This window comes from Mytilus californianus, unplaced genomic scaffold, assembly GCF_021869535.1.
Source record: "Mytilus californianus isolate M0D057914Y unplaced genomic scaffold, xbMytCali1.0.p SCAF_17, whole genome shotgun sequence".
NCBI lineage: Eukaryota > Metazoa > Mollusca > Bivalvia > Mytilida > Mytilidae > Mytilus > Mytilus californianus.
This window is the reverse complement of record NW_026262659.1, coordinates 2,068,638-2,140,726: the sequence shown is the minus strand read 5'-3', so window position 1 is coordinate 2,140,726 and position 72,089 is coordinate 2,068,638. Positions and strand designations below refer to the sequence as shown.

Below are 72,089 nucleotides of genomic sequence, written 5' to 3'. Positions count from 1 at the left end.
GCCAACGGATTAGTTGATATGTTTAGCGTTGAATGTTTGCTGTTATCTCCATTTAGTATAAAATATATTTCTGTTACAGAGTTGTTTGATTTGGAAAAAGATGGGCAAGTCAAAGTGTCTTCTCTTTTTTCCTAAATTGCTGAATTCTGATGTTGACATTCCAATGCAGTTTCTGTGTGTCCATTTGTCGCAGTCATCGCAGGCTACATATTCCAATTTGCATGCTCTCTGTAAATTGTGCATGAAAATCCTTGCTGTCTAGGACCTGGGTTAGTTTCTATACCGCTGAGTAGGAGTAATATTGGTTGTTTGGTACTCCTGTCTCTGGCAATTGCATAGTTGGGTTGACACATTCGTATATGTGTTTATCGATTTGTCACTATTATATAGATATAGGAAGATGTGGTATGAGTGCCAATGAGACAACTCTCCATCCAAGTTACAATTTATAAAAGTAAACCATTATAGGTCAAGGTACGGCCTTCAACAGCAGTATACTACTGTTGCCTTTATTTACTGATCTTTATCCAGTAGTAGGTTTGTACAGCTGGAGTTACTTGGTTGCTAAGTTGCTCAGTCAAATATATAATTCACCCCTTCTATAGCTCTGTTGCTGTAAATGCAGTCCTTGTGTGTTGAATGGTATTTTGACTATAGGGTAGGTATTATGTGATATAAAATGAAAGCTTGTCTTGTCCAAAGTACAAGGGTTAGCATGAAGATTGTTCTCATAAAGATACTATGTTTTAATTGAATAACAGTGAAATTTGGTGACAAAAATAAAAAAAATTTAACGTCACAGTAGCCAAATTGCACCGAGTACCCAAATTGCACCTATTTAACAAAGTAGTAGCAGAAATTTTACATGTTTTCTTGGAGACTAAACAAATTGTATTTTGATTATTTGACATTATGCAAGTCTTTTTGCATAAGTAAATATATATAAATATGCACAAAACGTTCACTGTATATATCAACAGATGAAGTATCACTGGAAAAAGTCAAATGTACGGAAACGTCGCCAAGCGACGTCCACAAAAAGTCATCTTTTAAAAATGAGCAAATAAAATATGTTACAAGACTCCATTTCTTCAAAAATGAATAGTAAGCATCGAAAAATATCAAATTGTTCTAAATATTTGAAGAAATAAAACAAATCATCTTTAATTTGATTTTTAAGAATGTGAATTTAAGAATAGATGCAATTTAGTTACCCTCACGTTAGAATAAAAGGTTTCTTTTTCTTCCCTAAAATCTGCAGTTAAAATGAGTTAATGTCCAAAATATATATAAAAACAAAAAGCAATACACATGATAAAAAATCTTTCAATTAGAATCGTTGATTATGGTTTAAACTTATATTGAGAGCAGTAAAATTAGATTTTAAAAACGATTTCGCCCTTTATTAGTCACCCAAGTACGCTGAATACACGTATTCCTTTCCCATTGTTTTTTTTTTGTAATTTAAGTTTACTTTTGAATTCAATTTCTCCATTGCCTTTATGGAAGTTTTTAATAATTTTAGGACAAAAACATTAATTTATATTGACCAGTTTACTGTCAAAGGGGAGTGGGGGTTTCCTGGGGGTTGCAACCCCCTTTTTGTTTTTACAAACAATGCATTTGAATGGGGACATATAGTTGGATACTCCCCCCTTTAATCCTGGATTGGAACCCCCTTTAAAAAATGGCTGAATCTGCCCCTAAGTGGTCTGAAAGTGGTAACAAGAGGCTCTCAAGAGCCTGTGTCGCTCACCTGTATCTTCTGTGGTTTTGGAAATCATGTAAAATAAGGTTTAAATCATAATAAATAGTATTAGATACCTTAAAGATTGAGGCTAAGTTTTGTTTAATTTGGCCCAGTAGTTAAATTAAAAGCAGGTCATCCAACTAGTAACTAGACTTACAATAGTTACTGAAGACTCCTTATCATTTTTTTAAGTAGTTTTCAAGTTGTGACCATTTGAAATTGGTTTTTTTACAATTGTCCCTTAGACTTCTATAGTAAATCCCTATGTTCTATTTTTAGCCATGGCGGCCATATTGGTCGGATGACAGGGTCATCAGATACATTTTTCAATCAAGATACCCTATTGAAAATTGTGGCTAAGTTTAATTCTATTTAGCCACAGTGGAGAAGATTTTTGTAAAAGATTAAAAAAATTTACGAAAAAAATTGTTAAAAATTTGACTATAAAGGGCAATAACTCCTTAAGGGGTTAATTGAAAATTTTGGTCATATTGACTTATTTGTAGATTTTTGCTGAACATTTTTGCTGTTTACAGTTTATCTCTATCTATAATAATATTTAAGATAATAACCAAACACTCCTTAAAATTACGAATATTCTGGGGCAGCAACCCAATGGGTTGTCTGATTCGTCTAAAAATTTCAGGGCAGATAGATCATTACCTGATGAACATTTTTACCCAGTCAGATTAGCTCTAAATGCTTTAGTTTCAGAGATATAAGCCAAGGACTGCATTTTACGCCTATGTTCTATTTTTAGCTATGACGGCCATGTTCGTTGGCAGGCGGGGTCATTGGACACATTTTTAAAACTATATACCCTAACGATGATTGTGACCAAGTTTGGTTAAATTTGGCCCAATAGTTTCAGAGGAGAAGATTATTGTAAAAGATTACAAAAATTTAAGAAAAATTGTTAAAAATTGACTATAAAGGGCAATAACTCCTTAAGGGGTCAATTGACAATTTTGGTCATTTGACTAATTTGTAGATCTTACTATGCTGAACATTATTGCTGTTTACAGTTTATCTCTATCCATAATAATATTCAAGATAATAACCAAAAACTGCAAAATTTTCTAAAAATTACCAATTCAGGGACAGCAACCCAACAACGGGTTGTCTGATTCGTCTAAAAATTTCAGGGCAGATAGATTTTAACCTGATGAACATTTTTATCCAAATCAGATTCGCTCTAAATGCTTTAGTTTCAGAGATTTTAGCCAAAAACTGCATTTTACCCCTATGTTCTATTTTTAGCCATCACGGCCATCTTGGTTGGCAAGCGGGGTCATCGTACACATTTTTTAAACAAGATACCCTAATGATGATTGTGGTAAAGTTTGGTTAAATTTGGCCTTGTAGTTTCGGAGAAGATTTTTGTAAAAGTTAACGACGACGGACGACGACGACGGACGACGGACGCCAAGTGATGAGAAAAGCTCACTCGGCCCAAGGTGAGCTAAAAAGGAATATGTCTCACATTCTTATAAGTTGATACATGCCGTAACTTCTTTTCTTCGTAGATTCCTCCGCAACGGAGCACCCGTGTCACACGGTAGTAAAATATAGAACCTTATCTTTAAAATTAACATTAATATAAAAGAGAAGGTGGTAAGGGGATATATTTACAGCAGGCCATTATTTATCTTTTTAGTATACTTTAGCTATGGTAAGATGTTTTAAAACGATGTTGATAAACAAATTAAAATAAGTTAAATTGGTGCTCAAGAATTTACAGTGGAAATATTTACATCATGCAGTTGATTTAATTGCATTAATTACATGTATATATATATATGGTAACTCCTAAAATTTAAAAGTAACTTGATTAGAGTGACTTAAACCCTAAAATTTATTACGATTGGTGTAAAAAGTAGTAGCTTCCAAAGGTTTGTACATGATACATGTAATAGTGCCCTCAATCGGTGGTCCTAATCTTAATATATAGGTTATCAACCCTTATCTGATATGTAGTTCCAATAATTAAATTCATTAAAATTGAAAATAAAATTTTAAATTTAAAATATACAGTCATTAGAATTTGTGCCCATTGGGTGAAGATCACTTTATAAAGTCTTAGTCTTCTTTTGCATCAATATTCTCTGAGAATGGAGTCCATAGCATAGATCTCTACTGAGATTTTCTATTTGAATAATTGTCTCTGAACTAAAGTTCAATTCTTGGGCCAATGTCGTACAATCTATAATTATTTGAATAATTAATACCTGGTTCCCTTTGAAAGTTTCATTCCATTTGTTATATCCAACAGACTGTATGATGAGTTTTTTCAACTCCGGGAAACTTTTTTGCCGTTTATCATATAGAGCTGGGCACTTGAGTAAGAAGTGTTCTAGAGTTTCTATTTCCAAATGACACAGAGTACAATTTGCTTTTTCTTTTTCCCTTTTGAATTTCTGTATGTCACATTCTAAAAGGTATGTACCGGTGAGTTGAATCTGGCTATGATTTATGCCTTTTTTACCTCATATGTAACGGATGGTAAGGAGTTCCATACTGGATGAGTCTGGTGTATTTTGAGCTCTGTTGTATTGCAGAATTTAAGAGTGGATTTTTCTTTCATTTCGGTTTGTAGCTTACTTGTCCATTTATCGGCTATGGCTGTGTTAATCTGCTTTTTTCATTGAAATTTTGTTGGAAGATTTTTTATCAGCTCGTGAATCGGCATTAGACTGTAATATTGTAAGATTTCTTGTACCCTTGGGAAGAAACTTTCTGGATTTTCTGGGTTGACAATCAGCTGTCTTTCCATTAAAGTTCTTAGTTTGGTGTTTTCACTTACTAGAATAGAATAAAGCAGGCTAAGTTGTCTGTCTCTTATGAAGTTCTGCTTCAAATGGTATTGCGCCAATAAGCATATATACAGCAGTTGTTGAAGTTCTTATTGGAAGGGATTTGAAACATCTGATAGTGCTGATGTGGAATTGCCTTTATTCTCCTATTTGCGTTAAATTCAGAGGAAGTATTTCCAGGTCGTATAGTAGTCTTGGGAGAAAGTACGCTTGATAGATCTTATAAGCTGTTTTGGGGTTAAGACCTCCTTTTCCATTTAGTCCCACTGGAATTAAAGAATACAAAGTCTTTCTTGCAATACTTATATGTTCTTGTATATTTATTCTTGATTCGTTTTTGGTTGCTCGTATGATTCCTAAATGTGTGGCTTGGTTGTCAGTTTGTATTGCTTCATTTTCTAGTTTGATAATTTCTGGTTGACATTTTGACTTGATCCTTTCTGTCTTTATAGGAGTGCTTTTTTTTCACAGGAATATTTATATGCTATATCAATCATTGCTTGAATCTCTGTTTCGTCTGTTGCCATCAGTACAATATCATCTGCACATAATGGACTGCCACAATATTCTAGTCCTATTGATAGTCCTAGGGCTCTTTTTTCTAGTTCTATTGGCAAGTCGTTGATAAAGGACTTGTAAAAATGAGTGGATTTAAGACACCTCCTTGTCTTACTCCCTGTTTTATTGGAAATCTTTTTCTTATGTGATTATTCCATTTTACTTCCGTTGACATATTTGAATACAGATTTTGAATTACTTTCCAAACCTGCTGGAACTTCATAGTATAATTTTTCTAGTAAGATCATATGATGTACCACATCAAAGGCCTTTTGACTGCCAAGGGTTGCTAAATATAAGTTTTTCTTTTGTTGTTTTGCATGTAGTATGCCTTCTAGGAAACAGTTGAATATAATTTGGTGAGTCCATTTCAGCGACAGATTTAGGAAGTGTTGATTCTTTTTCTAGAATGTTGATTCTAGAATCAACACTTCCTAAATCTGTCGCTGAAATGGACTCACCAAATTATATTCAACTGTTTCCTTTGTGTGCCTAATTTCATTTAGTTTGAATTGGCTAATTTACTGATTTCTGTTCACTAAGGGAATTATTTTAAAAACTTACCTTTAACTTTTGTAATTTCTATATGCCTTCACTGGGAATCGAACCCGTCCTTAAAATCTGTTATGTGTGACTGACATCACCACATCGACAAAACCTCACGGCTACCAATGGGTTACGATTTAAATGTCTATTTTATATATATAAATGAACATATGATATACATCGGTACAACGGACACATACGGCTTGTACCTTTATATATACATAATAGGCAATCGTACAGTATAAGTCGGTAGCCGCGAGGTTAGAATGGTTAAGATCAATGGGTTAAAGGTAGGGACTTGTCGGTTTAGGTTCGAATCCCTGTATTCTCTTTGTTGTCCCTATTCTTTAGTTTTCCTGGGTTTTTTTTCTTGTGTTGTATGTTATTGTGGATATTTTTGTAATAATAACGAGTTTGACCGTTTATTTTTGGATTATTTTTGGCTATTTCACATATTTGAAACGAAAAATGATTACATTCTATTTGTCTATTTTTGTTTTATAAATATAGAATGATTTCATCTGTTTTGCTACATAATTTTACAAATGTTTATTCGTAAATTCCTTTGCGAGAAGATCGTGATGTGTCTAGAATTAGGCTTCTTACTAGAAATTTCGGTAACATATATATTATATATACTTTATATATGCTCTTTGTTCGGGTTGTTGTCTCTTCGACACATTCCCCATTTCCATTCTCAATTTTATTAGAAATACGTTCGAATATTTCTTATTTTGTAAAAACAGATAATATTCAGAAGCCTGATAATATTAAGATCTTTAAAGGCAGACGTGTTGTATTATATTTGTATTTTTTTAACCAATTAATTGTGATCTTAGATTTATCAATGCATCGTTGGACACGATAACATGGTTATTTAAACTCGCTTACAATACCTTCTAATTAAGAAAAGGCTTTAATTTCGAAAAGACATTAATACAATAGTTTAAGTTATAGATACAATGGATAAGCGTTGATTCATGAAAAACAAACCATTCGCCCTCCGGGCTCATGGTTTCTTTTTCAAGAATCAACGCTTATCCATTGTATCTATATAACAGATACTAAATGAAATTAGGCACACAAAGGAAACAGTTGAATATAATTTGGTGAGTCCATTTCAGCGACAGATTTAGGAAGTGTTGATTCTAGAAAAAGAATCCATGGTAAATGAATAGGCTGACGTCACGACAATGGTTTAAGTTATATTTTAACCATTATCGTGACGTCAGCCTATTCATTTACCGTGGATTCTTTTTCTAGAATCAACACTTCCTAAATCTGTCGCTGAAATGGACTCACCAAATTATATTCAACTGTTTCCTTTGTGTGCCTAATTTCATTTAGTTTGAATTGGCTAATTTACTGATTTCTGTTCACTAATGGAATTATTTTAAAAACTTACCTTTAACTTTTGTAATTTCTATATGCCTTCACTGGGAATCGAACCCGTCCTTAAAATCTGTTATGTGTGACTGACATCACCACATCGACAAAACCTCACGGCTACCAATGGGTTACGATTTAAATGTCTATTTTATATATATAAATGAACATATGATATACATCGGTACAACGGACACATACGGCTTGTACCTTTATATATACATAATAGGCAATCGTACAGTATAAGTCGGTAGCCGCGAGGTTAGAATGGTTATGATCAATGGGTTAAAGGTAGGGACTTGTCGGTTTAGGTTCGAATCCCTGTATTCTCTTTGTTGTCCCTATTCTTTAGTTTTCCTGGGGTTTTTTTCTTGTGTTGTATGTTATTGTGGATATTTTTGTAATAATAACGAGTTTGACCGTTTATTTTTGGATTATTTTTGGCTATTTCACATATTTGAAACGAAAAATGATTACATTCTATTTGTCTATTTTTGTTTTATAAATATAGAATGATTTCATCTGTTTTGCTACATAATTTTACAAATGTTTATTCGCAAATTCCTTTGCGAGAAGATCGTGATGTGTCTAGAATTAGGCTTCTTGCTAGAAATTTCGGTAACATATATATTATATATACTTTATATATGCTCTTTGTTCGGGTTGTTGTCTCTTCGACACATTCCCCATTTCCATTCTCAATTTTATTAGAAATACGTTCGAATATTTCTTATTTTGTAAAAATAGATAATATTCAGAAGCCTGATAATATTAAGATCTTTAAAGGCAGACGTGTTGTATTATATTTGTATTTTTTTAACCAATTAATTGTGATCTTAGATTTATCAATGCATCGTTGGACACGATAACATGGTTATTTAAACTCACTTACAATACCTTCTAATTAAGAAAAGGCTTTAATTTTGAAAAGACATTAATACAATAGTTTAAGTTATTATAGATACAATGGATAAGCGTTGATTCATGAAAAACAAACCATTCGCCCTCCGGGCTCATGGTTTCTTTTTCAAGAATCAACGCTTATCCATTGTATCTATATAACAGAAACAATAAGAGAGCAGCCCTGATTGGTGAGAGACCCTTTGTAAACCCAAATTGGAGTTCTGTCTGATTAGCATTCAGATCAGGCATTTTTTCTAAAAATGCATATTCAAAAACTTTCCACAAGACAGAGGTGACTGTTATTCCTCTGTAGTTTCTTGTTAAGGCCGTAACATGGTCATGGACATTTGAATTAAAAATACATGTGATCATCATCACTCTTGCCCTGAAACTGATTCATTTTGGTCGGTATTTAATGTTTGGGACTTACAAAAATAAGGAACATACTGTATACCATTTAGTCACAGCATTATAATGTTCTATAATCTCAGTACCAAGTAGGACTCAGTAAAGACCCTTAAAAGGTTAGCGGTCAATTTCCAGAGAGATTTGAAAACGGATGTTGACAACTTGTGTATTTCCGGAGACAAAGGCGGATACATACATGAAAGCACACTTATTTAAATTAATATTAGGTATATATATCAGCGTGTACCTTTTATGTTTTGTAGCATACAGTTAATACTTCCAAGTGTGATTGCCAAGTCAAAATTCAAACCTGAGAGTCAAACTGTGGCCGCCATAACGTGTTGACAACGTCATGGTCCATTCTTTTTTACTGCAAATAAAAGACTTTTCATGCCTTCATGTTTGTTTAACTGGACATCCTGTTGTGACGTTAAAAAAAATTGCCGTGCCCAATGACTTCACATAAGAGGAACATTTTTTTATTGCGTTTATGTGGTGGTTGGGGGGGGGGGGGGAATAAGGTGTATGTGGGGGGGGGGGGATAAGGTGGACTTTATTTCAACTCACTCCCCCATTTCAAAATACTCATGATTAAAATAAAATTCCATTAAATTGTTATAATATTATTTTTAAATCTAAATTTAATGTTTACAAACATGCTGAACAAAACATAAAAGATAATTTTTGCAAACTGTGCTAACAGTACATAAGAAATAATGTGGGCGAAGTTGGTGAATAGAACATAAAAAAATAAATGTTGGCGAACTTGGCTAAGTTGGTGAACATTACATAAAAAATAATGTTGCCGAACTTGGTGAACAATAATGATTTCATAAAGGTTGGCAAACATTAATAATTCGTAAATGTTGGCGAAGTTTGCAAAGTTGTCGAACAGCAATGATTTTGCAAAGGTTGGCGAAGTTGGCCAACTGTAATTATTTTCATAAATGTTGGCGAACAGTGGCGAACTTGGCGAACAGTAATGATTTCGTAAATTTTGGCGACGTTGGCGAACAGTAATGATTTCGTAATTGTTGGCGACGTTGGCGAACAGTAATGATTTCATAAATGTTGGCGACGTTGGCATACAATATTGATTTCGTCAATGTTGGCGACGTTGGCGAACAGTAATGATTTCGTAAATGTTGGCGACGTTGGCGAACAGTAATGATTTCGTCAATGTTGGCGCCGTTGGCGACGTTGGCGAACATTTACACAATCCTGTACCAGAATGGTCACGACGTCATGATTACTCTGTCCTTCCTGTGCTTTTTTCCACGCTTTGTATAAGATTCAACTATACATACACAAAACAATTCGGTGACCCCATCCCCCTCTTTGATATCAATAAAACCAAAAGATCAGAAACAATTGCGAATCATTTATAGAGAGAATTCGTGTCCCGTGTCTGTAGATGTAATATTATGATATCGAGTCAACATTATTGAACTTGTTTGCTATATTTATATGTATTATATACGTTTGTACTTCTCTTTTTCCAAATATTTAATTTGCTTTATCCCAGAAAGTATAAAAGTTGCGTAACCCATTTTTTTTTATATTCATATGCAGTTCTCCATGCTCAAGTTGCAAGCAAAATTTGATAAAACCATTGATATCGCCCATTTACGTACCCAATTTCTTCTGAATTTATATCACGAAAGGTGAATTTTGAAAAAGTCTTTCAATCTTTACTGAAATTCATAGTGTCAATGAATATACTTTTAGGTTGTGAAACTAGTATGGTTCATTTCTAAACAGACGATCAACTAATAAACGTCTAATAAATAGCTGATAAACAGCTGCCATGAGCGCATGATACGCCCGTCGTCTTGTGTGTGAATTTTTATGCAATAAGCATAAATCGTTTTTGAGATACGGCGCGACATGTGAAAACCCCACCTTTAAAAAAAAAAAAAAATCAATATCTCAAAAATAAAATTTTGAATCAAAACCAAAAAGTATACAGATCTTTAGATTAATATAACTAAGAAGTGTGTAAAATTTTAAGCAATAATCATAAATCGTTTTTGAGATACGGCGCGACATGTGAAAAACCCCTCCCCCTTTTTTTTTTACAAAATACTCAATAACTCAAAAATAAAATTTTGAATCATCACCAAAAAGTATACAGATCTTCAGGTTAATATAACTAAGAAGTGTGTAAAGTTTTAAGCAATAATCATAAACTGTTTTTCAGATACGGCGCGACATGTGAAAAACCCCTCCCCCTTTTTTAACAAAATACTCAATATCTCTAAAATAAAATTTTGAATCATCACCAAAAAGTATACAGATCTTAAGATTAATATAACTAAGAAGTGTGTTTAGTTTTAAGCAATAATCATAAATTGTTTTTGAGATACGGCGCGACATGTGAAAAAAAAAACACACACCTGTTTTAGTTACTAAGTCCCGTAACTCAAAAAGTTTTAATCTTATTTTCACCAAAAAGTATACAGATCGTTTGACCATCATAAGAAACAACTATGTTAAGTTTCATGAAATTTGGATAAGTCATTCTCAAGTTACGGTGCGACATGTTGACGCCGGACAGACAGACGGACAGACAGACGGACGGACAGACAGACAGACGGACGGACGCCGGACATTTGTATACCATAATACGTCCCGTCAAAAATTTGACGGGCGTATAAAAACCAAGTTTTTGGACAGAATTCGATAATTTGGAAGTATTTATCCGAACAAATGCATTAGAAGGTTACTTTTGACCATCCCTTAATTATATTGAAGTATACATTGTAGCTGTATATTGTCTTTTGGGTACCAGACTCAAGCTAGCGACCAATTTATAGCGAACTTTCAAGCTAGCGACCAATTTATAGCGAACCCCCAAGCTATCGACCAATTTATAGCGAATTTTCAAGCTAGCGACCAATTTATAGCGAACATTCCAGCTAGCGACAAATTTATAGCGAACTTTCAAGCTATCGACCAATTTATAGCGAACTTTCAAGCTAGCGACCAATTTATAGCGAACTTTCAAGCTAGTGACCAATTTATAGCGAACTTTCAAGCTATATATCGACCAATTTATAGCGAACATTCCAGCTAGAGAGTAACTCTACCGATCAATAAGGATCGTTATAATAATAAATCAAAGCATCATGGATGTTGTGATCCAGCCATTTTTGTAGCTAGTCTGACATTTTTTCTGACCATACTTTCAATATTTCTTTTGTTCTTTTCATTTCCATAATCTCACTTTAAAATTTCTCTTCTATTGCCCAAAGATGGAGAATTTTGCAGTATTGATGTAAATCATTTTGGTATTTCAATTGAAGACACTGTCATCATTATTTTAGAAACATTTGAAATTCAATGATTTTGACAAGAATGTTTAGGGAAATCTTCAAATGTGTAGCATATTTTTTATATGTCATTAATGATGATTGGCTTAATAATTTCAAGAAAGAGCCAATCATCATTAATGACATATAAAAAAGATAAAAGTTAATTATTTATTTTTGTTGTTGTCAATAAATGCACTTTCTTGACAACAACAAAAATAAATAATTAACTTTTATCTAAATTCAATTTGGTATTCATTCTTCATTATGGAAAAAATACATTTCCTGTATTCAAATATACATTTACTAATACCTTATGCTGAGATTATTCCAATTACTGTTAAATAACAATATAATGGGGAATATACAAATAAATTTATTGCAGAAAATGCTCAAATTAGAGTTGTGCAATTGTGTTTATTGTTTCAACCAAATTACTGATAATTGTAACTTAAATAGACTTTAATTATCAACTTAACTTATGACACTGATTTTACAGGTAAAATAAAATCTGGTTGCTTTTTATATACATATTTTATTTTTAGTCTTTTCAAGGATTTGTATAGCAAGACAAAATACAAATCCTTGGTCTTTTTTTGAAAAACGCATCTTATTAACCAGTCAGCTTTCACACAAAATTAACAGAATAATTTTATGCAGTGTTGATCAAAACAAATTATAGGTACAATATTGAGGCCAAGATTTTGTGTATTCAGTTAGATGTGTAATAAATTGAATACACAAATTCTTGACCTCAATACCAGTATGACTATCAACTGTAATGATATATCAACTGTGTCCAATTAAGACTTCATTTGAGTGGAGTTGAATACAATTAATACTTACACTTTGAGTGTAATTGTTTGAAAATTGTAACAGTTGTCTATCATACTGGTATTGTATTTTATTTGCCTAATGCAAGAATGGGTACAACAGCATTTCAAAAAAGTGGGATTCAACTCTGATATTAATTCACATCTTGAACCAAATTTTATTCGATGGTTTATAGGAAAATAAGATACTGATAAAACACTTTCATTATTCTTATCAACTACTTAAATTTGATAAATCCCATTTTCCACGTAAATTAATAAATGGCAATTTAATATAAATTTTTGATTTACAAAGGAACTATATGCAAGTGTATATCTAAAATAAAGAAGTTGTTCGCCCAACCTTTTCTTAATTTAAGGACAAATAACATGCTTAAAGTTGGTAGTTGATTATTAAAATGGTGTATAAAGTTTCTGCAAGTCATAGAAACACATAATTATTTTCATAAGTATTCAACTTAGAATTTTGCACCATCTCCAAATCCAGAGTGATCGCATAGATCCAGCATGGCTGAATCAATTAAAAAACTGAAGTACTATTTACTAAAATGAACCCCAAGATCTGACGGATGGCAAATAAATCATATATACAGAATTATAAATCCCTGTCAGACTACTATAATCCCTGTCAGACTACTATAAGTAACTTGCAGTTATTTTCTTACGTCCGGTGTCAAATATTTCAGCCACAATTAGGGCGATAATATTTATTGAACAGTCAAACAGTCATGTGTAAAACTTTCAAGCAGAGATCCTCCCCCGAGTAATAGGTCTTCCTACAAGACTGGAGAGGTCTATGTGGTATGATTGCCAATGAGACAGCTTATATCCAACACAGTTCAACGATGACTATAGGTCACCGTACGGCCGTGAAACAATGAGCAAAATCCATACCATATAGTCAGCTATAAAATGTCCCGACATGACAAAATGTGAAAGAATTAAAACGAAGAAAAAGGCGGTTTGATTTATAACAAAACAATAAACAAAAAACAAATTTAACAGATAGCAACTAACGACATCCTCTGAATTAAAGGCTCCTGACTTTAGACAGATACATATAGAATGTGGCGTGATTAAACATGTTTCTGAGAGCTTTGTGACCATTTTTACCTGCGTAGCCAACGGCAAAAACATGTCTAGTAACCGTTCGACTCCGTCTATAAGACCATGGTTAGAAATCTTTCGTCAAAGATTCTTCGCTTATGAAAAGGAATAATTTCATATTTGGTCTGGAGCTTGGTTATGTTGAGTTGTTGTGTGGAAGTAATTTTAAGATATGCCGTGCAGCCACTTCCTATTTGCTGATGGTTTGAAAAATCTTCTTCGTCAGTTATGCGTCAGCTCACATGCTACCTCAATCAATTGCATGCAGCGACACACTCACACAGGCCCAGACCCGGTATTGATCTTGTTCTATTCTAATGTTACCTATGATTGTGAATACAAAATGCGATGGTTGTCCCTTTCTCTATAAAGAGTAAACCTTCATTGTTTTACACACCGTCTTTCAGAGTTGCTTGATTAATTCAAAATAGTGATTTTCGGAATTGTCAGACTTTTGACGTCAATATTAAGGACAATCTGATATGATAAAAAAGAAGAAAACATTAAGTTTGGACACAATTATGCTCCCTTTTGCAGGCGTCAGATACCTTTTTAAACGATAGTACTTGTTATAATTGTGTGTAATGTAACCATGAATTCAAACTGGCTGTCATACTTTCCCTTTGACGTTGACATGGGGAAATTTGAAATAGTCACACATGTCATAGAACCTTGTTTAATGACGTCAATCTATGAATTCCAAGAAAGGATCCAGATACTAAGCAGAACTTCTAGTTTCAGAATTATCCAAAATGTCAAGTTTATTGTTATACATGTAGGCGAGATGCAAGCACTCTGTTAAATTTTGGTATTACCAATAAACTTAAGCTGAAAGAAAGGGGGTGCATTTCAAAATTGAAACAGGTATGGTCTAGGCTGGTCATTCATCTTTTGTTGGGGACATGGATTGTTTTCTGGAGACAAACACTTTTTTTTTAATTTCACCAAAAACAAACTAATTTTTTTCCTATAACATACAGGGACAAGATCAGAATTTTGTTTTTGAAACTCTAATGTTGTATGTATTTTTTCCTTTTATTTAATCCAGACTACTTTCTCTTTGGTCAGGTTGTTGTCTCTTTGGCACATTCCCCATGTCCATTCTTTATTCTAAACTATTTTTATTTTATAAAAAAAAACAAAGAGTGCACACACTGAAATGTCTCTCCTGCTTTACTGACTATGATTACTCTTATATTGAAAGTCTTAAAGGTTTAACTACAAGTATCAAATAAACTTTACATTATCAATGATCCATGACAATGAGGTCAAGGTCAGATAAACCTTGCCAGACAGACATGTACACATAAAAACCATTCCATACACCAAATATAGTTGACTTATTGTTTATGGAAACTGACAAAACTACCAAACTAGGGAAGCTTAACATTAACCAATGAATCCTTCAAGAGGTCATGGTCAGATGATACCTGCAAGACATATATGTGCACCTTACAATCATGCAATACACCAAATATAGTTGCTGTGTTGCTTTAAGTATTGGAGAAATTGACCAAAACATAAAAACTTAGCATTGACCAATGAACCATGAATATCAGTTTAAGATAAGATGACAGCTACCAGTCTGACATGTACGTCTAACAGTAACTCCATACATCAAATAGCTTAAGTGTTGACCTACTGCTTATAGTATCTGAGAAACGGACCTAATAACATAACTTAAATTTCAATCATGGATTCATGAAATAAGGTCCAGGTAAGGTTAGTAAACCATGCCGACAGACTTATAGACCTTGCAGAGTTCCCATAAACCAAATATAATTATCCTATTACTCATAGTTAGTGAGAATAGGAGTAATTAATTTACATGACAAAAAACTATAGTTTTTTTAAGCAGTTGCTGAACCATGAAAATGAGGTCAAGGACAATGGACATTTGACAGCGGTAGCTTCCTATTATAAGGCATTTATATACAAAGTATGATGGCTTTTGAAATATAAAGCTATATACAAATAGTTTACACTGTGACTTATAGCATTAGCTGTGTCTCAAATGCTGCCATTTTCGTTGCAGGCGAGTCAAAAACAATTTCCTACCATCTTTAGCTATTTTGATCCTTATAGCTACATAGGCCATCTGCATGTATTCCATTTTTATATCATATGAAATAAACACATGTTTTCTATTTTGTACCATATTTCTTGCAAATGCTTTTTTTTTTTAACTTGGTGCAAACATTGGTTTTGATGATTTATTTTCAAGCAAAAAAAATTTTAATAACAGGAATTTAAGTACATATTCTCATATAAATTTCTAAATTATTTTACATTTAACCATTCAACCAGGTAAAGATTTTTTTCCAAATTTTAAAATAATTTACATTACAATTTTTATTTTAATTTTATAAGCATAGAACCACTAATTCAGCCCGATCAGAACGAACATACAAGACAAGAGAGTAGAGCATATTTTAAACAAAACAGTTCCTACCCATAGCTATAACTTTGTCAATAAGTAAAATTTGTGGGCAATTTTGGTATCAAAATAATGCTCAAGGACTTGGGATCATCGTAGAACCCTTGTTGAAAATGTTTTTTGATTAATAAAAAAAATGTATGAAATCAAAAGAGGATGGCATATTTGCTCTGTTGCTGAGACCAGAAAGGATGGGAAATATGAATGAATTGTTTTATTCCTTAAAGGACAGGCCTTGCGGTCATAAAACTTTCGAGCATGATTTTCGTACTCAGACTCAGAAATCAACCAATCAAAATCCTGGGTTTGGTGTTTTGAGCACAAATTTTGTACTCCGAGTACTGAGTAAAGTTTTATGACCGAGAGCCCAGGTGTCAATACAATATGTCTAATTCTAAACTGTCCAGACACTAAAACAGTTGTGAATACATTGAACAGATAAAAAGAGATCTGCCTTTAAAAAATATCAAGATTAACATATGAAAACACAGGTTGATTTATTACCACAGATAAGTCTTGCATATACTTGGTTTAATTGGTACAAATGGTGGCATCCTTCCAGGTGGCCAATATGGTACAAAATCCCATACAAATTACTGTTGTCTCTATGGTACAAAATGAACATAAGTCTTCCATATGTTTTGAAATGTGAGACTAGGTGAGCAAACATCTTATGCACTACAGACAATCACGCTACAATGTAGCCACCTAGACATTTTTTTACCTAAAAGGCAGATTACATGATACATTTTTAGTTAAAACATACAAAGTGAATATTGCCGCATTTAGCACAGTAATATTGACCTATGTCAAAATTAAATAAAATGCATGCTCCGCAGGGCGCAGCTTGATACGACCGCAGAGGTCGAACCCTGAACAGTTGGGGCAAGTATGGACACAACATTCAAGCTTGATACAGCTCTGAATTTGGATTGTGATTAAATATTTGACACAGCATAGGTTACTGACACAGAATGAATGTGGTCTAAGAACTTAAAAAGTTTAAATTGGACATTCACCTGTTATGGTCCAATATCCAAAATCTAAATACATGGTTAGATTCAGCATATCAAAGAACCCCAAGAATTCAATTTTTGATGAAATCAAACAAAGTTTAATTTAGGACCCTTTTGACCTCAATGTGGACAAAGTTGATAACAGGACCCAAAAATCAAAAATCTAAATACATGGTTAGATTCAGCATATCAAAGAACCCCATATATTCAATTTTTGTTGAAATCAAACAAAGTTTAATTTTGGACCCCGATTTGGACCAACTTGAAAACTGGGCCCATAATAAAAAATCTAAATACATGTTTAGATTCAGCATATCAAAGAACCCTAAGAATTCAATTTTTGTTAAAATCAAACTAAGTTTAATTTTTGACCCTTTGGACCTTAATGTAGACCAATTTGAAAACGGAACCAAAAATTAAGAATCTAAATACACGGTTAGATTCAGCATATCAAAGAACCCCAATAATTCAATTTTTGATGAAATCAAACAAAGTTTAATTTTGGACCCTTTGGACCTCAATGTGGACCAATTTAAAAATGGGGCCCAAAATCCAAAAACTTAATACATGGTTAGATTCAGCCTATTAAAGAACCCCAAGAATTCAAGAATAAAACCCCATTGAAATTGGTCAAGAAATAAGCAATTTATACGAAGTATCTTCTTTTGCACAATACTGTGCAATTGAATATTTCTTGCTATTGTGCAATACTGTACAATTGACAATTACTTGCTATTGTGCAATATTGTGCTATTGGATATTTCTTGCTATTGCACAATATTGTGCAATTGAAGATTTCTTGCTATTGCGCAATACTGTGCAATGGAAGATTTCTTGCTATTGTGCAATACTGTGCAATTGAAAATTTCTTGCTATTGCACAATACTTATTATATAATAATTTACACATCCTGTTTGGTGTGTATCTCCTACCATATCATTATTATTTGCTTTAAAATATAAATCAGAAATAACCAACTTAAAATGGAAAATTTTAAAAGAAAAAAAAAAAGGAAAAAAGAAAAAAAAGGAAACCCCCCCCCCAAATTGTTTGAAACCCCTTATGATTCATCACCCCCAAACTCAATCCCAGCCTTCCCTTTGTAGTATGGTACCTTGCAGTACAATTTCAGAGAGATCCATACACTTGAACACAAGTTATTGTCCTGAAACTAGAAAAATGCTTGTTTTTCCCCTTTTTGGCCCCTAATTCCTAAAATTTTGAGGCAATTACCCCCAAAATCAATCCCAGCCTTCCCTTTGTGGTATGGTACCTTGCAGTACAATTTCAGAGAGATCCATACACTTGAACACAAGTAATTGTCTGGAAACTAGAAAAATGCTTGTTTTTTGCCCCTTTTTTGGCCCCTAATTCCTTAAATTTTGAGGCAATTACCCCCAAAATCAATCCCAGTATTCCCTTTGTGATATGGAACCTTGTGGTACAATGTCAGAGAGATCCATACACTAACACACAAGTTATGTCTGGAAGTTACAAAAATGCTTATTTTTGGCCCCTAATTCCTTAACTGTTGGTACCATAACCCCCAAAATCAATCCCAACCTTCCTTTTGCTGTATTGAACCTTATGGTAAAATGTCACGGAGATCCATTCACTTAAACTAAAGTTAGAGTGCGAAAACCAATGTGTCTTCGCCAACGTCATACCAATATACGACCAAAAAAATTTTTAATTTTTGCGGTCGTATAAAAACCTTAGTGAGCGCGCTCACATACCCCACATTGTCATTTGAGAAATAAAATAAGTGTAAGAAAAAAAATTTGAATCATAATTTCCTGTCAATATGCACATCTACATAGTATGTCCTTATTTTCTACAAAGTTTCATGAAATTCTGTGGTGTGGTTTCAGAGGAGTTGCGATGACAATAGGTTGCAGTAGTATATTGGGCAAATAAGTTCAAAGGGGCGTAACTCCTGGGAAAAAATTGATTCGTAAATTCCTGTCGATATGCACATCTACATAGTATGTCCTTATTATCTGAAAAGGTTTCATGAAATTCTGTTGTGTGGTTTGAGAGGAGTTGCGATGACAAGAAACAGGACTGACGAACAGACGGACAGACAGACGGACGGACGGGTCAAAAACATTATACCCTTCGCAAAAAATTTGCGTGGGGTATAATAAGATTCCAATAGTGTATATGCCCTTACACTATACAAAATCTCATCCACTGGTATGTCCTGAAACCAGAAACATAACAAACTGGTAACATGCTATTTATATTTTCATTCAAACTTAACAACGCTTTCTCTCTGTTTAAATTTTATTACAAAAGTTTAGTTTACAAACAGGACATGATTTACACATAGTAATTGTACAGTGGTGTACTAATAAGTCATAATTTACACATAGTAATTGTACAGTTGTGTACAAATAAGTTGTTCTAATTAAATAATAACAATAGGTACAGGATACAAGTATAAAACAGCTACACTGGGAGATATAAACACAATCCTCAATATAACGAGGAGGTGGAAAAATCTGTAAACTCTCTTTTAAAACTATAGGCAATAATATGACTGATTAAAATTGTGTTTTTTATATACATTTTACTTTGATTTTACTTCTGCAATGTGTTTTGTATTAGAAGTTCAGAAATTGTCAAATCTTTATTCTACTATGTATAAAACTGTTTAAATTAACCTCATTTGCAAATGTACATAAATGCATGATAAATTCTTTATATACATAACAGACAAGCAAATTTACATGTCTTAAAAATCAACAAACATTCACATATTGTCTGCAGTTCAATATAACTTTAATCAAATCACATGTCAAGTGTTATATAAGTAAAGAACTATGATAAAAAAAAAACACACGACCTGAGTATATTTTTAACATTCATGCATGCAAGTTTTGCAAACAGCATTAAATCAAATAATTATAACATTTTTCTTTATCGTATAAGAATACCATTCTGTTAATTCACAACAAATCTGCAAAGATTAAAAGATTTTCTGTAATAACAAATTTCACCATTTTTAACATTTGTTTTTAAGAAATAAAAATTTACAATGTACATCAGCCGAAAATTCAAATTATTTGAAAATAAGGTTGAACTCATTTAGTTCAATCTGAAGTGAAATCAATGAAGACAGATAGAAAATTTATTCTGGTTAAAATAAAATTGATATAATATCACAGTTAAACACATCATTTGAAAAAAATAAAAATTCCAATCCTTCCATCAGTAATGTTATAAATGATATCTTGATATTCCATACCTCTAGTAAACATACTATGATGTATAAGCAACTGAACCTATTTAAAAAATAAAATACTTTAAGTGTCTCCAATGACTCAATAGAAAATTAACAAAATTCATTTATCCATTTATTTTAATTTATAAAAAAAATGTACAACAAATATATAAATATGCTATATTGTGCAGTTATCTCCCTTGAAGGTGGTTTTGACATAAAAAGATTATGCACATAAATGACAATAAAATGTATCAACGATTTTAAAAGGTTAATATTCAGTTAGGCAATTCAGATGGAAAGGATGTGGTGCCAAATTTAATAAATATATAGAGCAATATTTTATTGTTAATCAGATGTATTTGTTATATGTATTGCACATTTTGACTTTTTTCTTCCATTCCATTAGTGGATGGAACATGTTAAAATCCTGAGTCTTTACAACATGCTGACACCAAGGATCAGTATAGAAAGTTTTCTAGTTACCATAACATGTACAACATGCTGACACCAAGGATCAGTATAGAAAGTTTTCTAGTTACCATAACATGTACAACATGCTGACACCAAGGATCAGTATAGAAAGTTTTGTAGTTACCATAACATGTACAACATGCTGACACCAAGGATCAGTATAGAAAGTTTTGTAGTTACCATAACATGTACAACATGCTGACACCAAGGATCAGTATAGAAAGTTTTGTAGTTACCATAACATGTACAACATGCTGACACCAAGGATCAGTATAGAAAGTTTTGTAGTTACCATAACATGATAAACAGTCTGACTGAATTAACAAACTACTACTATACTGTTCACATATGTACACTAAATTAATTGGCATCTTCAAATCAGGATAAAACAAGGACAACAAATTGAAACAATTGAAACAATTACAAGGAAACAGAAACTTGACAACATGATACAAAAAATAAGAATAGCTGTTTATATTTAATCTTAAAATTTGAATACCATGAATACAGCATGGCACAAACAGCTGTGGAGGGAAAATATATTGGCCTTGCAATATGGTGAAAACTGCAATATAGATTTTCAGTCTTGTTTAGATTCATTTCAAAATATTAAACTTGGCTGAAATGATAAGAATGCTTATCTTCAACTGTTAATATCATGTCCCCCAAAGTACAGGCAAGTAGGCTAATCTGATTTGGTGGGTATAATTCAATACACAATTTAAAAATTGAGGTGGTAAACAACTGTCAATACTGTTTTTAAATCTTTCGACTCGGTTGACTATGTTTTCTCTGGGTAACAATCTGCTCTATCACCCTCTCACTATGTGTAATTTATATATAACTAATATCTATGAAGTATTATCAACATTTATGCATCTGAATTTTACATAAACAATCTAATAAACATTATGCTTAGAGAGAATCTATTGTTTAAGAGCAACAAAAATAATTTTGAATTTGTTTGAAAACATGGAAAGATTAAATTTATCAAAACAAAAATTAAAACATAGCATTCCAATTTAGCATAATTTGAACTGAAAGTTATATTTTTGTACCAGGTACATGTAATTGAGAATGTCTTTGTTAAAAGTCAGAAACATTTGTCATATTGTCCAACAAAAAAAGAGGATAAATTAGGAAAAAATATCACTGCAGATATATATACATCATTACATGTATGTTGAAAAATCATCAACTAACATTGTCAAATTATTTGCACATAGTTATTAAGTTATTTTGACGAATACAGTAAAATGATTTATACTCTAATTTAGTTCATTCTGAGGGAATTTAAAACATCTTATTTACACTGTACCTTTATTTACATGAGCAATATTTTATAACAATTTAAAATGACTATCATTTTGAACCTTGAGGAATGTCAGATACTTTCACTATGGACCAAACAATAACTAAGTGCTTTAGTTGTACAGTCATTTTCTGACCAAGTGTGTCTGTTCATAGGAATGATGGCAACTGCCTTTTGCAACTTATACCTTGACTGTTAGTAAATGTGATTAACATACTATGAACATTTTAAGAGCTGTTAATGACTATGCTGTGTAAATCAATACATAACAGTTTTTCAAAAAGCAGACCTGTAGGTTAACAGAATAACTGCCATTAACAGTCCAGATAAAACTTGCAAAAGACAGTCAATACCACTCACAGTTGTGGCAAGAAAATGATTGACCCTTTGACAGGTCCATAGTGTGTTTAGGTGGATTCCTCTTTATAGTTAAGTCAAGATCACATGGTACGAGAACTTATCTCCTCTTTACTGCCTTAGCCTTTCCTTGTTTCTTTGAACCTCCGCCAAAAAGTCCAGCAAACATTTCTGATAAGTCGGGTAAATTAGATTTATCATTTAATGCTTTCATCTGGTTCTGCATCTCCTAAAATTACAAATCACATTAATCAGCTACCATTAATGTAATAGGAAAAATTACAAATCACATTAATCAGCTACCATTAATGTAATAGGAATACAAAAGATACATCATAAAAACTACAAATAAGAATATATACGTAGGACTCTGAAACGCAATGGTTGGACCCTGAAGAGCTTTTTTTTATCACCCTGGAAGTTCGATGGTGGCATTGTATTGCGATTTTGTTGATAGCTACACCAGTCAGGGATATAACTTTATAGGGTTATTAGAGAAAATATCTTGCATGTGTTATTACAGATACTTTCATGAGTTGTCTACTCTTTAATCCTTAAATTTTCTAAATCTGTAGTAACATATGTTTGTTATTTGTAAAATAAATCATAAATATTTTAATTTTTAGTGGGCTCTAGGGAACTCTTGAAAATTTGCGCAGAAACTAAATGCATAGCCTTGATAACTAATTTTTGAATAAGATTAATGCATTTTTCATTTACCATGGTAAATCAATGAGACAAGGCTTTTAAGGGTTAAACTTAGCTGTAATAACAAAGGCTTAGTTATTAAAGGCATGTAACTTATTATATGAGACACTTGGGAATTACTGGGAAGCTTGCGCAGAACCTCAATACATGCTCTGATCATTATTTCTTACAATAAATTAAAATACATTGTAATTAAGCATGATGTGTGTCTGAGCAAAGGCTTTGAAGTAATGTAGAGAAGCTGTAATAACACCCTTTAGTTATTACAGGCATATTTTTTCTGTTATAACATAGGTGTACTATGCATGATTGGCAAACTATGAACTGTTATACCTTTCTATAGTTAAGTCAACATGAAGACAATGGTAATATCAATAGAACTTGTATACATGTATACAAAACAAATGATGTATATTGTCCCTTTGAAACATGTTACATACATATGTTTTCACAGTTCTTTCATTTTTTAGTCCACAATAACAAATGTATGTTATTTTTCTCTAATAACCCTATAGAGTTGTATCCTTGTCTGTACACCAAAGCTTGATTGTGGTAACGCTGAAGTGTGATGCAATTTATTTGCTTTAGGTTGACAATACATTGTGTTACTGTATAAGCAGTTTTTTAGGGTTTTATGTTAATAAGGCGTTTATAAACAACGGGAAACAGAGAGTGATTGGTAGAGAGGGAAAAGTAACCTTCTGTAGCAATTTTTTTCCGAAATCTACAAAAGGTTCTAGTTTACATATGATGGAGCATGGCATTATACTCTAAATACACACGAGTCCTTTAACAAACTCTTCGTATTATAATATTACTGTAAACAAGGAATTCATGAGAGGAACCAGGTAAAAATTAAATTTTAAAGCAGAATTATGTTCAAATACAGAAAATCAAAGAGGACAATCTCTCATTCAGTATACAGCTGTAACTTAGGACATACATAGACAATAATGAATATTTTATATACTAACTATAAAACATTTAAATAATTACACATCTGCAGATTTTAAAAAAGCCATCACCCGTCATAGAGACAATCGCAAATCAGCGGTTGAACCATTGCACTTGGGCGTAGATTCTCACCCTTCAGTGTCCGCGTCACACCTCGGAGTCCTACACATATTTTTTCATATTATTTTGGATCTACAAATGTACTGTCATGACAAGTGTTTAACTAATTTAAGTAACAGAATCTGACAGTTGAGCATATTAAAGACCTAGCATCATCAATAAATCATCCACTTTTTATTGAAAGTCTAATAGCTAGCAATGATATAGTGTTGACATGACATTAGTTACCCGATTGTACATATATTACTGATACAACATCCATTTATACAACTGCACTAAATATTTTGTCATGTCAGGGCTTTTCATAGTTTACTATACAGAATGAATTTTTTTTGATTTATGAGGGCCATAAGGTGACCTATATATAGTTATTTACATCAAGAGCCTTTGTTCTCAGCTGGCCTGGTAAATAGTTGTCTCATTGGAAATCAAAACCACAGCTGATTTTTATTATAACATTTCAGTTCAAATGTTGCTTCTGATGTAAGCTCATTGGTTATTTCTACTAAATTCATTCATAACTTATCTGAAATTAGATCTTTCTGGACACTGTAAATGGACCAATAAATCTGCATTAATTTGTGCTTAACATTTGTTTTTATAAACCTAGCTATCAATTAAACAAGGTTTAATCCACCATTTTTTATATAAGGACATACTTGTACCAAGTCAGGATATGAGTAGTTTTCTATTTCATTTGTATTTGTTTGGTGTGTTTGAACTTTTGATTTTGCTATTTTATAAGGGACTTTACATTTTGAATTTTCATTGGAGTTTGGTATTTTATAAGGGACTTTACATTTTGAATTTTCATTGGAGTTTGGTATTTTATAAGGGACTCCACATTTTGAATTTTCATTGGAGTTTGGTATTTTATAAGGGACTTTACATTTTGAATTTTCATTGGAGTTTGGTATTTTATAAGGGACTCCACATTTTGAATTTTCATTGGAGTTTGGTATTTTATAAGGGACTTTACATTTTGAATTTTCATTGGAGTTTGGTATTTTATAAGGGACTCCACATTTTGAATTTTCATTGGAGTTTGGTATTTTATAAGGGACTTTACATTTTGAATTTTCATTGGAGTTTGGTATTTTATAAGGGACTCCACATTATGAATTTTCATTGGAGTTTGGTATTTTATAAGGGACTCTACATTTTTAATTTTCATTGGAGTTTGGTATTTTATAAGGGACTCTACATTTTGAATTTTCATTGGAGTTTGGTATTTTATAAGGGACTTTACATTTTGAATTTTCATTGGAGTTTGGTATTTTATAAGGGACTTTACATTTTGAATTTTCATTGGAGTTTGGTATTTTATAAGGGACTTTACATTTTGAATTTTCATTGGAGTTTGGTATTTTATAAGGGACTCTACATTTTGAATTTTCATTGGAGTTTGGTATTTTTGTTATTTTACTCTTTATTTGCCTTCCAACAAAATGTGTAATTGATATAAAAGGAACATCTCTTATTGTATAGACATACCTGTTGAGCCTCAGGATCTGCTGCATTCATTAACTTGGGTAATACCATAATCAGTAATAGAGGTAATACCATTGTTAATACCTAAAAATAGAACAAATCTAATAATAGTCCAATTTATAACAGAGGTACCTAAAAATAGAAACAATTATACCATAATCAGTAAAAATTGTTTCTTCCCATATTCTCTAATGTATGTATGATTATTTCATACTTTTTTTGTGTACAACGGTAAAAGACTTCTCTCCATATTCACTGATGTATAACCAATGATAACTGATTCGTTCTCTTTTTGGAAAAGTTAGGACTGTTTTCCGTACAAAGGATTGTTTCTTCCATATTCAATGATGCATGACTGATTATATATTTTTTTTTAATGTGTACAGAGGTAAGAACGGTTTCTCTGTCAATTCACTGAAGTATGTCTCATATATCATTCTTTTGTGAATAAAGGTCAGTATATGAACCAGGGTTACGTCAAAGAACCTCTCGTCCTTTCTCTAAAAAAGTTCCTCTGAAGATTCCGAGACCTTGTTGAAAAATATTCTGTATCAACTTCACAAATATTACACAATGGTCTTGTAGTATAGATTCTAGGTACTGAAGTTGTTTATCATCCTAATCATGTGTTATAGTGTTAACGTTCTTTGATTTGTCTTGCCACTCTTGGTAAATTATTTTCCTTCACTGTTTAGTCCATTTTTGGTAAAATTCTCTTGGCATGGCTCGATCCCAACATTGTGTTATTGTGCTATGGTCATTTTTTAAATTCTTGTCTTTCATTTTTGTTTATGTGCTTTGTCTATATGCCATTTTGTGTTTCTTTGTTGACATATTTGTTTGTTTTTATAGTAATTAAGATTATAATATAATGTTGACTGCTGACAGACAGCTGTACTCCTAATTTTTACATTTTTACATACAAAATGTATTATGTCTGTTTGTTTTGTTCACACACTGATGTCAATATAATGGAATTTTATGTGACTGTCAAACAAGTGAGAGGTTTAGCTAGCTATAAAACAAGGTTTAATCCACCATTTTCAACATAAGAAAAATGCCTGTACTAAGTCAGGAATATGACAGTTGTTTTCCATCTGTTAAAGCATTTAATTTTGCCATTTGATTATGGAATTTCCTTTTAGAATTTTCCTTGGAGTTCGTTTTTTTGTTTTTTTACTTTCTATAACATTTACTGATAATGCATCTACTCTTACCATTGGATTAAATGCATCTACTCTTACCATTGGATTAAATATATTCTACTCTTACCATTGGATTAAATATATCTACTCTTACCATTGGATTAAATATATCTACTCTTACCATTGGATTAAATATATCTACTCTTACCATTGGATTCAATATATCTACTCTTACCATTAGATTAAATATATCTACTCTTACCATTGGATTAAATATATCTACTCTTACCATTGGATTAAATATATCTACTCTTACCATTGGATTAAATAAGAAATCTGTTACTTTCCACTGTTCTCTATCTTGGAAATATTTAGTTTTCTGTCTTTCCTGTATAAACAATGGATATGTCTGTGATTTGACTTGGTTTGGCTGTAAATAATTGACTTTTCTTGCTCGTATCTTGCCTTTCGATGTTATATCTACTCTGGCAGCATCAAATATAAATGCTGGATGAGAGACTTCTACCACATAAGATCCTGATGGTAAACCACTTATAACAAAAGATCCGTCACTTCTATAAAAAAAATATATATTACATTAAACATGTTAAAGAAAGGAACAAATTAAGCAAATTATGTATGAATGACATTGAATGAAGGAGGTCATGAGAATATTAAGTTAGTTGAACATGTACATGACTATGTCTTTGATGGATAGTTGTTTCATTTATAATCATACCTGGTACCAGGTGTGGTGACCCCTGACAGAATAGTAAAGTACAAATGAAGTAAGGATAAAAATTTACAAGTGTTACACATACATGACATACCCTAGCTAGAAATGAATTATAGTTATCATATTATCATACTAAAAGCAAACTTGTACCAAGGTAAATTTGTAGCATTAATAACTTGTACCAACTTTCCTAAATACATTCAAATGATGCTAAATTTTACGATGAATAAATATTCAGTTTTTGTTAAATTATATAGCGCACCAATCATAAAATAATAATAATTAATTGGATTATTGAAACAAGTTAATTAGTTAACTATTAGACATAATCAAATGACTCTATTTATTAATCAGCATAGTAAATCATGCTCTGCGGTTACTTTCTGTGCTCAACTAAAGAACACGGTGGTTACAGATTATTTCTAGCAGAAGCAAGTCAACTCCAACCATTGCAAACTCGTACCAGGTCAACTTGTACCACTTAAAGTGAACTCGTACCAATGTTAACTCTTACCACTGCAAAATCGTACCATTACCATGATTACAAAATCAATGAAAATATAGAATTTTATTGAATTCAAATTGAAAAAATATACAATTTACTAGTCTAATGTTTTATGATTTTTTTTGGCAAATCTTAATAAAAAAATAAATGAATTTCTGAATTACAAGTATATCATCATACACTTGTAAATTTTTACTTCTACTTCTACCATATAGTGACCGCCTTCAACAAATTGAAGATTATGTCACTGGAGGATACATGTAACTTACAACAAGACATAGATTGATATATATATACAAATTAAAAAATATAGGAAAAATGAAAAATGCTGTGTATGATAAGTTTAATGTAATAGTTGAGTTAATATTGATGCTTTGAAATTGATTTGAAGAGTCTACTGATGTGCAATTTATAATGTTATCAGGTAGTTTGTTCCAGTCGGTTATAGTTCTTGGAAAAAAGAATTCTTTTCTGTACTGTGTTTTGCAGGATGGAATTTTGAAGCTGTTCGAATTTGAATGTCTTGTTTGTCTTTTTTGTGGGATTAATTTATTATTTTTAGGTATTGCAACCTTTTCGTGTTCAATTTTATATAGCATTACCAATCTTGAATCTTTTCTTCTGTCAGAGAGGCTGCGCCATTCAAGTTGTTGTAACATGTTACCAATGCTTGAGGTGTTTCTGTATTTGTTGGTAACAAAACGAGCAGCCCTCCTTTGAACTTTTTCAATGCTATCTATGTCTTGTTGTAAGTATGGATCCCAAACAGAGCAAGCATACTCTAGTGATGGTCTTACTAGGGACTTGTATGCTTGCTCTTTAATGGATGTTGAGCTTATGTTCAGGTTCCTCCTTAGAAAGCCTAGGGTGCTATTAGCTTTTTTGCATATGCTGTTTGTGTGTACACCCCATTTAAGGTTCGAGCTGATGGTTACCCGGAGATATTTTGCTGTTGTCACATGTTCTAAGGAGTGATTGTGTAATGTGTAGTTAAATGTGATTGGGTTTTTATTTCTGGTGACTCAAATTACATTACACTTATCTGGGTGGAATGCCATTTTCAACATAGTTTCTCACAATGCCAATTTGTCAAGATCTTTTTTTAATGTGGATGCATCAGAATTTGATTTTATTGCCAAATAAACTATTGTGTCGTCTGCAAATAAACGCACTGTAGCTGTAAGACCAGTTGGAATGTCATTTATATAATACAGGAAAAGACTTGGTCCAAGAACTGACCCCTGTGGTACCCCTGACTCAACTGTAACATACTCAGATTTTCCCCCTCTAAAACTACTGCCTGTTTGCGATTGTTTAAAAATTTTGTATCCATAAATTTAGTTCCCCCTGTATCCCGTAATGGTGAAGTTTATTAATTAGAAGAGAATGTGAAACTTTATCGAATGCTTTAGAGAAATCCATGACCAAAATATCTGTTTGTTTACCGTTTTCCATGTTAAGTGAGACATCATCTATAAATTCAAGTAGTTGTGTTTCACAGAATCGACCTCTGCGAAATCCATGCTGTAGGGATATAAAATGTTGTGATTATCTGCATGTGTCATGATGTGTTTAACTACTATGTGTTCTAAAAGTTTGCAACAAATACATGTGAGGGATATAGGGCGGTAGTTTTCAGGGTTATATTTTTGACCTTTTTTGTATACAGGAGAGACATGGGCAGTTTTCCAGTCATATGGAACAACTTTGGTATTAACTGACTTCTCAAAGATGATGGTGAGTATTGGTGCAGTTTCATGTGAAAGTTCTTTTAAAAATCTTGGTTTAATTTCATCTGGTCCTGCTGCTTTGTTAGGATTTAAGTTATGTAAAAGTTTTTGTATACCTTCTGTTATGAATAATTTTGATATGGGTGGAAAAAGAGTATTCTGTGGCGTGTTGCACTGTTTGACAAATTCTGTATGGGAGATATTAGATGCTGTTGTGAATACAGACTGGAATTATGCGTTAAGTGCCCCAGCTTTTTGTAGTGGATCAGTTAGGAGTTTGCCATCTTGTTTAATTTCAGTAATACCACTGTAATCAGTTTTTTTATGTTTAATGTAGGTCCAAAATTTTTTCATAGTGCCAAAATTTGTTTCATCTTGTGGTGGTAATATGATGCTTTCAATGTATTCCCAGTATGATTTCCGTATAAATTTCTGTACCTGGTGTTTAACCTTTTTGTATTTTTAGTAAATGTTGGATTGCCGGATTTTTTGGATTTTTTATAAAGTCTTATCTCTTTTTCTAATGAGCTTTTTTGTTTCCATTGTGATCCATTACTTCATTTTGGCATAGCCAGTGTGGACACATGTGTCCCTCCAGCAGCAAGAGAGCTATAGAAGTATGGACGACACATCCTATGGAGGTCATGGAAATATGGCCGACGCATCTGGAAAGCTTTCTTCCTTAGCTCAACTGCTTACGGCTGACAAAGTATCTTGTAACCGGAATATTTTAGATGTCAGAATGTTAATATGTAAAATTCTTAGAATTGTTATATTTCAGTATTAGTTAAAGATATTTAGCACTAGCTTAAGAAATAATTTACTTGATATATAAATAAAATAAATATAAATCTTCACAATTTTAGATAAGTGTAAACAGTCAGGGGTACTACTTAAACAAGTGATTTCAGAATCACTTCTTTGAGTGATTTTGGCTGTGAAATATTAAAATTTTTCGCACAGACTTTTTAAAATCACTGAAACAAGTAATTTGAGAAGTTAAAATGTAATCACTTCAATAAGTGTTTATAACATTTTTTTGATATTTTTCCCACAAGCTTGTTTTCTTTATTGGTAAAAAGACAAGAATTGCATTGAAAAAACAACTATGTACATGCAGAAATTGTCTTTTGCTTGATAAGCCTGTCAGTTTTAACAGTTTATTTATATATGCAAAAACTGGAATAATTTGTAGATCAGGACATAACCTTGAAATAAATCATTCTAACTATAAAGAAAACCAGTCAGGTTACCTAATATTGTTGACCTTTGTCTGATAGTAAGAGTAGTTAATGAATATTTGATTACAGAACAATTCCCAAGGGTACTTTTAAAAGCTTTAGCGCACTAACTTACTGGCCAAGCGCACTAGTGAAATTGATATCCAAAGGTAAAGGGATAATTGATCTATATAGGAAAATTATAGAAAAGTTTGTGAAAATATGGAAAATCAATGAAATTTGCATTTGAAGATCAAAGGAAACACCAAAATCACTTAAATAGGTGATAACTGAATTTAAAAAATCACTGAAATAGGTGATAATGAAATCACTTGTTTAAGTAGTACCCCTGACTGGTAAAGCAAATTATTATGTAATCCCCTGAGGGTTAAATGACAATAGAGAATTTAAGGATTAGAGAAGTCAAAATGAAGTGTTATATACAAAAGGGATTTCTTACTTTTTAAGATAATTTAGGTTATGTCACAAAGACTTGATATTTGGGAAAATAGATAAATTAGCATTATAATGTTAAGTAAATACAGTATATTGAGTATTAATGTTATGTAAATTGAATAATGAAAAACACAACAAATATTAGTTGACCATGTACATGATGTAGTTAGAGACACTTGTGTTTAGACAGTTGTTTAAGACAGTTATACAGTTAGTTATTGGATTGATATTAGACATGCTGCTATATTATGTCCCATGAACGTATGTAATTATTGTGATTGCTGAATTATACTGAATGCTGATTTAAAAAACACTTATATATAGAACTTGAATCTATGTTGCACAAGCCATGTAGGCACACGGTTTAAGAAAGATACCAGCTAGTTCCCCCAACCTAGCAAGATAACCAGGTCAGGAATCAGCAAAGTACTGGCCTTGGTTATAAATTACTAACGAAGGGAAGCAATCAGAGAAAACAAAACCCTCCCCTTTTCAAAACTACAGGAAACATTATTAATCTTGTTTAACCTCAGGTTTCATCAGTTAGCACTTGTCTTATAAAAATATTATTAATTACTTTAATAATCCCACGTAGTCCCCGCCATCAACAAACACGCGTGCATGTACAACCCAATCTTTGTTTTTTCCAGCTGAAAACAGATCAATTTTTCCTTCTAACTTAAATCTGTCTATGGATTCTGTTTCCTCCAGTTCTGAACTGTCACACAGGACGCAACTAAGGCTCATCAAAAGGACATAAACTGCACAAAAACCAACAGATTTTAGCACGTCATCCATCGTAATTTGAGGCAACATTTTGACTTTGACCGGAAATCGATTTTACAGACTGTTACCTGAGATAGACATGTAGACAGTCGAGCAGAAGAAGAAATCTTTCAGTTGGTAACCAGATCAAACTGGAAGTGTAAGGACTTTTTAATTTTAGAATCAATCTGGAAAATCTAGAATTTGCCTGCTGTTCAGGTAAAAACATCCTGATTTCTTAACATCTTATATAAGCTCGTGGAAAAGGAAGAATATTGGTATTTAGATACACACAATAGAATATATACTTTATTCCAAATTATACAAGCCCACAAGCATGACACTTGGGTAAACAACAACAAATAGTCAAGATGACAATATACTGACAATGAGATATATATACACAATGAATAAATAAAAGGTGGCAATCTATGTCAATTGATCGTTGACTGCTCAAAATATAGGTTTATCGATGAAAACACAAAGGAAAGGATAGAAACATTCAGTGGCGGATCCAGAACTTAATTCTAGAACTTTTCATAAAGGGGGGCCCACTGACTAACCTAAACATCCTTAAGGGGGGGGGGGGGGGCTCCAGTCATTCGTCAGTGATTCCCTACATAATCAACCAAATTTTTCCCACATTAGGGGGGGGGGGGGCCCGCCCCCACCACCCCCTCTGATGTTCCACCAACTAAAAAAACATTTAAACATACAGAAGCTATAAACAGCTAGACGAGGAATTTTAATTTTTTATACGATCTAGAATAGGTAAACCTTCAGTCAGGGGTACTACTTGTAGAAGTAATTTTTATTTACTTAAAGAAGTAATATTAATATACTTCTATAAGTAAATTTGTAGGATACTTATACAAGTGTATTTTATTTACTTGTATAGGTAAATAATTTTTTGGCTTAGTTATGTCCCTTAGACATTCAGATTTTTTTACTTATATAAGTAAAAAAGTCATCCTATCTTCTTTTCTTGAATTCTTAGGACTTCTTTGTTCTAATAGAATTTTAAATTGTCTGTCCTTTGCAGATGTCTTTACTAATCATGTTAGTGTAATTTCATGAACAATGAAAATCTCATTTATAAATCTGTTATCTTCAGAACACTGCTCATTTACAAGCCCCAAAGGGGCAATTTTTGAAGGCCTTGCGCAAATACTTAAGATCTTTGCGCAATCAGTTTCTTTGTTGAATTAATGAGATGAAACATTGATCAAAAATTATGAGCTAACCTGGGAAAAATCATTAAAGGCATGTTTTTACATCTCAAAACTTGAGAATTTTTGTGGGATTGTAAAAAAAATTTACTTATACAAGTAAATTTGTGAGAAAATTAAGGGGAGATTATTCAAACATTATAATTAACTTATATAAGTATATTTTTTTTACTTCTTCAAGTAAATAAAGATTACTTGTACAAGTAGTACCTCTGACTGACCTTACAACAGTTGTAGATAATGTAGATAATGTAGACAATGTTAACAAGGCATACACTATTTTTCATACAAAATTAATAAGTATAGTTGACAACCACATACCAGTGAAAAAAAGAAAAACTGTATACAAACCTGCACCATTTATGAATAAACATCTAAAAAATGCAATCTACAAGAAACAAATGCTACACAACAAATATTTACAAACAAGATCAAAGAAAAAACTGGGAGACATATCGCCAACAAAGAAACATTGTTACCAAACTAAGACGTCAGTCTATAAGAAACTATTTTATAGAGCATTGCACTGGTGGTCCAAAACAAAAAGATTTCTGGCCAACAGTTAAACCCTTTTTAACAAAAAAAGGTAGTCATTTTGACAACAATATTGTATTGTGCAATGATCATAACATCATAAACGATCAATCTAATGTCGCAGAAATTTTCAATGATTACTTTGTATATGTACATGATGTAGCCAAAGACATTGGTAATGATAGTTGTGCGGTAGATAAAAACCGTCCAAGCATTAAAACCATTATAGAGAATTGTAATGTTGAAGGCAGTTTATCGTTTAATGAAATTAATGATGACTTTGTAGAAAAACAAATTAATAAGATCAATGTAAACAAAGCTACTGGCTTTGATGGTGTATCAGTCAAAGTTTTGAAAAAAGCCAAACCAGTAATTGTAAAACCTATTACTAAACCTATTTATATGTCAATAAAATGTTCAGAGTTTCCTGACCATCTTAAGGAAGCGCAGGTTGTTCCATTGCATAAAAAGAATAGTCAGAGGCAGGAAACTACAGACCTTGACACCGTACTATTATTATTTTTATAATATTATTAAGAACATGTATAATAATAATTTTTTACAAGTTAAATTAAATGATAAATTAACAAATCAACTTAAAGCTAACATTGGAGTTAGACAAGGGGATAATCTAAGTCCCAATCTTTTCAAAATATTTGTCAATGATTTGCCGTGTATTTTTATTGATTACTGTGTACCAGCTGAAATAGGAAGTACAAAACTTAATTGTTTAATGTATGCCGATGATGTTGTGCTTCTTTCTACTAGTCAAACAGGTTTGAGTAGATGTTTAAATAAATTAGAAGAATATTGTAAAAGTTAGTGTATTCAGGTTAATCTTAAAAAAACAAAAATTGTAATTTTTAACAAAGGTGGTAAAATAATTAAAAGTAACTTTTATTTTAATGGTGAACCAATTGAGAATGTTAGAAATTATAAATATCTAGGTGTTATTTTTTCTGCTTCTGGAAGTTTTTCTACGGCTAGATATGATTTGTATCAAAGGGGATTAAAAGCTTTTTTCAAGTTAAAAAGTACTTTCGGTGAAAACATCCCATAAATTGATAGTCGTTTACATATCTTTGACCATACAATGAAGCCAATTTTAACATATGGCTCTGAAATTTGGGGAACTTGTACTTTTAATTTTTCAAAATGTCGAACAAACAGCCCCTTTGAAATTGAGAAAAAATTTAGTAAGTTTGATTGCGTGAACTTAAGTTTAAAGTTCTACAAATACATTCTCGGGGTAAATAAAAAGTCATGTAATTTAGCTGTTATGGGAGAGTTAGGTCATACTCCATTGCATATTGAAATCATTTGTTCTATTCTTAAATTTTTACAAAGAAATTAATGGTTTAGAAAAGGATCATTTGTTAAAGCAAGCCCTATTCACAAGTATTGACACTCACAAATGTAATAAGTCATCTTGGTATTCTAATATTGTATATATTTTAAGATGTATTGATGTTGATATGGAAAGTTTTGACATTGAAAAAGTTAAAAATATTTTGATTAGTAGATATAGGATTTACTGGAAAAATACTATAGAAGATAATGCAAATGTTAAAAAAGGAAAATTGCATACTTATTTTAAATTTAAAAAAACATCTTCAAAAGGGAAGCATATTTATGTCAAGTTAATAAATTTCAGTATCGAAAAAGCTTAACTCAATTTAGAATCAGTGCTCATCAGTTAGCTATTAAGAAAAGTAGATATAAAAAAATCAATAAAGATAAAAGATTTTGTGGGCAGTGTAAAAATATGCATGTTAAAAACGAGTTTCATTTTTTAATGGAATGCACTGCTTATGAAAAGGAACGGAATTGTATTCTTAATGAAGCATGCATTCAATGTAAAAACTTCCCTTTTATTTCAAAGTATGAACAATTTATTTGGTTAATATCATGTGAGTCTGAAAATGTTAATATGTCAGTGTCAATATTTTTAAGTACTTGTTTTAAAATAAGAGAAAATTTGCATTCCGGTAACTAACTAAATATACATGTAGTCATGGTAGTAGTACTGTTACAGTAGTTTATTTATTTTTATGTATTAGAGAGGGTTAATATTCTATTTTATTTATTTTCAAACACCATCTGGTATGGAGTATAGTTATTTAATTCTTTATTTTTAATGTAATATATCTAAAAAATTACTGTATAATTAATACTATATATATGTGTATATGCTCGGAAACGGGCCCTTTAATTGGATTCAATAAATATTCTTATTCTTATTCTTATTCTTATACTACCGGTGGTGTCAAAGTTCTTTGAAAGGGCCATATACTAGCAACTAATAGGTATAAAACCACTAATTCATATCCCCATTGGTTTCTATGTTAAATTCTGCAATTTCAAGCATTAATGGCTACTTTGTCTTAAGTTCAAATAAAGTGGCAGTTATTTCATGTCAAAAATGTACCTTATCCTGACTTGTGCTGAAAAAATCAACATACCTTTAATTGCATATTAGAGCGTACTGGTTCCCGGAAGTTTGATAATACAAAAACAGGAACTTCTGATCTGAACAACAGGCCAAATGTGCCCTCCTATCAAAATTTCATATACTTCTTTATTATTCAAATAAATCTTTCAACAAGGGTTCTACAATGATCCCAAGTCCACAAGCTTTCATTTGATACCAAAACTACCCAAATATACCCGCTATTGACAAAGATACAGCTATGCGTAGGAACTATTTTGTTTAAAATATGTACTACTTTCTTGTATGTTCTTTCTGACCGGGCCTGAATTAGTGGTTCTATACCTATAACAGCACCAAACTTGTTATATTGACTTCTGCTTGACTTAATTTCCTTCTATGATCTATTTCTAGCATAGAAAAACACATAAAGCTTTTGTCAAAACACTATATCACTGAATTCAAGCTCAAATTGGACTGGTAGTAACATATGCGTTAAACAAAGAAAACTACATATGGATACTAATAGTGACAGATATGACACTTTTTCATTTTTTACCAGTTCTGATTTGTTAATATCTACTCAAATAACAGTGTTCTTACCTATATGTCTTATTCTTATCAGAGATTCTTACTTGAATATGAATACAGTGGTCCAAACATAAAATGTAATTGATAATTTTGTCCCCCCTTTTTTCAACATGTTGAAAAAGGAGAGCGATTTGGTAAAAAACCATACTTTTATGTATAAACATGGATCAACAAGAGCAATTTATATATCTCTAAGCTAGACAACTTGCAAAAATGGTTATTAAATGCATTTCCAGTGAGATTTTGGAATTCCTGTATAAGTATACACCAATTTTCCTTGAAATAAATAATTCACTAAGAAACCCAATAAAACATGAACACTCACTAGATAATTTGACCAAAAGTAATATTTATACTATAAACTAGTCATAATATACAAGTTTCATTGGTTTCAGTGTTAGATAATACAAAAATTAAAATTTCAGGTAAAATCTTAACTGTGTGCATGCTAAATGACCAAAAAAAATGGCTAAAATACCTTAATGTAGCAATTTGAGGGCTGTAATTTGACACTAACATAATTGTTACATAAAAAGAATAAATTAACATGATTTCTGACAACAAATGTGACCAATTTACACTGTAAAGGGTATGATTTCTAAAAATAGAATTTCATATGCCTGTCAGTAATAGGTATAAAACCACTAATTCATATCCCCATTGGTTTCTATGTTAAATTCTGCAATTTCAAGCATTAATGGCTACTTTGTCTTAAGTTCAAATAAAGTGGCAGTTATTTCATGTCAAAAATGTACCTTATCCTGACTTGTGCTGAAAAAATCAACATACCTTTAATTGCATATTAGAGCGTACTGGTTCCCGGAAGTTTGATAATACAAAAACAGGAACTTCTGATCTGAACAACAGGCCAAATGTGCTCTCCTATCAAAATTTCATATACTTCTTTATTATTCAAATAAATCTTTCAACAAGGGTTCTACAATGATCCCAAGTCCACAAGCTTTCATTTGATACCAAAACTACCCAAATATACCCGCTATTGACAAAGATACAGCTATGCGTAGGAACTATTTTGTTTAAAATATGTACTACTTTCTTGTATGTTCTTTCTGACCGGGCCTGAATTAGTGGTTCTATACCTTATAGAATATTTTAGTAAGATATTTCATCCTTCTTTGTCAGCTTTAAGACCTGGCTATGGCTGTAATACAGCACTTCTAAAAGTCATTGAGGACTGGAAAAAAGCAGTCGACCAAAATTTATATGTTGCAGCTGTTCTTATGGACCTTTCAAAGGCCTTTGATTGCCTGCCCCATAACTTACTGTTATTAAAGTTGAAGGCATATGGCCTGTCAACAGTCAAGGGTCTAACTTAAATAAGTTATTAGAGAAAAATAACATACATATATCAAAAAACTGTGATGACATATGTATGTTACATGTTTCAAAGAGGCAATATACATCCTTTACTTTGTTATGCCTTGAGGTTCATCTATAAAGATGTTAGTAGTGACTATGAAACTCTTTTGTTAAAATCTGATTAACCTTCTTTAAAAATAAGACGTCTACGAATGATGGCAATAGAAGTTTTTAAAATATTACACAAAGAGTCACCAGTTTATCTCCACGATATTATTAATTTTAAAAATGTACCTTACTCTTTTAGAAAGCAACAGACAGTTGAAGTACCACAGGTGAGAACAACACAATTTGTACTTCATTCCTTAAGGTATGCTGGAGCTACACTCTGGAATGAGCTGCCTGACAAGATCCGTGTGCAGTCGAACCTGAACCATTTTAAAAGTATGATCAACAACTGGAATGGCAACTCATGCAGATGTGGCTCCTGCAGATCTTAAAGCTTTTGATTTTTTATGCTTTCCATGCAACTTTAAGAACTAGTTTAATTTAGCTTTATTTATATTATCTGCTTTAAAACTGCTTTGGCTAAGTGTCAATGCATAACAACAAAGGAGAGCTTTCCAAACTTTTTGAATTTCAAGAAACTTTTATAGGTACATGTTAGCTTCAGCTTTTATCAATTATTTTAAACATGAGATCTCATTATCTCATAAGCACTATTACAATGTATTATATTAAGTATGTTAATTCTAAAATCTTTAGTGTTCTCATTCCAGGCAATTTTCAGAAAAATGTAGCAGCCCGAATATCATTTAAAATGAAGATGTCAGAGTAAATGTCAAATGGCTGATGTCGTAACAGGGGTAGAAGCCTCAGCAATCAGTGTCCTAAAGAGAGCTGTGGAAATGGATACAGCTAGAAGGTTTGATGAATCACTGGTGTGTTACCAAGAGGGCATTAATTTACTATTACAGGTTTTAAAAGGTAAGGTATAAAATTGAGAATGGAAATGGGGAATGTGTCAAAGAGACAACAACCCGACCAAACAGCAGAAAACAGCCGACGGCCACCAATGGGTCTTCAACACAGCAAGAAAATCCAGCACCTGGAGGCGGGCTTCAGCTGGCCCCTTAACAAAACGTGTACTAGTTCAATGAAAATGGACGTCACACTAAACTCAAAAACAGATAAATGAACTAAAATTAAAAAACATACAAGACTAACAAAGGCCAGAGGCTCCTGACTTGGGACAGGGCCAAAAATGCGGCTGGGTTAAACATGTTTTGTGAGATCTCAACCCTCCCCCTTACCTCTAGCCAATGTAGGATATATATAGTTTTAGACTGGATACAGCTAGAAAGTATTGAGGTAAGGATATATAGTGTTAGATATAAGAAGATGTGATATTAGAGTGGATATTAAAGTACTGGAGACAGCAGCAGTCTGTAAGGTCTAAGGGGTTTCTAATTAGGTGGGTTTTCAGTAAGACATTTATTAGCTCTATAGATCTAGATGTTAAAAGGATATATATGGTAATAGGCTTGCAATTGGCAGTTGGTTTAAAAGTGTGTTTTCCTTTTCACCAGATACCATGGATAAGAAGGATTATTAACAAGGGAGATACTACAACACATGCAAAACAAAAAAACATAAGTTAAAGATAAACAGACATTGGCCAAATAATAAAGGACTAACAGGAGCAAAAGACAGTTCATAGATTAACTGTTACATAGACGAACAGGAGTAATACAAATGTGTTTTATTTACTGGCAGATTGATATCCCTTAAACATTTAGAATTTTATGCCCCTACCACTAGGCGAAGGGGGTATTAAGTGTTATCCTTGACTGTCCATTTGCTGTCACATTTTCGTTTCAACACTCTATTTATAGTTTTTCTCTTAAACATTTTATGAAAATTATACACAATGCTAAGAACCAACACTCATGGACAGAGTTTAAATTTGGACAGTGGGTCATTTACCGTTCTAGAATTATGCCCCTTTATAACTTGGAAAATTGCAAAGCTTGAGCGAGGGCATTCGTGTCTTCAGACACATACTTCTTTTATTCTATAAACCAATAAGCATGACTTGTATTGCCCCTGACCTACAGAAAACTAAAGATTGAGCATCTGGAACTCCTCTTAACACATGCCTTGGGTAAAATCATTTGTTTTAGATGGGTAAGCTCTGCACTAGTGGAAGTGTTACTCCTGTCAATTTGTAATGACTTTCTTTCTTATTCACTATGATCTAAAATGATTAAACACAACATAAAGCCTGTTGTTTTTACAGATTGACTGACGGTTTCAAACATAAGAATAAATGCTGACTTTGCATTATATTACAGCTACAAGTGATCAAAGTAAGAAGGAAAGATACAGGAAGAAAATATCAGAATATATGGACAGGGCGGAACAACTCAAATCTTTTGTTATAGAAACAAAAAATGGTAAATATTAATAATATATCAGAATATATGGACAGAGCTGAACAACTCAAATCTTTTGTTATAGAAACAAAAAATGGTAAATATGAACTTAAATTTAATAAAATCTACATGTATAATATATACTAAATATAAAAAAACAGGATGTGGTATGATTGCCAATGAGACAACTCTTCACAAGAGACCAAATGACACAGAAATTAACAACTATTGGTCACCGTAAGGCCTTCAACAACTAGCAAAGCCCATACATAGTATGATATAGAGAAAGTATGAACAATAAATGACCAGCAGAAGAATTTCTACATCAAACTTTTACATGACTGAAGTGAATATGGAAACAACAATTTACTCGTCATGCCTGTAACTTTTAATGTTTACACTTTCTCCATAACTCTTTAGTGAGAACCCTGTATCAATTAAGGTCTTTTAAAGTAAATTGTTATTTTGGTGTCTGGATACTGTAAGCAATAGGTGAACTGTATTTGGTGTATGGAATGATTTCATGTTGTACATGTTGTCTGGCAGGGTTCTGGATTTTCTCGCTTCGTTGAAGACCCATTGGTGGCTTTCGGCTGTTATCTGCTCTTTGGTGGGGTTGTTGTCTCTTTGACATATTCCCTATTTCCATTCTCAATTTTATCCTTCAGATCTTGACCTCATTTTCATGTTTCATTGGTCAATGTTCAAATTTCTCAGATACTATAAGCAATAGGTTAACTATATTAGATGTATGGTATGATTGTAAGGTGTTCTTGTCTGTCTGTCTGTTATGGTTCATCTGAACTTGACCTCATTTACATTGATCATCGATAATGTTAACTTATGTAAAACTGAGTAAAACCTTTATATTATGGAAGTACTATACAAAAAAAATAGGCTTTTAGTTATACATAATTTTATATATATATATTTGGCAATCGCCAATGACAGTCAGCAGGGTTTAAGAACATCAGTTGTTCGACCTGCTAGTCAAATGCTTTTTGTTAAAATATACTTTTCCACTTATTTGGTTTTTTGGAAAATGTTGTTTGTGCTGTATTTAGACCCCTCTATCAAGAAATTTGTTTTGCATGCACACGTATACAAATTGCGCAATCATAGGTTTGAACGTTGTTTTCAATTTAGACTTATATATATAGATAGCATAATATCTATTGTCATTAATTTTCTCTTGTTATGCATTATGTTTTATTTACATTATTTGTCATGTTGTATATGTCAGGTATGTTGTACAGTTGGATTACGCAATGTCATATTTATTATATGTGCTTTATCCTTTAAAATAATTGATTTGATTTGATATTACACACTTTCATCATAATTTCAATTATGATAAGTAAAGTAGGCGAGACATTTCAGTGTGTGTAGCTTTTATTTTCTCTTTGAATGCCATTGGCTGATAAATGTTTCCACTAGCAGTAGCCTTCTTCAAAGTTTGTCTTATAGGAATATGGTATACTTGTGTGAAAAGTTTTTTCAGCACTTAAAAGGGAATACTTCCAAGTGATCAATACATAGCTTATAAAAATAAGGAGAGCCAGCTTGATTTCCTATTTATCCACCACAGACCAAAGTATGGTTCAAATGTATGTAGACACTTATAGGCCAAGGAATGGCTTTCAGCAATGAGCAAAACTCATACTGTCTACAAAGTCAGTAGTTTTCCTTTTTTTTTCTAGCTGGAGGATCCCATGAACAGATCCAGATAGATGACAATGCTACTGGATTTGGAATGGAGAAATTATTTTCACGTTTCATGACAGAATTTTTGACAGAAATAGAAATAGAAGATCCCTACATTAGAGCACACCATCAAGTAAGTTATTAATGTTAATGTAATTAAACCTGATAGGGGTTTTACTCATTGTTGAAGGTTGTAGGGTGCATATCAAACTCCTTGTTTTTATAATCTTTCATAATTTGACTCTTTTTTGTCACAGATTTTCCAATCTTTCATAATCTGTGCCATATAAATTAAAGTAAGATATTTGATCAATTATAAATAGTATAGATCTTACTTTAATTCTGCTCAAGTGGTCTTATGGTAGTGTGGTTGTGATTTTTTGAAAATTCATTTGCTGCTTGCTGCTAAGCATGTAGCATTTAGATGTAAGAGCAAAGACTGGTAATTTTAGAGTACTACTAGCTATAGGGGGTGTTTAACGACCTTTACTACTCATGAGGGTCTCACACAGTCAGAGTTAGTGTGTCATGTGACCTGTTTTCCTGCAGACTTTAACCCTGGGAACTAGCACGTTTAAAATCTTGGTAACTGTGTGGGTCTTGTACAAAGCAGGTTTCATACTCATGTTTTCATACTCATATCAAATTAATGTGTTTTTCATTTGAATATGCATGTAATACTTGCCGCTAGACATTGGCTAGCCATGTTTCCAACAATTCAGTTTTTGTTTAGATATGTCCTTCTTGAAGTTAAAAGTTATCCTTCAGATGGTAGTGATAAAGGGAAATAACTCTGTTTCAGGAGATTTGACAGTTATGTATACTACTACTTGTAATCATACAGAAACTTGATTTAATTTACTTAAGGTAATTAATTTTACTGAATTATAGTGCTGACATGGTTCAGTTGCTTCACAATTTAACTTTTTACATAAATACATTGGAAGCTATATAACTAAAGCATATGAAACATCACAGGAGCCACTAGTGGAGCAGGAACTGTTTACTCTTACATAACATCTCAGTTTACAGTACTGTTGTTTGTCTTGTTCTGTATGTTTGTTTTTGTTCTATCATGGTATAGTTTTCCATACTTAGATTTTGACTAACCCTTGGTATCTTCTTACTTTTATCTAATAACAACTTTGTCAAAATGAGTTGTTGAATTATGGCCTTAGAATTGTCCTAAATGATATCAGATTTGAGAGTTTAGAATTTTATAGATCAAGGGAAAAGTTTACATATATAAATTTTGAAATAAAACTGAAAATGCTGAAGGGACTTTAATAGCTGCCAAAATAATTGGTATTGCGGATTCATTACTACTCTCAGGTTAATTACCAATTTTGGTTGATTTGGTGGGTATAGGGAAACTAAAAATTTAATTGTTCAACAAAGTTTAAATTTTCTTTAGGCTTTATACAAACTTTCGCAAAACCATGAAATCAAGTTTCTACAAAAATACTATATATATATATATATATATATATAGTATATTAATTTACAGTGATTGTATGCTTCTAAAAATAGATTAGCATCCTGTAATTATACTGAAGAGATGAGTAGATGATCATTTCTGTACGCTAAAAAGAATACTTCGTGTATTGTATCAGATATCCTTGTTTAATTCCTATGAGAAGGTAACACCTCCTGAAACGAAAGCTGATTATACGCCCGTTTACGGGACGTATTATGGTACAAAATGTATACCGTTGTCCGTCTGTCCGTCCGTCCGTCGTCAACATGTCGGACATTAACTAAAAAATGCTTCAACCAATTTGCATAAAACTTTTGTGAATTGTTGATATCTATTGACGTGAGCTCCCTTTCATTTTTTATAAAATTTAGATTTTACGTTTCCGAGTAATGGGGTTTTATTCATTAAAAAAAGGGGGATTTTCCAGTTTCTGGACAATAAGTCAAGAATGCTTTCACCAACTTGCAAGAAATTGTGGTGAATTGTTTATATCTATTGACATGAGCTCCCTTTGGATTTTTATAAATTTTAGATTTTACGTTTCCGAGTTACAGGGTTTCATTCATAAAAAAAGGGGGAATTTTCTAGTTTTACTGACAAAAACTCAAAAATGCTTTCAGCAATACTTATGAAACTTTGGTGAATTGTTTGTATGTATTGATGTAAGCTCCCTTTCGAATTTTATAAATTTTACATTTTACATTTCTGAGTTATATGGGGTTTTATTCATTAAAAAAAGGGGTGATTTTCCAGTTTTCGGACAATAACTCAAAAATGCTGTCACCAATTCTCATGAAACTTTGGTGAATTGTTAATATCTATTGATGTAAGCTCTCTTTTTATTTTCATAAATTTCTAATATGACATTGAGAATTAATTGAACTTTATTTGTTTATAGTCTGACAACAGATTTACTAAGTATTGCACAACAGCAAGAAATCTTTAATTGAATATAAATTCAATTCATATAACCAATTTCAAGATCTTTGACTACACTTATTCAGAAACCTATAATATGTCAATTATTTAATTACAATTCAAATTCAGACCTGAATCAAGCTTGAATATTGTGTTCATTTTTGCCCAAACTGTTCAGGGTTGGACCTCTGCGGGCATATCTAGCTGCGCTCAGCGAAGCAGTTTATTTTTATATGCTATAGTTAGAGGAGGGGATAAGGTGTCTGCGCAATGCTAGGCGGTGTTGTCGTCGAAGTAAGAAATAAAAAGTGCAGGTTCCAGCCACGCTCGGGAAGGAAGTTAAGAAACAGATCTACTCTAACATCGTTAGGTTGATTTTCTAGGCACTTTATGTCTAACAAGAAATTTGTTTTTGCATGCACACGTATAAAAATTGCGGTTTTTATCCAACGCAATCATAGGTTTGAACGTTGTTTTCAATTTAGACTTGTTTATATTTTTTCGTTTGGGCTTGTATTATATTTGCCTTCGGGTTTATATGATCCGTTCATCCTAATTTGACTCCTCAAAATTCGAGAGTCTATCCTAAATTGAGGTAAATTACATGGCCTTCCAAATACTGTTTCGATTCCTAACATCACTGAAGAGACATTAATTGTCGAAATCCGGATATGGTGTACAAAAATCTTTGCACCTTTGTTTGCGGTATACCATCTTTGCCGCAAGTTTATTGTTTTCTGTTTGGTATTAAATTTTTAATTAAGATCCATTTATTACACCTTGTGATCCGTTTATTTGGCAATCGCCAATGGCAGTCAGCAGGGTTTAAGAACATTTGTTGTTCGACCTGTTAGTCAAATGCGTTTTGTTAAAATATACTTTTTCACTTTTTTGGTCTTTTGGAAAATGTTGTTTGTGCTGTATTTAGACCCCTCTAACAAGAAATTTGTTTTTGCATGCACACATATAAAAATTGCGGTTTTTATCCAACGCAATCATAGGTTTGAACGTTGTTTTCAATTTAGACATAAACAAGTTTAAATTGAAAACAAGGTTTGAACCTATGATTGTGTTGGATAAAAATCGCAATTTTTATACGTGTGCATGCAAAACAAATTTCTTGGTAGAGGGGTCTAAATACAGCACAAACAACATTTTCCAAAAGACCAAAAAAGTATATTTTAACAAAACACATTTGACTAGCGGGTCGAACAACGGATGTTCTTAAACCCTGCTTGAATGCCATGGCGATTGCCAAATAAACAGATCACCAGATATAACAAAATGGATCTTAATTATTAATTTAATACCAAACAGAAAATTATAAATTTTGCAGAAAAGATGGTATACCTCAAACATGAGGTGCAAAAATTGGTACACCTTAACCGGATTTGGACAATTAATGTCTCTTCAGTGATGTTAGGAATCGAAATGGTATTTGGAAGGCCATATAATTTACCTCAATTAAGGATAGACTCTTGAATTTGAAGAGTCGAAATAGGATGAATGGATCATATAAACCCGAAAGGAAAAAATATAATACAATCCCAAACAAAAAAATATAAACAAGTCTAAATTGAAAACAACGTTCAAATCTATGATTGCGTTGGATAAAACTGCAATTTTCATACGTGTGCATGAAAAACAAGTTTCTTGGTAAAGGGGTCTAAATACAGCACAAACATCATTTTCCAAAAGACCAAAAAAGTGAAAAAGTATATATTAACTAAACGCATTTGACTAGCAGGTCGAACAACGGATGTTCTTAAACCCTGATCGACTGCCATGGCGATTGCCAAAGAAATGGATCACCAGATGTAACAAAATGGATCTTAATTATTAATTTAATACCAAATAGAAAACAATAAACTTGCGGAAAAGATGGTATACCGCAAACATAAGGTGCAAAAATTGGTACACCATATCCGGATTTCGACAATTAATGTCTTTTCAGTGATGTTAGGAATCTAAAATATATATATATATATATATAATTACTCTAAATGTCAGCACAACAATGTTAAATCTGCAAATTTGGGGAAGCAAATTTTTTTTTCATCCCTTGCTGAGATTCGAACTCTTGCTATTTGGATATCGGGACAACACCGCCTGCACTGTGTCCAGCGCTCTAGACCACTAGGCCACCTAGACTGAACAAAAAATTCAGCTTTCGGTGGCCTTGTGTTACCTTTCCTCGTCCGTAGAATCTAGAGTTGTAACAAAGTTCATGATATATTAGGCATGAAGATGGAATTGATTGCAGATTAGCTAAATTATCTATTGTAGAGGATCATAAGATTTAGTCACAGAAATAATTATTTTGATAAGTACGTCTAAACAAGTGACAACTCTATGCAGATCCATCCATTGTGAAGGTGATACATGGCTGAAAACACATATTATATATATAATTACTCTAAATATCAGCAGAAGCAAATTTTTGTTCTTCCCTCGCCGGTATTCGAACTCATATATATATATTTTTATTCGATCCATGAAAATTGGTACTCACAAAAATTAATGAATCCCCATTACATGAATTCTAATATGAATATCAATTCCCACCACCTATTTAGGGCATTGAACAAGTTCATTGTCAAAGGTTTCATTATCAATAAAAACAATTGAATGTTGGTTTATTTTAAGATTTGTAATTTACTGAGATTTTGTGAAGTTGTTGTAAAGAGTCAGTGTTCAGTAAAGGAGATAAGGTTACTGACTGGCAGAGATGAGGTAGGCACATAACATTTACTTTCCTTTTTAAACAAAAAATGTATACACATTATATCATATTTAAATTCTTGAAGATTCTGTGAGTAAATTGAGGCACTTTATATTTGCTTTTCATATGATAATGTTGATATCTTACTGGATATGAGAATCTAATAATATGTTTTTCTTATTTTGCTTCTTAATCCTCACTTAGTAGTGAGTGTATAAAAGCAAATTCCAGAAATAACTGTAGTGTCTGGAAATAACAACCTTATGCTATTTCTTTGAAAAAAACCAGCACTAAATTGTACCAAAGTAAACATTTTGTTAATGATTGATCCAGAAAAGATATTAACATATGATATTTGATATACAATAGAGAATCATTTGTATAAACAGATAGCAGATAATATGAAATATTCATTTAAGAAAGTGATCTTTACAGTACCAACATTTTCTCTTTTCATTGAAAAAAATGAACCATCGCTATATGTATAGCTAAGAATTATTAGATGTGATATTTCAGGAAGATTTGTGTGTATCAATTTACATCTTGCCAAATAACAAAATATATTTTTTAGTATCCTGATGCTCAAATGCAACAACAGCAGAAACTGAACCAACTAAAGAAAAGTTTACTCAGCCATGGAATAGAATTCAACTGGTCCTTTCACGATTCTCTACATGACAGGGAAATTAGGTAGGTAGTTAACTGAGTGAAGGGATACAGTTCATCTGGATGAATAAGGTATCTCTATGACCAGTTTCATTTAGGCATACCGCCATCGTTAATTATCTTTGATCATTGTCAAAAAATCTTGTCCATGGACCTGCCATCTTTAAAATAATGGCGCTATAGTTGACAGGAGAAGTCAAAATTCATTTTTGATTTGCTGTTTGCCCCCCATTCTTGATTTCAGTTAAATTCAATCAACTGTAATTACTTAATCCCTCTTGTCTTATAACCCAAAGGGTCCTCCTTATTACTGTTTTAATGTCCTGTGCAATATCATTCTAATGATTGTTAATCACTTGTACAGGTAGTTAGAGACACCTAACAGGAGAATATTCTGATCAGATGATTGACTGCATAAGTTAATTACTTTTCAGCAAATGCTTATGGTTTTTAAGATTTAAAAAATAAATTTACTTTACTTTCAATTTAATAGGAAGAAAAAAGTTTTTACAAGTTGAGTGGGTGCTTATTTTTGACTTCCGTAATGCGTACACCCATTTTATATGACTGCAAGGTTAGACTCTTATTGGTAAAACTCACGTATTTTTATGCAAAGTAACAGGCCTGCATATGGAGTATATATCTCCAAGTTGATGCTATATTCCAGAGCTTGCATATATCAGACTGTCCACTATTTCTTACAACAAAATGAGGAAATGAAATAATTTCGATCATGTTGGGTTTTGTCCTGGTGAAAGTTCTTCCATGATTAAATTTGCATCCATGGAGATCACTGGTCCTATTATGATTCCTCACATTAAAGAGAGATTATGACGGTAGTTAACTGAGTCAAGGGATACAGTTCACTTGGTCCTATCATGATTCTCTAATTGTCAAGAGTTGATTCGGCAGGTAGTTAGTTAAGGGATACAGTTCACTTGGTCCTATCATGATTCTTTAATTGCCAGGGAGATTAGTTAATCAGTTAACATAGAGAGGGAATAAAATCAATTCACCTTGTCCTATCATGATTTTCTACATGACAGGGAGATTAAGTAGGTGTATTATAGTATTTTTTTAACAAAATGTGCACTGGATTTGAAAGTTAAGGAATGTTGCCACATCATTCTTAAACTGCGTTCTTAACTAAAGAAATCTTTGCATTAGTTGTTTACAATAATATTACTTACCTGTATATTATTATCACAGAAAAATTATGTTTAACATTTGACCTTTTTATTGTTAGGTTCAACACTGGGTGGATTGTAAAGATAGGAAGAGGATTAGATATATACAAAGCTTCAGACAATAAATTTTCTATAGGATCCAGTGACCTTGACCTACGACCTTGTCATAAAACTACTGTAGATATATTTCATACTAAATCCATAAATAAAACTAATGATGATACATCATGACAAATGTTATATTTATAATTAAGGCATTTCTAACATGGAGGTTAAGATAGTATATATATTGATATTATTAATATTGAACATATATTTGCAATGTTCATTTGAAATCTCAATTCCTGCTTTTTTCATGTTCAAAATACTATTTAGATGTAGATGGTTTAGACTTAAAATACAAATTAGTGAACATATTTCTCTGTTGATAGTCTGTAGAAGTTTTATCCTGTGAAATTCAAATCGAAAACAAACAAAACATATAAGTTTAATCTTTAACCTTTTATACATGATCTGTTAAGATGAAACATGATTTTGTTCATTTATTTGATTTGGCACATTAAAAAAGAATGAAAGAAGTGTAATGATACTTTTGAAAATTTTTTATCATATAAGTGGCCTTTTATCTTCGGCTTCCTTTTTCTTAAATTTTGCAAATATTTTTTTTCCAGATGATTTACTTTTATGATTTCATGATTTTGTATTTTCATTTGAAATACAATTTTTTTTAGGTATTTTTTGCAGGTACTGTTTACATGTATTAACCTCCAACAGTAACTTATTATTCCACCTTAGCAATTAGCTCACATATTACACCAGACTTTACAAGAGTGTTTATATAACTTGTCGTTGAAATTTTATATGAATTATTTGTTATTGTTTTGCGTCCATTTCTTACATTGTATATATATAATTAATAAAAATAAATTATGATTACTAAGAATTTTATAGTCAGTTATTCTGGCCGGGAAATTCGGAATTCAAAATGGTGGCCTTTCCTTAGTTACAGACTAGTAGAACGTGGAATCTAACCCCTCAAAATATTTGTCAATGTCCAATGAAAATTATCGTTACAAAGGAATTGCATTAGAATTAAGAGATAACTGTATTGTATTTGAAGCTTTGTGGACGTCCATCGGTAGTTTTACTGTCGCAAATTTAGTTTACCTGGCGACGCGTAGCGGAGACAGGTAAACGGGTTTTTGCGACAGTAAAACTACCGATGGTCGTCCGCAAAGCTTCAAATACAATACAGTTATCTCTATTCTAATGCAAAACAAGTACATAATTCAATTTCAAGCATTATTTCAGTGTAAAATTTTCATTATCTTCTTTGGCCCCTAAACAAGGTGACGTCATAGGTATGCTTCTGGCGTCAAATGTAAACACCGGGTGTTTTCTGGCTTCTTGACTTCTTCAGAATATAATAAAATTTGATAAAAAGAAGATTTCTAGGTGCAACATGTGAGTTTTTTGCTTATTATTGTAGAAATTACATGTCAATACATTCCTCAATTCAAAATGTCAGCTTCCTTAGTTACAGACAAGGAGATAGAGAATTTTACACTTACTGTCATCCAATCAGAACCATTGATACAAAATAATTGCATTAGAATATGGAATTGATATTTTATTCTCACTTTTCTGGACTTGGGAACTTTGTCACCATTTTACAGCAAAAATTCATGAAAGAGGTACATTTATTACATTGTATATATATATCAACTGCTCCTTTAATTAGGTTTATGTTTAAAGATATTTTGATTTGAGTGTTCATGTGTCTTGTATTTTTGCCTCAATCTAAAAAATGTATTAATACGTCTGTCAAATTGAGATTTTGTTTTCAAGTTCAATGTGTTAAATGTGAATGCATAACTGTGCTATCAGCTTGAAACATGGTTTGTTAATACATTGATGTATGAATGAATTTATACATTACATTAAAATGAAAAAAAACAAAAACAAAAAAAAAACTGATTCAATAGTTTTTAAGATCACTCTTACTTATTTGGTTTAAATTCAGGTGTAAGAATTATTGTATAAACTACTTCGCAATGTACTATAAGAAGACAAAGTAGGATGAACTAGTATGCTGTTGAAAGATAAACAGTTTCTACTCCATTAATGACACCATTTCTACTGTTCATCCATAATCAAGGCAAAAAAGATGTGACTGTGGATGCAACCAATGGAAAATATCCATAGTCATTTTTGACACAGTTAACATCTACAATTACAGTAAAACCTTTTGGGGATACCTTAAGAACCCTAGTTTAGCAGATTCTTGATAAGGAGCAACTCTGTTTCAAAGAAATCTGATAAGAACCACATGCTTCTAAAGCTGGGGAATATTCAAGTAACGTTGCATGTATTGAATGTAATGGAATGTTTCTGCACACATTGCAATCTTAATCTGTGGTATCCTTTTGTACTAATTCAAAGGGATAATTTCAACCTCAAGCAACTCAACGCTAGCAAAAGCCGTCTGTTGTATTGGTTGACCTTCGACTTCACAGAACTAATTCTGTTGTATAACGCTGGGATAAGATGGAACTTTAGTGTCATTATATTGCTACATTCATTAGAATCTTCCATTTTATTGGAATGGTTTAGCCTTTATAGAGCTATTTTACCAATAACAGTGAGAAAACGGACTTCACTTACAAGTGCTTTTTGACAGTGTTTCAGTTTCAGCATGCAAGATACATATCTGACTTGTCACTTCGAAATATGTTGATCATTTAAATTGTCAAGAACGTGGTCATTAACGCGCTCTGTCTCAATTTGTTTAAAAGTAAAATTGATTCCCGATGTTTTAATCATTTCACTGTTGACATAAAAGACATGTTGGACTTTTGATCTGAAAAGTGACTGGTATACACATTAACTTCAACATTTAATTAAAGCTAAAGTGATTTTAAGTGTTAAACTTTCAGCATGAGAAGTGATGAATAAAAAGTGACTATGAAGAACTTCACTTTTATTTCAATATTTACAAGCATGTTAAGTACTAAATATGTAAGTCCGTTTGTTCAATCTACTTATAAAACAGAACATGAACTTGAATTGTTGTCTTTGTCATCCTCCTTTATACTGTTACCTTTTACATCACATTGATCAGTCTTATTAGAACCATCATTACCTTGACAATAAGCATTGTCCTTGTGTGTTGGTTTCTGAGTAGGGCAAGCACCAGAAGAATTATCTTCGTACTTTTTAAGTATTTTTGTCGCTCTGTCTTTTGCAAATTCGCTTGTTGTCACGTCATCAGGGAGATATGGAGGAAATCTTTTCAACTCGTCAATAGCAGACTGCTGAATCGGCCATCCCCAAAATTCGAAAACAGGGTTGAGATTCCTCTTGACTGTATTGGAAAAGGTCTGTATCCACATGTACTCCTTTTCCTGCTGTGTTGATGGTCGTTTGTCTTTCGGAAGTTTGTTATAAGTCCTGAATACAGATTTGTAAGCAGTCCAGCCAAAATCCCTCGCCAACTGTGCATACACTAACAACGCTATACCAGGATTAGAACACCATTTGTCATACTTTGCACCTTCCTATAAATAATAGTGAGTGTATGTCTATACAAATTAAAACCTTTGAAAATCTGGATTTTCCAATAAGTTTAGGGTGTGATCACAGAATAATTTTGCTCATCACCGCCGTATTTAAAGAGCATATAGTAATGATTGGGACATAAAGCTAAGTGTATTATTTGTTAGTTAACACAAATCAATCAAACTTTTTCCTGCTATTAAAATATAAAACGTACATGAATATATGGACTTCCCAGTTTTGAATTTGCCTAGGAGTTTGGTATTTTTGTAATACTTATGTGATAATACTTTTCCTTTCGTGTACATGTTGTTTAGTTTTCTATTGATAAAATCAACCAGTCGGCAAAGCAATAGCAAATATTGATAATTTCATGGCATACGACTCAAGTTTATAAAAGTACTTTTTATCAGAAAATGGTATGTACACAAAGCCGTATATTTCAAGCAACCAAAAAACACATTTTGAACATCAGTAAACTACTGTCGCCTTAATTTGTTGCGTTTAAAAGTGACAAAACGAGAAGAAGGATTGTGTATAAAATTGAGAAAAAAAGAAAACATAAATATTACTTCTCTTATGGTTGTGGCCTTTTATCTATTTCTTGGATGAATAGATATTTCTCGTATCACACTGTACGGAGTGTGATACGAAAAAGTGATACGAAAATCTGCGTTAATTTGATTGGCTTATCCAGCATCATAAGACAATATCACGGCATTTCCATTGGCTATTCGTTAGGTCATTGACGACTTACAAAGGTTAAGACGATGCACATTTCGTCCATGGCAACGGTCATCTGTGATTTCTTCAATAATTTACAAAACACTCACACTTTTCATCCGACAATCTTCTTTTTGTCAAATTTTATTACAATCTTAAGCGTACAAAAAGTTTTAAAATGTCTGATGTTAAAGTTTGACACCGGAAAAGTACATTTGACGTCATACTGGCATGTACAAAAGACTAGATCAACGATTTGCGGAATTTTTAATTTAACACAATGGGAGTGTTGACCATAAGAGAAATAGGTTGAACAACTTGTGAGAATTGGACATCGCTTGATATAAATTCTCGTTATTTAATGTAAATAGTAATAATAAACTCGCCGAAGGCTCGTTTATTATTATGTTGAAATTAAATAACTCGAATTGATATAAAGCGATATTCCATTCTCACTCGTCATGAAACCTATGATTATGATATACTTACCCGGAGATAGTTGCTAGCATTTTCAAACTTTTCTCTGACCCAGAGATGATCCCATGGTTTTACATTGCAAATTACGTCCATAGCGTGCAAAGTAAATATATTACAAGTCACCTCATTCGTACCACCCCAGGTCCACATAGAATCCTGGAAATTATGTCCTAGTTCATGGAACATTCCCCAACTTCCCTTCTTGTTGTTTACGTTTAAGATGTGGTCTCTGGATAACAGGAAGCAGTCCTCGCAGATCTAATTACAAATGTAAAACGATTTATGTAATAATAAATCTTTTTCATTGAATAATCCAACTTTGTAAATAAATTAATAAAAAACTGTTCTACCATATTTTAGGAAAAGGGCAACACATGAAAGTTATTTGTCTGTTTGTCTTTTTATTTTTGGTCATGGCGTTGTCAGTTTGTTTTCGATCTATGAGTTTGACAGTCCATCTGGTATCTTTCGTCCCTCTTTTAGTTAGACCGAACCATTTGCATGCCATGATTTTCGTTAACAAGAATAATACGCAGTTTTTAGTCCCCTACTGACGAAGTCGAAGGGGACTTTAGGTTTGCACTCTGTCCGTCTGTCCGTCTAAAATCTATATTAGTTTGTGACAAATAAAAGACAAAATATTTGGAACTATTAATTATATTTGATTATAATTTAAAAATAGATATACACTGTATTACATCATATCTAATTTTAGAGAACTATTAATCATATCTAATGTTAAAGTGTTTTCCACACTTTTTTCATCATGCTTGAAGATATTGATTGATAATTGGTATATAGTTTTATCATGACAAGTTATACAGATCAAGTTCGAAATTTTGTTTCGGTCTGATAATTTTGTGCAGAGTTATGGTCCTTGGACTTGAAAAATTCACTCATTTTATCAGTTTTCCACACTGTGTTTAGTCATGATCATGCTTGAAGATATTGACTTGATATTTTATTTTTGTTTACACCATGACAAGTTATAGAACAAGTTAGCTTTTTGTTCCAGTATAATGAATTTTTACCCGGTAGGGGACTATGTATTGCCATGCAATACTCTCAGAATGCTTGTTCAGATATGCTTAGAAAGTAAGGTGAAATATCGATGAATAACTGTAAACGGACACATAATATGTGGTAGGACTGTTTATCATGGTTTAAAATAATCGGAACTACAGCTGGCCTGATCTTCCCAAGTAGGGTTTTAGAATTGTCATTCAGACCATATTCCAGCTAAGTATGCATTTTATCAATATAAGTTCCGGTAAATAAAAGTCAATGTTTTCATTGCAAAATATCACTTGCTATTTCCGTTATAACAAATAAACTTCATTGCATATACCAGGCTAAAAATGACTCATTAATCACGCTAGAATAAAAAAAGGTCAAAAGGCCAAACAAAGTACGAAGTATGAAAAAGTTCTAACATATTTTCTTTGTCAGTTTTTTTAAACGAACCTTATTAGGATCTGCCATGTCAAGATGGGTGACGATTGGATAACCAGAATGCATATAACCCACGGACGGCTGTTCATCTGTAACGACCCATTGTCCTCTGCCATTGGATGGATCCTTCCCAAGTAGATCCATGTGGGCAGATACTACAGAATCCCATACCTTCATCGTCATTGTTGGATCTGAGAGCTGTCTTACCGATGTGGATGGTAAGGTCAAGGTTATTTTGTCACCAATGATGTCACACCATAGCCCTGGATTGTTACGTTCTACAGATTCCCATGTATCTGCCGTTTTGTAGGTAAACATGGGAGCAGATACGACATTATGTAGTTTCAATTGTAGTTTATCCTTTGTACATTTAGGCGAGTGTAAATAAACTAGTCCTCCAAATGGACTACAAATGTTTAGTGGCATTGAAAGAAGATTACCCGATTCGTTTGTATTAAGTTCTTTCTTTATTCTGATCTTAGGCCATCGTCTTAACTTAGAATCAGTATTGTAAAGTTCGTCACCATGAAGACCAATTATAATATTCCATGGTTTTTTATTCTTGCTCCACGACACTTCCATGATAGTACCAGCAGGAAGGTAACATCCCGTTGAATGAAATTTTTGTGTCTGTGAGGAAAATTCTAATGCGATAGACTGAACTTCCGGTGTATTCTCAAATGTTCCGGGAAATTCATGAATTCCCTCTGCTAATACTACATACCCCTTTAAACCATCTCTGATCATCATATCACACATAAGCATTGCAGCTTTTTTGGCTCCATGTGACTCAACGGGTTTACTTCGTGTTGGTGTATGGTCATTTTCTGGTGATAATTTCTGAATCATTTCCACAATATGTGGTCTGTGATTGATATACAATTCCTCCGGTAAATGCAATACACTGTGTATTATTCCTCCTAATCTATTAATCTTTTCTGGGTGCTTGTTTATGGCTGCAAATAGATCACTGGGCTTTGCATAATCAGCCATATTGTCTTTTACTAAGATTTCCGCTAAATCGTTATCATTCTTGTACATCAATTTTCCAGCATAAGCGATACCTATTGCCTTGAAGATGATGTTAAGTGGTATATTTTCAACGTCTATTTTATAAACTTCCGCGAATCCCCATGGGCACACTCCACATATTAACCCGCCTCCCCTCTCTATCCAATCAAGTAATTTCAATACACTGTTATCTTCTGTCCGAACCGGAAGCCCATTCCATGTTAATATCCTACATTCAGGAGGTAGCTCATCAAAGTTATTTATATACTCAGAAAAACAAGGTATCTCATTTCCCTTGTCCATGTTTTTCGTTATCCAATTTCTGATATTTTCGTTGAATCGTTTATTTTGGCGTTTCGTATCTTTCTTTCCAAAACTATTAACAAATACATTGTGCGAAAATACAACGATTCTTCCTTTACCATATTCAGCTGAAAATATACACAGTATTCTATGATAAAAAAAAAGTTTAACCGTCAAATTGGCTCTTAAAGCCTTAATACTTTGTATTTACAATACATATACTAGAACTTATACTGCTAAATGAATTCCCTTGGATTTATTTAAATTCGTGGATGACAATTGTTGTGGATTGGGAAAAAAAATGTATTTTTGTGGATATTTGATTTCGTGGTTTTGCCAAAGTCTGCATTCAAGCGTATAAAACATTTGTACTTCGTTGACCATTGAAATTTGTGGTTTACCGGTACCCACGAAAACCACGATAATTGGTATCCCAAATGAGTATGAATCAACAGTAAAATGTCTTTATGAGCTAACATCAATCAATTATAGATCATGCAAAACTTGGGCATTAAAACATCACTAATTTTAAACCAAATGAAATAGAATAGGATGGCCATGGCATGCTGTTTTAGATGCAATCAGACATTCTCAAATTTGTGATCATATCAACGAAAGTTATAGTTCAAGAACAATTTCAGATTGTGAAAGCAATGAAGCTTTAAGTTATGATCAGAGATACATACTATCAAATGGAGAAATTGTTTGTTTCATTTTTTGTCAAGTTTTAGATTTCTAGTAGTATCTTATTGATACATTCGGATGTTAACTGAATGAAAGTCAGCGGTTCACAACGTTTTGTTCAGAGCGGTCTTCTTTTGACCAGTTCATATGCAAAAAGACAAACAACATGTGAACAACACTTACAACTCTTAAAACTTGCAACTTTTCAAAATTAATTTAAAATCTACTCTAGAACATTGAATATTGAACAATAAACTCATCACTATATACCAGGATTAAAATTATGTACGCCTGACGAGCGTTTCGTCTACAAAAGACTCAGCAGTGACGCTCGAATCGAAAAAGTTAAAATAGCAAAATAATGTGCGAAATTGAAGAGGATCGAGGACCCAAAATTCCGAAAGGTTTTCCTAAATACAGAAAAGGTAATATATTCCCGGAACAATTCTAGAGTTCTTTTTGACAAATTATTGGCGTCTTTTTATTTTGGAGACTTTTTGTAAAGTCATAATCATGTTTAGTTTAAGCTTATTTTAGTGTTCAAAATGACAAATAGGTCAGACACAAGTTTTACAACTTAGTAACGTCTTCTCCAAAACAATAGGAAATATACACATAAATTAATGAACACTTCAAATATTTGATACTTACAAATTATTTAATAAAAAAGACATGAAAACAAAAGCAATCTTGTCATGCTTTTTGAAACGAATCAATGGATTTTAATCGAGTGCATCTTTTTTACAATATAAATAAAAACAACACACCGAAATGTCAGTGTGAAATAATTAGATCCACAAATCTCGTCTTGTGTAGGTTGCACTTTGAATAAAGCTGTTTCACAAACCACGCCTCTTTTGAGTTCATCGATATTTTGTTTTGTTCACGTACTGGTTCCCAGACATGATCTCTATGTTCATCTCATGGAGACATAACTTGGAAATGTTACCAGAATAAATAAACATGAATAGCAGCCAAATTGAATTTTGAGGAAGACCCAAAGTAAAGGGAGGGGTAGTACAGAATTTTAGTATGAGTTTAAACTCTTAGAAGTTCGGGCCATATAAATGTTGAAAATATGCCGCACAGCCCTATATTTTGACCTTTGAAAAAAAAATAGTAGTGCATATGAGCTTTCCATTCTAGGATATATTTTTTTACGAAAATTCATAGTAAAAGGGGCACAGTTTTAGCCGTAAACGGAGTTCTTATGGGAAATTGCTTTGTCTATATCTACAGAAGTGCAACCTGTAGATATAACGTTAATATTAATAAGTTTGTGCGTTTCTCATAATTCTGCGTGGGATATATACAAAATGTAAGTTTATGGTAAGGATCTAAACTACACAATAACGGTAAGTATTGATTTATAACTCGTATTCTTTCATTAAAATCCATTGAATCGTTAACATAACATAACATAAAAGTAGTGATTCACCAAGATCATTCGATTATTGTCATTATATAGAAATATATTTAATCACATGTGTTGTTAACAGAATTAATGTTGTCAACGCAGAGAAAAACGTTTGTTATTTTTTATATACTTTTGAACATATAAACAAATAATATAAATTTCTTCAGTACTCAATGCATCGTCCCCAAATAATAATAAATCGATAGTAATATTGACATTAAAAACAATAATTTCGTTTAACATCAGATATTTAGGTGTTTACAAAATATTACTTTATATTTACTAGTGTTTGACATTTTAATTGATAGAACCGCATGAACAATTGGCATTTTGTATCAAATTTGCTTTGAACAAGTCACCAAGCAGAGCGCTACATCTCTTACGCAGCCTTGCATGTAAACCAGAATGCAATTGATCTGATGAACTAAATCGGAGATTTTGTAAATTTAGTTTATGCAAATTTAGTTTAAACAAGGAAAACATATTAGGAATCTGTCTAATACTCAATTCCAAAGAATTCCACAATGTAATATATGATTGAATATGAGACTGTTGATAAGCTGTTGAACGATTTTCAGTAACTATACGAGCAGACTCGATTTGGATATTTTCCAACCGAACAGAATTGTCATCACCATGTATTGTAAGTTAATGTGTTAGTGCCAATAAATAATGTAAGTGCTAGCGTGCTCGTCAGTGCGAGGCGTCGATGGTGCGATTCCTGATGATGCTTAAGCAAAATTCTTACTTTCATATATCTGCGAAGCTGACGGCATTGATGAATTAGAACAAATTTAAAGTGTGTCGGTTTCGAATTAGAAAGATGTGTTGGGTAAGGGTTAAATGTCTTCCAGCAGACTGCAATATTGAAATCATACAAGTTTTTAAAGGTATTAATCAAGTAGAAAGCAAGATATGCATTTCTCCTGAATATATATAAAAAAGAAGAAGAATATTTGCCGTAAGACATTAGCAGCCAGCAATCAATTAACTGATGCCCGATAAACTAAATATAAATAATACGAATGTATTGCTGTTCTATGCAAATAGAAATGAAGACAAAATATCAACAAAAATCTCGATGTCATTTTATCAGTATTTCAAAGAGATATAATTGATGAAGACAGAAACTTTGAAACAAATGTTATGGATTATCAGTGTTGCTATTCGGATATTTCCCCTTGCTATTCGTAGGTTTTATGATGTGATATGTTATATCTTGTTTTTACTATACATATCTTCGACATTGAAAGTTTTTTGCTGGCCTTTGATATCTGTTTTTCAGTTTGTTTCTAGTAATGACTTTACGGTGTTCAAACACTGGTTAAATTAACGAAACAATTGAAACAATCAATTGGATATGAAAAACACAATTGTGAATTCCCTCTTAAAATGTAATTTGTATAATATTTATAGAAATGTAACCAATAGTGACAGAAAGAAACTTTAATACTTACTGGAATCATTTTTTTCAATATAGAAGAATCAGCGCAATATAACATTAAAGAATGCAAACCTGTCGCACATAAAACGTGTCCTCTCTTGTTGGCAAGGATTGCTTCTGCTTTCTCTCCGTAAACATAAATGACTCCCGGGACAGAGCCGGGGAATGATACGATTTCAACACCCTCCAGAATTTCTCTTTTCCAGTCTTTCATTTCGATTGTCCTTTTACAAATAACAATGATAATTAGAGTAATACTATTATGCAATAATGATATCTATAATCGAGAGTTTATTGGCTAACATTCTTTACTGTTATACATTCTTTTTGGTTTACAAATACAAATATATTTATTCTAAATAATCCTTATTCCCAATTATATGACACACAGATGGCATTTCAATTAATATGCATGTATATAATTAACTCAACATAAATATATAAATCTACTATTTTAGTAGTCAACATAAAAACAACATGAATGTGAAAATGTCAGAAAAAATCGAAACTATTATTTACCAAAGATAGTATTTTTTTTTATAAGGAAGGATACAAAAGAAAACTTTGAGCGCCGAATTTCTGTAGTATAATTCCCGATCGAATTCTAGTACTAGTCAATTAGTTTAAGCAAAATTCAAAGAGTAATTATTTTAAATATATGCATATGTAAGTCACATGGACGATACATTGTAGGAGAGTAGTTTTGTGTAGACTTTATGAATGAATACAAAACATTCTACTAATAAAATTTGATATCATGTTTGTCTCGCAAGTAATAACCGTAAACCATGTTAACCAATCTAATGCACTAAACATTATTTTTACCTAGCGATTTTCAGAACATTTTTGTTCACGTATCGTTGTAAATATAATGGAATTTGATGCGACTGTCATACAAGTGAGAGGGTTAGCGCTATAAAACCAGGTTCAATCCACCATTTTCTACATTTGAAAATGCCTGTACCAAGTCAGGAATATGACAGTTGTTGTCCATTCGTTTGATGTGTTTTATCATTTGATTTTGACATTTGATTAGGGACTTTCCGTTTTGAATTTTCCTCGGAGTTCAGTATTTTTGTGATTTTACTTTTTTCATAAAGGTAAAATTCCATGGACAGGATATTTTAGAGAAACAATGCCGTCCTCTTTATATCCTATTCGTGACATCGCCTAATACGACCTCCTTGAGAATTTTGTTTTGACATCAGCATCATAACAGGTGCAACTATGGAAGTGGAATGTCTTCCCATCAGCAGCACCGTGTTTTCCCTCCGTTTTTAATGGGGCTCGTGCTATTAAATATTTATGTTTGGTGTTTTGTGAACAGTTTTTCTTTTCGCCATTTTTCTTTTGAACAAATTTCCAGTTCGGAAAACGAATTATGAACAGGGATTTCGAAATATAAATGTTTTACAAAACAAACACGTGCACGTGTTCATGATGTTATTACCAAATATATATATATATATATGAAAACACCGACACTCATGTATAAAAATATAACATACCTGATAAACGTTCTTATACAAAGTATACAGAGTAAACATAATGTGTTCATGAATTCATCATATTAACAGCTGTTGGAAAATGATGTCATTTTTATTGTGTGATATTGTCAATATCAAGAACGTTGAGTTCTCTTTTTTGACAAAGTTATTGATTTATATCGAATAACATGTAATATATAAATTTCCGTCGCACTTAATATTATATTGTACTCTGACATATCATTCGTTTACTGAACAATACACAATCGATATTGAAAAATAAAACGCGTACTGATCTGTGATAAGTGTGTCATTATTTTGAAATCGATATATATGTGGTAAATCAAATATTAACTGTGAAGTTCAACTTGCCTTATAATTAATGATAGTATTAGTTAGCAAAACATGCTAAAGTACAAATTCCGTTTATAATTATGTGTTCTCTTATCGTCTATAAGCCAGTTGCGTAATTTCAATGAGGGATATAGTATAAATAGTTTGATCTTCGGTACACCTCTGTTGAATCTTATCTATACATCTAAAATTTAAAATGAAAAGATAGTTTAATTCCCTTTCAACATATCACAGAATAAAATAAAAAGTTTTGGAATAACTTCGTGTAGGAGATAAATAAATAAATGATGAAATGGAGAGAGAGAGAGAGAGAGAGAGAGAGAGAGAGAGAGAGAGAGAGAGAGAGATATTGTATAGTACCAAAGCTTTAAACGCAAATACTCAGGGTCTACAAAAGTACTTATGAGCTTGATTATAATTTGGACAAGCAAATGACTGTCATGCAGGAAGGTTCAACTTAAAGCTGTAAGCGTTTGTTCCTAAAAAATCAACTGTCTTTCGAACTGTACCATAATAGGAGTAAAAAGTCAATTTCCTATTGTTTGAGCATCGTTTGATCGGTTTACAGAATATAGAATACATGACAATATAGCAAATTGAGAAATCTAGAATAAAGAAAGAAATATACAGCACAATGAGGTGTAAAAGGAAAAGAAAATTTGGACACAAATAAATCACAGAAAAAATAGTTTGCTAAAACCATGGATAAATCTGGGACTAAAACAAAAGGAATCCAGGATAATTAGTTGTTAAAGTAAAGGAAACCAGTGCAAAAAATAGAAATACACGATAATGAGTAGCCAAAAGAATTATGAAAACTGCCCCATCCCCTAGAAAAGGTATAAAGAATGATGAGTTGCTAAAGGAACAGAAAAAGGCTAGGCAAATGAAAAGGAATATAAGATAAAAAATTGCTAAAGGAATAGACACAACAGAGTAACAAAGGAATATATAGAAGCGTTTTTTGTTTGTTTTATCAGCTCGCCAACGTTTGCATTAAGATTTCAAATATTTTGGCCTAAATCATCACTGAAGAGACATTAATAATTGTTAATGCGATATGATAGGGCAGATGGTATTTTACTGCTGAGAAATTGGAAATTGACAATAAGAGAACTAAAATCATAATTTTTGTCATAGATTCTAGAGTGAAGTCGTCCATCTGCGTCAAGATCACGGACAAGATCAAGTTATGAAATAAGGCGACTAAGTTTTTCAATGTTAATATTTCGTATATTAATAAGAGACAAATCAAGGTAACAAACATACACTGAGGAAATTCGCACCCTTACAGGAGCGAGACCTGGTGCTTCGATACGGTAAGCTTCTTATGCTATGCATGCACCACCCTCCATGTAAATCCACACTTAGTCCAGATGTGAAATCGGGTAATCAGACAACTATACTGGTATATAAAGATCTGAGACCACGCAAACATGTCGATATTGAGTTGAGAGACCGACACATTCAATTGTACTCGTTTTTCCTCATACCTTTGGTTTAGCACTTTTTGTGCAAAAAGCACACCCTCGTTAAGGAGTTCCTATAGTTCAGACATTCTTTTTTTCTATATAGACCCCGTATTTCTAAATTTGACACTATCAAGCATACCATGCCGTTGTTACAGTTAAATGACTTCCATATATGGCCTTCTGAAATTATACACTATATGGACGTTCAATCGTATACAACCCACAACCGTTGTTTACTTTATAGATTACCGAATGTGATTTTGTCTTCATGTTATCAACAAATATTGAAGTTTGGATTCAACAATAGAACCGTAAACCAACTTCTTGTGCACTACTCGTCTTATACAAAACTACCGCTCAGCCTCCCTCCCCTTGCCCCCGAGTTTAAATATCCAACACGTTGCTTTCTGTAATCGTATAACGAATGGAAAATAAATGAATAAAGGATTTATAGGTTCTTTTATTTTCAACCCAATAAGTCAGTTGACGAAGAGATGTGGTCATTTGGTAGTGAACAAGCACAAGTTCCTAAATCACATCTATACGCCGTATTTGGAAAATAGCAGGCGTGTGCGCACTCTTCGTTTTCCATTGTGTAGCATGCTAAAATATAAGATAGTAATTATGCATGATTAATAGGGGTTTGATTTCATTTGTTTTATGTCATGAAAAATAAATACAATTCAATTTATTATCGGATGGTCTTACCTTCGATGTATAACTTGAAAGGTCTAACGGAATTTGTATTATATCATTGCATAGCAAATTGAACACTGCTATTGTATGAAGTCATTTTATTGAGTATGACTAATAACTGAATGTTGATACGAGGAATACAACGGATGATTAATGCCTACCCTCTTTGACTTTAGCATGGATTTGTGCCCTGTACAAAGTCAGGAATATGGAAGTTGACAACTACAGCTAGTCCGTTTCTATGTATGTTGACGCTTGTTGTAGTTCAGTGTTTCTGTGGTTCCGTTGTTTTTCTCTTATTGTTGATGTGTTTCCTTCGGTTTTAGTTTGTTTTCCGGAATTACTTTTGCTTAATCGAATTATGACTATTGAACAGCGGTATACTACTGCTGCCTTTATTTATAGTACTCAATCTCTTGATCATTAACTTAATATTTATCTGTAGACTGATTTGTTGTTTTTCATATAACAAACGCGATCTCGTCCTTCTCCGGCTTGTGCTTTTTGATTTAACTATCTGCTATTTGTATGTTTATACAATAGCTTGGTAGGAAGAATGAAAAGGAGCTGTCATTATCATTTTACTTCACATTCCGCTATATGGATGAGGTTCTCTCGCTCAATAATTAAAGTTTGTTGTCTATGTTGAACGCAGCTATCACATCGAACTTCAATTAAAGACTACAACATATACAGTTAAGTCTGCTTCATATATCGAATGACCTGTAGAAAATCACCGATTAAGGGTCGGTTGAGACCAAATCTTCACGACAAAAGAGATAATTTCAGCTTTCCAATTGTCAACTTTCCATATCTATGTAGCAATATTCAAGCAGTATCAACATTTGAACTTGAAACTACTTGAAAATGTATCTACGTTGGGAAACTGGAAATGGATAGGAAAGATATAAACTCACTTTTCCCTGGTAACCAACATTGACAAACATTAGTGTGGGCATTGCATTGCAGTATGTCAGAATACTGGCATCTTGTCTCTTTACATTCTGACGTGAAATGACGACAATATTCACCGCTCACTACAAAGGCAAGAATTTCTGTGTTACACGTCATAATAGTGTTCAACAACTTCAAATGTAAGTAAATGATCTCTTGTATGGCATACATTTTTATTAAATTTAGTAAAACAATTAGCATGGCTGATATGCAGTTATCTTTAAGAAGGTGCTGATTTTTTTCAAACCGAGATCTCCTGAATGTTTATGTACTGTTAATAAGCAACAAGTAGTGGTTATTGATTTTTTTCCGTTGTGGTTCTATGTGTATTATGCATTTATGTGATTTTGAATTATTTGAGGGTATTCGGCACCGCATCCGTGTTACATATGTCTGATGGTACGCGGTAAGAATGCGCTGACTGGTTTTGTCTCTGATGAATTCTTTGTGTTACCAATTGTTCATTTTTGATTTTTTGATAAGGTGTACCAGAATGTCTTCTTTGTCTTTATCATTTCGTTATTTACATATTAAGTTTGTTCTAAATTTTTCTGTATTTGTTTTTGACGAAACATTTGTTATTTGTGATTGATTAGTTTATTGCAGACAGTTCGGATTCATATGATATCTTTAGTTTTATTGTAAATTTACAAGGAAGCGTTTTGGAAGCACCAAATGTTTTAAACATTAATTTTACTTCACTTCTGTGGAACTCTCAGTGTATACGATACTCCAGGTTCTATGTGTATTATGCATTTATGTGATTTTGAATTATTTGAGGGTATTCGGCACCGCATCCGTGTTACCTATGTCTGATGGTACGCGGTAAGAATGCGCTGACTGGTTTTGTCTCTGATGAATTCTTTGTGTTACCAATTGTTCATTTTTGATTTTTTGATAAGGTGTACCAGAATGTCTTCTTTGTCTTTATCATTTCGTTATTTACATATTAAGTTTGTTCTAAATTTTTCTGTATTTGTTTTTGACGAAACATTTGTTATTTGTGATTGATTAGTTTATTGCAGACAGTTCGGATTCATATGATATCTATAGTTTTATTGTAAATTTACAAGGAAGCGTTTTGGAAGCACCAAATGTTTTAAACATTAATTTTACTTCACTTCTGTGGAACTCTCAGTGTATACGATACTCCAGGTTCTATGTGTATTATGCATTTATGTGATTTTGAATTATTTGAGGGTATTCGGCACCGCATCCGTGTTACCTATGTCTGATGGTACGCGGTAAGAATGCGCTGACTGGTTTTGTCTCTGATGAATTCTTTGTGTTACCAATTGTTCATTTTTGATTTTTGATAAGGTGTACCAGAATGTCTTCTTTGTCTTTATCATTTCGTTATTTACATATTAAGTTTGTTTTAAATTTTTCTGTATTTGTTTTTGACGAAACATTTGTTATTTGTGATTGATTAGTTTATTGCAGACAGTTCGGATTCATATGACATCTATAGTATTATTGTAAATTTACAAGGAAGCGTTTTGGAAGCACCAAATGTTTTAAACATTAATTTTACTTCACTTCTGTGGAACTCTCAGTGTATACGATACTCCAGGGCTTGCTTTTTTATCATGATTTCCTTGATAGAGGGTTTTTGTTTACAAGGTAGCTATTGAATTATCAATGTTTGAATGATCCTTTCTAAATACTCGTGACGTTTATTGTGGGAGTTCATTCAAATTGAAATACGTTCTCAATTAGCTCTTTCTTCTTGTATCTCTTTTGGTACCTCTTTTAAATTTTGGAATTTAATATGCTGTAAAGGAATTTGATTTTGCTGCATTCCGACACTTAGTTCTACAATAAATAGAACCCAAACCAATGTCGGGTTTTTACCGCCGTTTTGGTTTCCAGTCTGTACAAAAGTTTTCGCTTTTGAACATCCGTTCAAGCAGACTGATAAGTAGAAATATCCGCAAAAAGGAAAAACACAATGAGTTATGTGTTTCATTCGATTATTAAAAAGATAAAACTTACCAACGATGACAAAAATAAAAAACAGGAATACTTTATACATGTATGTGCTTGTGAAATCACAGCCGGTTTAGATATTATGATAAGTTTACAAGGTGATTGTATTTGTTTTATCTTATGCTTTGAGTCCTTGACTTAACTTCAACGTTGTGTAGCTAGAGGAACAAATCTATTTTAGTTAAAATGTTCAAGCTGATTAATAAATAAATCTGTACAATGTGGACAGATTGTAAGCCTAGACAACCTAATTCAGTATCCATTTGTTTGAACGAATTATAAAGGATGAATTTCAAATGTAATAAAGAAGGTTAATCACTCAGAATATCTCTTTAACAAAATTATCATGATAAAATATTCTATATATTTTTTTTTAACTTATATAAAGTAAAGTCGTCCCAAATGGACATAAAAAAGCTTTTGTCGTAACAAACGAAACCGCAGTTAATCGCAAAAGCGAAAATGAAGTTGCAAATGTATTTATTACCATAGTTTCTGAACCTTTTTTCTTTATCCCTTAAATTTGTTTTGGCTGATAATGTGTCATGAAATTCACATTTTACTCTAGCGCAGCCTACTTATTCTACTTCAAAATATAATATTTAACTTTAATGTACTAATACTTCACTTGATACACAAACAAGCTACTTGAAGACTGTAAAACGATTGTTGAAAGTTCAAATCAGTATATAAATTTTATAATTTTATGATCTTGTTGTTTTACTACATTTACAAGAAGTTATGTGTTAAGAATGTTTTTTTTATTTCGAAAGTGATTTTAAATATTATGCACATCGGTGTTTTATGCACATTTATAGTACTTTAGATATCTGAACGGAATTACTAAAATGTGTATACAGAAACATTTTACTCCTAACAACAACTATAATAGCCTTATTTCTCGTATCAAACATAAGCTTAAAAAACTCACCAAGGAATTTTGTTTCGTCTTGGTTGATAAGGTTGCCAATAATATCATTAGTGTTTGACGTAAATTTTATATTGAGGTTCCGTTATTGAAATTAAGAATTCACCAATATTCCAACTGACAACTAACAAAAATAACATCTGTAATACACATTAATTTGTAGCTACCTCTTTACAAGCAGAACCGAATAATGAATGTTCCAACTATGTACTGGCTTCCGAAGCTGCACAAACACCTTACAAATATAGATTTATTTTGTCTTTAAGCCATTGTTTGTACTACCTAGCTGTCTATACTACTTACTAGTTCAATAGGTACCTGGTAATAAAATGTTTAAATAAGGCTTTACAAATTTTGGAAATAATTACTTGTTGGAAGTACTTGATAAATTGCATGCTCATATTGGTAATTTCGAATCTGTTCAAAGTTTTATTTTTTACCCTATATAATCTTTGCCCCGTAATCTAATTAAGGAAAAATTCATACCTAATTAAATGGAAATTTAAAAAGTCAGAATGCAAATACATATGTTCAAACTCTTTAAGGTCATGTTTTAGTAATAAGAAACAAATGAACCAAATAATTAAGAATTTTCTAAGTATACTGCCGAAATTTACCCAAAGGAACTAATTTTAAATCAATCAAATACAAATGGTAATAACTGTCCTTTCCTAAATTTGGATATTTCAATTTTACACGAGAAACTCTACACTAAATTTACGACAAAAAGGACGATTTTTGTTCCCTATTGTTAATTTCCCGTTTTTGGGCGGTGATGTGCCTTTGACACCATCTTACGGTGTTTATATATCACAACTTGTTCGCTTTGCCCGTGTCTGTTGTGACGCTTTGGATGTCAATGAAAGTAATCTATGTTTTACTGGTAATTATTCATTTAGGGTTTTCGTTACCACAAATTACTTAAAACCTTTACTTAATTCTTCCATAGAAGCAAATATATGGTTTTGAAGTTTAGTTGTACCTAAATAATGATTTTGTTATCAGTAAATTAAATTCATACTAAATGTAATTTCTATATACATTTGCACATTCATGGCTCTACAATCTGTCGATACCTGTATCTTGACATTGCACAAGGTCATTTTTTTTACTGACTGTTTATGATGTCTTTAAAGTAAATCAATTAGATTTTGGATGTGTACTGGTCGATATTTCAGTCTAAGATGCATGATTCTTTTATAGGTTAGCTTTGAACTAGCTGTCAGTTACTGCGAGTACTCTCAGATCTGTTCTTATTGTCTTTTTGTTGGGATGTACATGAACCCGGTCACGTCCACTCTCTGTTTTTGTTAGATGTATTTCTAATTGTATCCATCCGAGGAGTAAGGCCTTTTTTCAACTTATTTTCATAGTTTATTTTTATGTTGTATTTTAACACCACTGTCCCAAGAGCTTCCAAACGAGTTTAAATTAATTCGACCACATTCTGTATGTGCCTGTCCCAAGTCAGGAGCCTGTAATTCCGTGGTTGTCGTTTGTTGCTGTGTAACATATTTGTTTTTCGTACATTATTTAGAACATAAATTAGGCCGTTAGTTTACTCGTTTGAATTGTTTTACATTTGTCATTTCGTGGACTTTTTTCTTTTGTGCAGAGTTTGCTTTGATACTATAGCTGCACTTATGTATTTTCTAGATAACATTTTTTCGGTATGGAGATTCCGTATATCGTCAGGTTATCGGAATTCAAAAGGAGACTAACTGTACACCACTTATTGCGAACCTGTTTCTGTATTGTTACGAATTGCAATTTATGACTAAAATCAGCAAAGACCCATCGAAACAACATATGACATACAACAATTTATTTACACTTTTAGATATTTTGATCATATATTAGCTCTCAATAATGACGACTTCAGTATGTACACTAACGACATTTATAATTAATGCTGAACTGACTTTAATAAAAGCTAATACTAACAATAAACACTGTCCTTTCTTTTTTAAAGATCTATATCTTTAACGGAAAGGTTAATACTAAAATGTTGGATAAAAGAGATGTGTTTTCATTTCTTATTGTTAATTATCATTTTTTAAATGGTGACGTACATTTGGGAACATCTTATTGTGTTTATATAAATCAACTTTTTCGATTCGCTCGTTAATGTCACAACGTATTTGATTTGAACGAAAGAAATCCCTATATCATTGAAAAATTATTACACCAGGGTTTTTGATAACACAGACTTGTCAAACCATTTACTAAATCTTATCATCGGACATCATTCGTAATATAAATCAACGTGCATACATCTTATACGGTCAGGTATTTCACATCCCATCTGTTATGATAATAGTCTATTCAATGCACACAAATGTAGTCATGTACCTCAAAAGCTAACCAAAACTTTAAAAGACTTGCTAAATAAAGGCGACAGTAGTATACCGGTGTTCAAAAGTCATAAATCGATTGAGAGAAAACAAATCATGGTTACAAACCAAAACCGAGGGAAACACATCAACTATAAGAGAAAAACAAAGGAACAACAGGAACGCCGAGGTGCAACAAAAACAAACGCCAACACACATAGAAACGAACTATTTGGTAAAAACTGCCATATTCCTGACTTGGTACAGGACATTTTAAGAACAAAATGGTGTGTTGAACCTGGTTTAATGTCATGCCAAACCTCCCGCTTTATAGCGATGTAAAAATATATAGCTAAACACTACTTGACAGAAATACAGCACAAATACACGCAAGAATATTCAAAACAGAGAAACGCACAACCAAATAATATAATAGTCGAATAAGAAAGGATATAGTTACGATACTGTTGTAAGGTCATTAAAGATGTCATTTTTTTTTAATTAGCATTGATTGGCTCATTCGGTGTTTGCGTCGGAAATAAACAAATTTATCCTAAAACCAGTTGTTGGCATTAAATTACGTTATGTTCTAGTAAATTTTATGTTGGTACGATACTAAACACCTAACGGGAGGGGTTGTGCATTCATTCTCATATGATGAAGACATAATATTTCAATCAATTTAATTGAGGTCTGGAGCTGGCATGTCAATAACTGCTAGTAGTCCTTTATTAATTTATGTTGATCATTGTCATTGTGTCTAGTTTCTTCTGTTACTTATTCTGACACCGGACTAGGACTTCTTTTTAAACTGAGTTTTAATGTGAGTATTGCTGTGTGTTTGTTTATTCCACATCGGCTAGAAGTATAGGGGAAGGTTGTGATCTCACAAAAAATGTTTAACCCCCGCCCATTTTTTGCACCTGTCCCATGTTAGGAACCTCTGGCTTTGCTAGTATTGTATGATTTTAAATTTATGCTCATACAGGTATATATATATGTATCGGAGTTTAGTGTGTCGTCCATTTTCGCTGAACAGGTATACAATTTTATCTAGGGATCAGCTAAAGCCCGCCTCCGGGTGCGGGATTGTCTTGCTGTATTGAAGACCCATTGGTTGCCTTGGACTGTTTTCTGCTCTTTGGTCGGGTTGTTCTCAATTTTATACACTAACTATGTGCCGGTTTGAACTTTTACTGAGAAAAAAAACGTTTGCTCTGAGTTTCAGGCTGCCTTTTTTCAACATTGAAAGAAAAAACTTTTCTATGCTTTTCATTTGGGTTTGTTAGACGATTGTAGGGATTTTGAACCCTGCATTTTCATCATTATTTT

At 32.3% G+C, this 72,089-nt stretch overlaps 3 protein-coding genes across 5 annotated transcripts; 1 reads left to right on the top strand and 2 right to left on the bottom strand.

Moving 5' to 3' along the window:
- Positions 1 to 19,336: 19,336 nt before the first annotated feature.
- Positions 19,337 to 32,363, bottom strand: LOC127726219 (ER membrane protein complex subunit 7-like). The gene is made up of 4 exons (XM_052233529.1): positions 32,080 to 32,363; positions 27,172 to 27,430; positions 25,714 to 25,794; positions 19,337 to 22,666 (listed from the first exon to the last, which is right to left on the bottom strand). Exons 1-4 carry the CDS (start codon positions 32,316 to 32,318, stop codon positions 22,538 to 22,540), a joined length of 708 nt encoding a protein of 235 aa, XP_052089489.1. The 5' UTR covers positions 32,319 to 32,363; the 3' UTR covers positions 19,337 to 22,537.
- Positions 32,364 to 32,409: 46 nt separating this feature from the next.
- Positions 32,410 to 50,421, top strand: LOC127726218 (MIT domain-containing protein 1-like). 3 transcript variants are annotated; one of them, XM_052233526.1, is made up of 8 exons: positions 32,410 to 32,486; positions 38,677 to 38,704; positions 39,149 to 39,356; positions 40,724 to 40,825; positions 42,505 to 42,641; positions 47,550 to 47,636; positions 48,197 to 48,315; positions 49,538 to 50,421. In XM_052233526.1, exons 3-8 carry the CDS (start codon positions 39,215 to 39,217, stop codon positions 49,707 to 49,709), a joined length of 759 nt encoding a protein of 252 aa, XP_052089486.1. In that variant the 5' UTR covers positions 32,410 to 32,486; positions 38,677 to 38,704; positions 39,149 to 39,214; the 3' UTR covers positions 49,710 to 50,421. The 3 variants fall into 3 exon arrangements, with proteins under 3 accessions (XP_052089486.1, XP_052089487.1, XP_052089488.1); XM_052233527.1 differs by having other exon boundaries at positions 32,428 to 32,545; XM_052233528.1 differs by lacking the exons at positions 32,410 to 32,486; positions 38,677 to 38,704 and adding an exon at positions 38,753 to 38,813.
- A 2,022-nt stretch (positions 50,422 to 52,443) lies between these two features.
- On the bottom strand, positions 52,444 to 62,166 carry LOC127726210 (TRPM8 channel-associated factor 3-like). The gene is made up of 5 exons (XM_052233508.1): positions 62,053 to 62,166; positions 60,617 to 60,768; positions 55,698 to 57,127; positions 54,246 to 54,491; positions 52,444 to 53,035 (listed from the first exon to the last, which is right to left on the bottom strand). Exons 1-5 carry the CDS (start codon positions 62,100 to 62,102, stop codon positions 52,520 to 52,522), a joined length of 2,394 nt encoding a protein of 797 aa, XP_052089468.1. The 5' UTR covers positions 62,103 to 62,166; the 3' UTR covers positions 52,444 to 52,519.
- Between the last annotated feature and the right edge of the window lie 9,923 nt (positions 62,167 to 72,089).

Bases quoted from the DNA above. Each gene is read 5' to 3' on its own strand.
- LOC127726219 (XM_052233529.1), bottom strand. From the start codon at position 32,318: ATGTTGCCTCAAATTACGATGGATGACGTGCTAAAATCTGTTGGTTTT. The intron at 27,431-32,079 runs GTAATTAATAAT...TTTTTTTTATAG, and splicing joins GACTACGTGGGATTATTAAA to AAGTGACGGATCTTTTGTTA. The intron at 22,667-25,713 runs GTATGTCTATAC...TTGTAATTTTAG, and splicing joins CAGATCCTGAGGCTCAACAG to GAGATGCAGAACCAGATGAA.
- LOC127726210 (XM_052233508.1), bottom strand. From the start codon at position 62,102: ATGAACACATTATGTTTACTCTGTATACTTTGTATAAGAACGTTTATC. The intron at 60,769-62,052 runs GTATGTTATATT...TATTTGTAAAAG, and splicing joins TGTATAAGAACGTTTATCAG to GACAATCGAAATGAAAGACT. The intron at 53,036-54,245 runs GTAAGTATATCA...TATTATTTATAG, and splicing joins ATGCTAGCAACTATCTCCGG to GAAGGTGCAAAGTATGACAA.
- LOC127726218 (XM_052233526.1), top strand. From the start codon at position 39,215: ATGGCTGATGTCGTAACAGGGGTAGAAGCCTCAGCAATCAGTGTCCTA. The intron at 40,826-42,504 runs GTAAATATTAAT...TTTTTTTTCTAG, and splicing joins TGTTATAGAAACAAAAAATG to CTGGAGGATCCCATGAACAG. The intron at 47,637-48,196 runs GTAGGCACATAA...TATATTTTTTAG, and splicing joins TACTGACTGGCAGAGATGAG to TATCCTGATGCTCAAATGCA.